At 41.9% G+C, this 72,089-nt stretch overlaps 1 protein-coding gene across 1 annotated transcript; it reads left to right on the top strand.

Moving 5' to 3' along the window:
• Positions 1-44,248: 44,248 nt before the first annotated feature.
• Positions 44,249-64,748, top strand: DDX18 (DEAD-box helicase 18). Its single transcript, XM_048869558.2, has 14 exons — positions 44,249-44,439; positions 45,477-45,668; positions 50,198-50,365; positions 50,890-51,025; positions 52,185-52,285; positions 52,391-52,590; positions 52,695-52,809; positions 55,051-55,190; positions 55,940-56,101; positions 58,986-59,138; positions 60,041-60,154; positions 61,269-61,325; positions 63,229-63,406; positions 64,112-64,748. The coding sequence occupies exons 1-14, from the start codon at positions 44,331-44,333 to the stop codon at positions 64,255-64,257; spliced, it is 1,971 nt and encodes a 656-aa protein (XP_048725515.1). The 5' UTR covers positions 44,249-44,330; the 3' UTR covers positions 64,258-64,748.
• The last annotated feature ends 7,341 nt before the right edge of the window (positions 64,749-72,089 follow it).

Here is a 72,089-nt window from a genome sequence, read left to right as displayed (position 1 = left end):
GTGGAACAAGATGCTCTGTACACATACCAGTTATTAGATGGCTAATAACATTCCATATTTTCCCTTTATTCCAGCACATAAGATTTATGCTCCTAATTCTCTTGACCAACAGGCTTCTGTTGCAAAATGCCTTTGGGCCCACTCATTGTTCCTTTAAAATATGAAAGGCATCTGCATGGGCAAGAGAACGTTGCCTGCAGTGGTGCTGGAAGAATTAGTATAGTGGAGGTGCTGAGAGCCATTAAATCAAACTGCAAACCCTGTATAAAATGGAAACCACTTCAAGCCAGAGGGGTGCGGTAGCACCCCCAGAACTCCTAGTTTCAGCACCTATGGTTACATGAGCAGAAACCAGATGTATAGAACACTGAGGTTGCTTTCCTGCAATTTGTAGTTACAGATTTTAAAATTAGGAGCTGTTAATTTGTGGATATGCTTTTGTGCTGGACACTTCAGAGTTATCAACATTTTCTATTTCTGCTAAGAGAAATATGTATTTCATTAAGAGTATGTACAATCAAGTGAGGCATCTTGGAGGTTAGCTAAACAGCTCTAGACAATATATATTAATGTGACTAAAGGACAGTCCTTGTTAGTGCTTGGAATACCAAGTGATTGTCTGCACTGTATAAAGGCATTGCTCTGTCCAAATTAAATGCTCTTGATTAAGAGCCTTATTACTGCACAAATAATTTTTGTTTAAACCTTTCAGTGCTGACTGCAGCTTCCTACAGTCCAGAGGCTGAACCTTGCCCTCCAAGATACAGGAGGGTCTTTGGTTTCTGTAGCCACACTCCACATTTTACACTCAAACACTGTTGCTCCACACAGCACATGCTTGTGTTTGGTCAACTGCTGCTTGACAGAAATATTTCCTCTCTCCCCTTCAGAGTGGGGAAGGAACCTTGACAGAACTCTAGGATACAGATGTGGGGACCTGCATGAAAGACCCCCTAAGCTTATTCTTACCAGCTTAGGTTAAAAAATTCCTCAAGGTACAAACTTTGCCTTGTCCTTGAACCCTATGCTGCCAAATAAACAAAGCGTGTTAAACAAAGAACAGGGAAAGATCCCACTTGAAGACATCTTCCCCCAAAACCCCCTTTCCTGGGGAAGGCCTTGATAAAAATCCTCACCAATTTGCATAGGTGAACATAGACCCAAACCCTTGGATCTTAAGAACAATGAAAAAGCAATCAAGATCTTAAAAGAAAAGGTAAAAGAATCACCTCTGTAAAATCAGGATGGTAAATACCTTACAGGATAATCAGATTCAAAACAGAGAATCCCTCTAGGCAAAACCTTAAGTTACAAAAAGACAGAAAAATAGGAATATACATTCCATTCAGCACAACCTATTTTACCAGCCATTTAACAAAAGGAAATTAACGCATTTCTAGCTAGATTACTAACTTAACAGAAATTCTGAAGAGCATTCCTGACCTGGTCCCGGCAAAAGCATCACACAGAGAGTGACCCTTTGTCCCCCCGCAGCTTTGAAAGTATGTCATCTCCTCATTGGTCATTTTGGTCAGGTGCCAGCAAGGTTATCTTAGCTTCTTAACCCTTTACAGGTGAAGGGGCTTTGCCAGGAGTGATTTTATAGTTCTGGATACAGAAAGGTGGTTACCCTTCCCTTTATATTTATGACACCTTCAGTACCTCACTGTATTCTTTTAGCTATAGCCCCTCCACAACTAATATCCCTTTAACCAAATCAGCTGTCTGGAGTGTCTTGAGCAGCTTGCATTTCCCTGTGTGCATGCAGGAAGTCAAATCATCATCTCCATTTTGGCGGCTGTGTGCACTTCTGTTTCCACTCACACACTCTGGCTTTTCTGTGTAGAGTAAGCTCTGTGAAGCAGGGAATTTCTCTATGCTGTACTATGTTTGTACAGCACCTAGCACCAGGGCCCCCAAACTGGTGCAACTACAAAACAAAAAGATACATTAAAAAAAACAGACAAACCCCACATTCTCCTCTAAGTCATGAAACTGCAGGAGGTTCTGGTGTCTGTCTTTGTTTTTAATAGGTGCATCTTACAGATAAGAGAATGCAGTTGAACACAAGGACTACTGTTGAGGTTAACCAAATAGTGAGGAGGGAACACAATCTAGTAAGATTCAGGGTGGGGGAGGGGGGAGAAGAGAGGCATTTTCCCCAATACATTAAAGGTCATGCCCAGCCTTCTCTGTAGAAGCTCTCCCAGTCGGAGCTATTAACTTGGCACCATAGCAGCATTTAATTGGCCAATAATAGAGCCAGCCCAGGCTCTCAGTGTGGCCTCCTCAGCCTTCAAAATGAAGGACAGAGAAACACCAAAACAAGAAAAGGGGGAGGGGGGCAGGAAGCAGAGGAGGACTAAGACAAATATCATTGTGTTACTTGCACAGTAGGCTTTCATGCTAATGGATACTCCCTTCCAGCCCTCACCAAAGTGAAGAAATCAGGTATGTTCTGAAAACATCCGATTGTGTGTGTGTGGAATTTACACAGTTATTGCACAGACACACACGAACAAAAACTCCCTCCCAAACAGGCTTCATGTTAGAGCCAGAGTAGCAATTTCCATCCTCTTCTGCTCCCTACTAAGTCCTGAAGCCAATAGCATTACCCAGACGATTAAGGGGTAAAGTATCAGGTCCTCTGAAGTCATTACTGCACTCTGGAGCTTGAGTCTAAGATGGAGCAAGCTAGTATGGTTCACTGAAGTCAATGGACCTATGCCGACTTTCGCCAGCTGATCATCTCAGCAGCCCATGTCTTCAAAGATATTTAAGATCCTAATTTCCACTGAAATCCATGGAAGATGGGAGCCTAAATACCTGTGAGGATCTGGGCCACCCTGATTTACAGTTAGCAAGAGGCTCCAATAGGAAAAAAAGAGCTTAAGAGACACAAACACAAACACACATGGAAATGTAACCTAGATGGAGCTACTATAAGGTGGGTACAAAACTGGTTGGAAAACTATTCCCAGAAAGTAGTTATCAGTGGTTTACAGCCATGCTGGAAGGGCATAATGAGTGCGGTCCCACAAGGATCAGTTCTGTTCAATATCTTAATTGATGATTTAGAATCATAGAATTTAAGGGTTGGAAGGGACCCCAGAAGGTCATCTAGTCCAACCCCCTGCTCGAAGCAGGACCAATTCCCAGTTAAATCTCCCAGCCAGAGCTTTGTCAAGCCTGACCTGAAAAACCTCTAAGGAAGGAGATTCTACCACCTCCCTAGGTAACGCATTCCAGTGTTTCACCACCCTCTTAGTGAAAAAGTTTTTCCTAATATCCAATCTAAACCTCCCCCACTGCAACTTGAGACCATTACTCCTCGTTCTGTCATCTGCTACCATTGAGAACAGTCTAGAACCATCCTCTTTGGAACCCCCTTTCAGGTAGTTGAAAGCAGCTATCAAATCCCCCCTCATTCTTCTCTTCTGCAGGCTAAACAATCCCAGCTCCCTCAGCCTCTCCTCATAACTCATGTGTTCCAGACCCCTAATCATTTTTGTTGCCCTTCGCTGGACTCTCTCCAATTTATCCACATCCTTCTTGAAGTGTGGGGCCCAAAACTGGACACAGTACTCCAGATGAGGCCTCACCAATGTCGAATAGAGGGGAACGATCACGTCCCTCGATCTGCTCGCTATGCCCCTACTTATACATCCCAAAATGCCATTGGCCTTCTTGGCAACAAGGGCACACTGCTGACTCATATCCAGCTTCTCGTCCACTGTCACCCCTAGGTCCTTTTCCGCAGAACTGCTGCCTAGCCATTCGGTCCCTAGTCTGTAGCTGTGCATTGGGATTTAGATAATGGCACAGAGAGTACACTTATAAAGTTTGCAGACTATACCAAACTGGGAGGGGTTTCAAGTGCTTTGGAGGATAGGATTAAAATTCAAAATGATCTGGACAAACTGGAGAAATTATCTGAAGTAAATAGGATGAAATTCAATCAGGTCAAATGCAAAGTACCCCACTTAGGAAGTAACAAATCGGTTTCACACATACAAAATGGGAAATGACTGGCTAGGAAGGAGTACTGCAGAAAGGGATCTGGGGGTTGTAGTGTATCACAAGCTAAATATGAGTCAGTGTAATGTTGTTGCAAAAAAAAAAAAAAGCAAAAATTATTCTGGGATGTATTAGCAGGAGTGTTGTAAGCAAGACACGAGAAGTAATTCTTCTGCTCTACTCCACATGGATTAGGCCTCAACTGGAGCATTGTGTCCAGTTCTGGGTGCCACATTTCAGGAAAGATGTGGACAAACCTGAGAAAGTCCAGAGAAGAGCAACAAAAATGATTAAAGGTCTAGAAAACATGACCTATGAGGGAAGATTGAAAAAATTGGGTTTGTGTAGTCTGGAAAAGAGAAGACAGAGGGGACATAACAGTTTTCAAGTACATAAAAGGTTGTTCCAAGGAGGAGGGAGGAAAAAAAATTCTCTTCTTAACCTCTGAGGATAGGACTAGAAGCAATGGACTTAAATTGCAGCAAGGGAGGTTTAAGTTGGACATTAGGAAAAACTTCCCAACTGTCAGGGTGGTTAAGCACTGAAATAAATTCTGCACAGACATAATGGGTCTGAGAAGAGCATGGCCTTGTGTAAGTAAATGATGAAGTTACAAGTTTGGAATGTGATTTCACTAGTATTATTTCACACCACACAGTTAAGGAAAATTTCTCTGCCACGTAAGACACTTCTTCTGACAACACTGCTGTATGTCTTAATAGACAGCACTTCAAGCTCAACGTTTAGCGAAATGCAGATACACACAGTTGTCTCTATCGGTTATTTATTCCTGAATACTAATTGCAGTCTCATGCCCTGTTCACAGTAGAGAAGCAGCTTGAGATTTTAGAATCCATCTAAAACATGCTCTGTTTCTATTAATTGCTATTAAAAATGATTCTATATTGGTGATTGTGACATTCCTCCGGGTATGATCTGTTACACTCAATTCTCCAACCTGTGGTGCCTCTTACATGGCTGCACTGTTAGAGCTAGTACTCCTAGTCAGCTCACACACAGCCTCCAGGATGTAAATCACTCCCAGCTATATTGTATGAGTGCTATAGCCAGCCACACTGCAGGGAAACACCAGCAAACTCCCAGTCCCAGACTTTCCCCCAGAAATACGGGTCTTGTACTGCCCACCACCCTCCTGGACAATACAAGCTCCTATAAAGTCTGTCATTTGATTAATTGAAAATGATATGCACAAATCTTGTTATCCCAGATGAAGTTTCCTAAGCACCTCAATCCAAGCACACTGATTTAGAACAATAAAACAGATTTACTAACAGAAAGATAGATTTTAAATGATTGCAAGTAATGGGGCGTAAAAGCCATCATTGGTTACAAGTAAATAAAAGGTAAAATGCAATAACAAGCTAAATGAATTCAAAGCTAAAAGGTCTCTCACCACATGATCTAGTAGTCTAACTGGCTGAATCTTTCAGCCAGGATTTATGCTTCCTTTGTGCTTTAAGTGTTGTTTGTTCTGTGAGGAGAGGTGAAGGCAGAGATGATTTGGGGCCTCTGTTTCCCATTCTTCATACTTTTCTTTGAAAATCATCTCCAGCTGAGGCTCAGGAGACAGCAAGTCTATAGGGACTCCCAGCTTTTCCTTTGCCAAAATGTAGATTTCTCACTCACACCCCTTTTTTCTGCCAAAGAATGGCCACTTAACCAGGTGATAATCTGTTTGATTTTGTTGACACCTGGCTGAGGTGTCAGTTTGCCTTTTGTCTCTGATGAACTGGTTTGTGCCATCTTTTCTAAACTTAGAACATCTCGGCAAAGTCATACAGTAGAATTTTATAACTTTACATACAATGTTGCCACACATTTTACTAAGATAATAATGATCAGCAAGTTATGAATTTTCAAATGATACCTCATAAGGCATACTTTGTACAAAAATCATTGTAGTCTTGTAAAAAGGGTGAATTTAGGAATATAGACTCACAGTGGTTCGTGCATTCAAGTATTTATATTTATAGTTGAAAATGAATCAATGCTAGACATAAAGAGAAGAAAGATAGCCACAATGCTAAGGTGGAAGACTGGAAGCTAGGAGATGTAGATTCTATTCCTGGCTCCCAGTCCTACCATCCTCATCAGGAAACCTGCATAACACTTTCAAAAGATGGCCCTGGGAGATTAAATTCATTACTCTGCTAGATACCAAAAATCGTGGACTGACACTGGATTGGTGGTTTATTACAACAATCTGTAACCCACTAACCTCCACCCTTTTTTGTCCTAAAACTGCAAAGGTGTTAATGGGCCACTCCACCTTGAATGGTCCCTTAGAATATGGGCTAACTAGCAATGCTAACCAGTGTGTTCCATCTTGTATTTAACTGACATTCAGAGTACCTTTCCCAGACCTGAAGAAGAGCTCTGTGTAGCTCAGAAGCAGGTCTCTCTCACCAACAGATGTGGGATATTACCTCACCCACCTTGTCTCTCTAATATACAGAGCCAACATGGCTACAACACTGCATACAGACCATGAACAAGAGACCTGTGAGATAAGTAGATTGAGCTTCTTAAGCATCTCATGGGATGAGCCACGTGCTGGGTCGAGGGAGAGGACAAAGAGAGCCAAGCCTAGCCTAGCTTTTTCTTTCATGCCCTCAGGATGTGGGGAGATCCTGCCCCAGAGAGAGGGAAGGATGAGCTACTGAGAACATGTGCCAGGTCAAGGGAGGGGCTGTCTAAAATAGGAGCCTGGCCCAAGTTTCTCTTTTGTTTCACCCCCCACTGGGAATTGGCAGAGCTTCTGTCTTATGTGGTGCCCACAGAGATGGGATGGAATGCTGGGATCACGCGTTGGTCCGGGGTAGCTGGAGGATCCCAGCCTTGCTTTCTCACCGCACTAAAGCGGCTTTGGCAGTCCCCAGGCTGGCTCAGTGATTCATGCGCTGCCGCTCTGGCAGCCCAGTTCTTCAGAAAGTTTAGGTTCAGATATTTAGGCAGGCTGCCAACGTTGTCCTGAGCAATACAAACAAGAGTAGGGAAACTGAGGTTTCTAACTGTTTATAGCTCAGCTATACCAGATTGGAATTTCATGGGACAAAGAAAAGGCACTTCTTCCCTCCCCCCAAGGTCTTTCTCCATGACAAATCTCAAAAGCCCACTACAAACAATGGAGGTTTGAGAGCTTCTTAAAGAAAAACTTCAAAAAATCTTCCATAAAGCAGAAGTTTAGGCCTAAATATCAGGTTCACTACTACTTCCCCGATAATTATGGCGATTTTCCAGTTTCAGACAGACTCAAACAAACTAAATGCCATACTCACTCATATGAGGATGTAAGCATTCTCTGTGGGACAAGAATAATCCACTGGTGGCAGTTAAATAGCTTTGCTCTAATTGCTATAATTACAAAGCCTTCCAGGAGATCCATGCCCCAAAACAAATAACCAACAAAATAATCATAAATCAACACAATGCCTTACACCCTCCTTGGAGCCTCTTTGGTCTCCTTCTTCCAGAGCAGCAGCTCCCAGGTTTTTGCCTAGGAGTCCCTCAGCACAACCCAGATACCAGACAAAAAATACAAGCTCATCTTAGGTTCTCCATTCTTCTATAGAATACTGACCCCCCCCTCACCTCCCAGGGCTACCTCCCTACTGTCTTGCTCCTTTGCCAGGGTCATCCACAGGAATTAACACTACTCCTGTAGCTTTCTTGCAGTCTGTGGGGGATGGGAGGGGTGGCAACCCACCAGTGCCGTGCCTCCTGCTGGTTGTCCAGGGAACTAGCTCTTTCCAGCCCTGGAGCACCCACTGCCAGCTGATGTCTCGCCTGCTGCTGGCCCCTGTGTCCCTCCCGGACCCCGGTGCCCTTTACCCAGGGGTTCTGCCCACCACAGCAACCCACCATCTGGGTCTTCCCATTCAGGGAAACCCCCAACCCCCTATCCCCACCACACCTCAGTGGCCAGTCACCATCTAGCCCCCGCTCACTAGGGCTGACTGCAGTCTGTAAAGGCCACCTCATCATTGGCAAGGGGGGTGGGGGAGGGTTGGACCTACTGCCTCTGCTTATCTTGGGGCTGCCCCTCTGAAGCCCCAGTACCCCTTTGTGGGCCCTTAACTTGGGCTGCAGCCTTGGGTTTTGCTAGGCTGGAGCTCCCAGATCCCTCTGCCCTTCCCCAGCACTGTTCCACACTAAGTACCCTTCTCAGCTTCCCAGGCAGCCAGATCCTTCCCTCTCTAGAACCACAAAGAGAGTCTGAGTCCTTCTAGCCCACCACCCTCTTATAACAGTCAGCTGGGCCCTGATTGCACTGGCTACAGCTGTGGCTGCTTTCCCAATTAGGCCAGCTCTCCTCACTGCAGCCCTCTCCGGGGCTGCTTTATCCTTTTCTAGCAGGAGCGGGGTTATCAGTCGTTCCCATACTTGGCTCCTGCCAGCCCTTTCTCATAGAGTGGGCACTCCAGACTCCCTCCCTCCTGAGATCCATTCCTCCAACTCCTCTCTAAACTAAACTCCTCTCACTTAACTCCTCCCTGAGCCAGACACACCCCAGACACAATGAGGTGGGGCTAACAGAGCACTCAAGCTCCAGTTAACCCCTTCTCAGATGGTGTGGGGATCATATACCCCATCACACAGGCCCTCATGATAACATGCGTCAAGAAGTCTTTTTTTGTGGGATCTACCATTCAAAAGCTGTGCATCCTGAAGACCCAGAAGGTTCTGTAGAAAGCTGAGAAGTGGGAGAAAGTCATTCTTCATATGTATCTATTTCCATCCTGATCACATTCTTACCTGAAATGGGTGATTTACTATCGGGCTTGCTTATCCAGTAATCACTTGAGAAAATGAATGGAATGAGAACTATCCCAGGGTTGCCAAATCTTGTAATTTTATTGTAAGTCTCACAATAGTTGGAGCTGTTCCTAAAGCCCTACAACCTAGAATCGAAAGATTGCATGAGACTTTCTCAGCTTTATAAAGTAAGTTTCTTGCCCTCCTGGTTGTGGAGAAAAGTTTGAACATGTGAAGCAAGAAAAAGGACTCTAAAGGCTTAAAAACCAGAAGTCAAATAAAAAGAACCCAAAATTAATTTTTAAAAAAATGTCATGATTTTAAGACAATCTTATGATTTTTGAACACTTGAGGCTGGCGATATTGCTATTTACAAAGGCAATGAAATTACTGTATTTCAGGACGCTATAAGCCAGCAAGTCCGGCTATGTAGCTGGAGGCAAGAGACCTATCGCCTATCAAGAGAAGAAGGAAGCCTGACGGTAGGTCATAGCATGGTTCTACTCTGCAGAGTGACTGCAACAATGGCTTTGTGAGGTCCCATGTGCATTGACTCTTAGGCCCTGATTTAGAAAAGTACTTAAGCATGTGTTCAAATTTAAATACATGAGAAGTCCCATTTAAGTACCACCGTGATTTAGGGTGTCAGTGATCTCCAGATTAAATGTATGTGGTTCAGAGATTCCAAGACCAGAAGGGAATCACTGTGATCACCTAGTCTGACCTCCTGCACGCCACAGAACTTCTCTGAATTAATTCCTGTTTGAATTAGCATATTTTTTTAAAGTTTTAATAAGATTTTGCTCTCTGCCAGGTCTGCAAACTCAACCTGGAATCCAAGACTTAAACAGGGTTCTCTCTTGTATATCCTCGTCAACATAAAGACTCTGCAGGCCAAATTAGGTCTGCAGTGACACCTGTGCAACTCCATTGCCTTCAGTGTGTTTGCACAGATGTCACAATTGGGAACTTAACTTAGTAAATGGTTCTATTGGTGATGAGCAACAAGGGCAAGCACTCAACTCGCTCTCTCTCAGCTGTGCGGGCTCAGTAAGCCTAGCAGGCATTAGGCAAACAGGAGTTAAAAAAAAATCCATAGAAACGTATCTTTTTCATAAGAGACAGGAGGTATTACTCTCAGGGAACAAAAGCATTGAGTAAGATGGTGCCGTTTTTACATAAATGCTTTGCAGACTTGACCTGCGCTTTAAAATAAGATACATGTATATATATTTTAAAAACAAACCAACAAACACAACCATAAAGACCAGTGGAAAAAATGAAAAGAAATAAAGCTGTAACTGGACTGAAGCTGGTAACAGCAAGAAGAACAGGACTATGAGTAAGTAATTTTTTTATTTATTTTCAATGGCATGAATAACCATCTTCATGTCAGTCCTTGGCAAAGATTTAAGGCCTAAACCAGTCCATTGAAGTCAATGAGAGTCTTTCCAAGGGATGAGATTATCTCTGAACAGCTCCCTGTTTTGAATTAGGGTAGTTTTACATCACCCAAGATAGAACCTTCATTTGGGTGCTGCTGACAACGAGTCATTGTCATTAGTAAGCTCTTTGGATCAGGGATTTTCTTTTCATTATAGGTGTCCAGTTTTGCTCACCAATGTATAGAGAAGATGTAGAGAAACTGGAAAGGATCCCGAGGCAAGCGACAAAAATGATCAAAGGGATGGAATGCAAGGCTGAAGGAATTGGGTATGTTTAGTTTGGAAAAGAGGAGATTAAGGGGGGACATGATAGTGGTCTTTAGATACTTGAAAGGCTGCCACAAAAAAGATGGAGAAAAGTTGTTCTTTCTTTGCCATAGAGGGCAGGATAAGAAGCAATGGGTTCTAACTACAGCAGTGGTTCTCAACCTATTTAATGTTGTGGGCCGCATATTCAGCTCTCTATGTGTTATGTGGGCCACACCCACACAATATGTACTACCTGTATGGTCCTGAGGATGTCATATGGGCTGCAGCCATGTGCTGATTGGGCCACAAGTGGCCAATGGACCACAGGTTGAGAATCACTGAGGTACAGCAGAGCAGATTTGGATTAAATCTCAGGAAAAATTTCCTAACTGTAAGAACAGTAGAACAAGGCAACAGGCTGCCTCGGGACATTGTGGAAGCTTATTCACTGCAGGTTTTCAAAACAAGGCTGTCAGCCATCTGTCTTGTATGGTATAGAATCATAGAATATCAGGGTTGGAAGGGACCTCAGGAGGTCATCTAGTCCAACCCCCTGCTCAAAACAGGACCAGTTCCCAACTAAATCATCCCAGCCAGGGCTTTGTCAAGTCTGACCTTAAAAACTTCTACGGAAGGAGATTCCACCACCTCCCTAGGTAACGCATTCCAGTGCTTCACCACCCTCCTTGTGAAAAAGTTTTTCCTAATATCCAACCTAAACCTCCCCCACTGCAACTTGAGACCATTACTCTTTGTTCTGTCATCAGCTACCACTGAGAACAGTCTAGATCCATCCTCTTTGGAACCCCCTTTCAGGTAGTTGAAAGCAGCTATCAAATCCCCCCTCATTCTTCTCTTCCGCAGACTAAACAATCCCAGTTCCCTCAGCCTCTCCTCATAAGTCATGTGTTCCAGTCCCCTAATCATTTTTGTTGCCCTCCGCTGGACTCTTTCCAATTTTTCCAGATCCTTCTTGTAGTGTGGGGCCCAAAACTGGACACAGTACTCCAGATGAGGCCTCACCAATGTCGAATAGAGGGGAATGATCACATCCCTCGATCTGCTGGCTATGCCCCTACATATACATCCCAAAATGCCATTGGCCTTCTTGGCAACAAGGGCACACTGTTGACTCATATCCAACTTCTCGTCCACTGTCACCCCTAGGTCCTTTTCTGCAGAACTGCTGCTGAGCCATTCGGTCCCTAGTCTGTAACGGTGCATTGGATTCTTCCATCCTAAGTGCAGGACTCTGCACTTGTCCTTGTTGAACCTCATCAGATTTCTTTGGCCCAATCCTCTAATTTGTCTAGGGCCCTCTGTATCCTATCCCTACCCTCCAGAGTATCTACCTCTCCTCCTAGTTTAGTGTCAACTGCAAACTTGATGACTGTGCAATCCATGCCATCTTCCAGATCATTAATGAAGATATTGAAGAAAACCAGCCCCAGGACCGACCCTTGGGGCACTCCACTTGATACCAGCTGCCAACTAGACATGGAGCCATTGATCACTACCCAATCAGCCTGACAATCTAGCCAGCTTTCTATCCACCTTATAGTCCATTCAACCAGCCCATACTTCTTTAACTTGCTGGCAAGAATACTGTGGGAGACCTCATCAAAAGCTTTGCTAAAGTCAAGGAACAACACGTCCACTGCTTTCCCTTCATCCACAGAGTCAGTTATCTCGTCATAGAAGGCAATTAGATTAGTCAGGCATGACTTGCCTTTGGTGAATCCATTCTGACTGTTCCTGATCACTTTCCTCTCCTCTAAGTGCTTCAGAATTGATACCTTGAGGACCTGCTCCATGATTTTTCCAGGGACTGAGGTGAGGCTGACTGGCCCGTAGTTCCCCGGATCCTCCTCCTTCCCTTTTTTAAAGATGGGCACTACATTAGGCTTTTTCCAGTCGCCCGGGACCTCCCCCGATAGCCATGAGTTTTCAAAGCTAATGGCCAATGGCTCTGCAATCACATCCGCCGACTCCTTTAGCACTCTCAGATGCAACGCATCCGGCCCCATGGACTTGTGCTTGTCCAGCTTTTCTAAATAGTCCCGAACCACTTCTTTCTCCACAGAGGGCTGGTCACCTCCTCCCCATGCTGTGCTGCCCAGTGCAGTAGTCTTGGTAGCTGACCTTGTTCATGAAGACAGAGGCAAAAAAAACATTGAGTACATTAGCTTTTTCCACATCCTCTGTCACTAGGTTGCCTCCCTTATTCAGTAAGGGGCCCACACTTTCCTTGACTTTCTTCTTGTTGCTAACATACCTGAAGAAACCCTTCTTGTTACTCTTAACATCTCTTGCTAGCTGCAACTTCAGATGTGATTTGGCCTTCCTGATTTCACTCCTGCATGCCCGAGCAATTTTTATACTCATCCCTGGTCATTTGTCCAATCTTCCACTTCTTGTAAGCTTCTTTTTTGTGTTCAAGATCAGCAAGGATTTCACTGTTAAGCCAAGCTGGTCTCCTGCCATATTTACTATTCTTTCTACACATTGGGATGGTTTGTTCCTGTAACCTCAATAAGGATTCTTTAAAATACAGCCAGCTCTCCTGGACTCCTTTCCCCCTCATGTTATTCTCCCAGGGGATCCTGCCCATCAGTTCCCTGAGGGAGTCAAAGTCTGCTTTTCTGAAGTCCAGGGTCCGTATTCTGCTGCTCTCCTTTCTTCCTTGTGTCAGGATCCTGAACTTGACCATCTCATGGTCAAGGTTTAGGCACAACAAATCCTGCATGTTGGTAGGGAGGTAGACTAGATCCGTGATTCTCAACCTTTCCAGATTACTGTACCCCTGAATCCCGAGTCCTGCCACCCAGGGCTAAAACATGTAACTTAGCTTTGCGTGGAGCCCCCCATGGCATGGGCCCCCCCATGGCATGGGGCCCCAGGTAATTGCCCTGCTTGCCAGCCCCTAATGCCAGCCCTATACTTGTGACTCCACTAAACCCATCCCATGATCTCCCTGGCTGAGAAACATTGATCTAGATGAGGTGACATGCCCCCTGGAAGATCTCTGCGTACCCCAGGGGTATGTGTACACCTGGTTGAGAACCAGTGGACTAAATGACCCTTGGGCCATCTAACCCTTTGATTCTAGGTGTAGAGTGCATGATTAGGGCCTCTAGTTACTATCACTATACCAGTAATAACAACAACCACCAACAATGGATACGTATTCCAGCACTGGGACAAATTCCACTCTGAGTTACAGCCCCTGTTAAAGCAATGGGGTGCAAGTCAGGGCTAAATTAGGCCTACTGTGGGTCTGATCCAGAACTTATTAAAATAAATGGAAATGTTTCCAGTTATTTCAATGAGCATTGTTATGGTTTCCACGAAAGTTAAAATGACTGATTCATCTTTCCATTCACAAATATGTTACTGGTTACATCTGGTTTTCCCTACTAAGACAGTATGAGTGGCAAAAGGCTTATTTTTCTATACGGGCTGTACAGATATTCCTCTTAGAAGTTAAATAATGGGAAGAAAACAATGCAATGGCTAGAAAAGTATAGGTAGAATGAGCAAAACATTGCCCTTCATCTTATAGAGCTATGTTACAATTCCAATCTAGTCTAGTCTTATCTGTCTAGAAAATCATTATTTCAAGAATAAAAAAGGTCAGAGGAGTTTCGGGCTGCAATGTGCAATCTCATATTACATAAAAAAACAGATACATGAACTGATGATGAACACAAGGTGAGAAAATATCACTTGCCCTAATTTTAGTTCCTACAAATATTACTCATTAGCAAAAAGGCTTCTCATGTTTGACTACCACACCTTAAAGTTACATGTAAAGTTAGAACAGGTTCACACTGGGAAATAATGTAGGTATGGTCATATTTACTAAATAGAGCACTGAAATTACCAGAAATGTCTTTTCTGCACTTCTAAGTTGATATTTGCAACACTACTTGAATGTGTAAGGGACTAGGTGTCCAGGAATCCAAGGTTCTATTCCCAGCTTTGCCACTTGATCACTGTATGATTTTGGCAAGCCACTTAAAATCCCTGTATCATCAACAAACTAAGGATGATAATATTTACAATCTCACAGGAGCGTATTATGACTAAAGTAACTAATGTTTGCAGAATGTTTAGCTGTCCCCAGATGAAAACTGCTAAGTGTTATTTATTTATATTTTTGTTGTGATTAAGTCCTTTTCCAAAAAAGAAAAAAGAAAAAGAAAAAAAAAAAGCAAGCCATGCTCTACAAACCCAAACAGCATGGCATTATTTTTTCCTCTTACTTTAAGATGAGCTCTCTCAGGGCTATGATACATTGGGAGATATGAGACAAGATTATGGATGGCCTCTCTGTTTTTGGGTGCCAAACTGGAGATTCCTTAAAGGGGCCTGTTTTGGGTTGGTTTTTTTTTGTTTTTTTTTTGGAGGAAGGGTCTTCAGCAAAGCCAGGCGCTTTCCAGATGTTATAAATTGGGCACCCAAAAACACTAGTCACTTTTGAAAATTCTGGCCAGTGCTTCACAAAAGTGGGCCAAATCCTCTCCTGACACCATTCTGTCTACTGAATGAGGTTAGGCCAGCAGAGAATTTGGCTCAAAGCTTCATCATTTGTTTCACTAATGAATTCTCTTTTATGAAATCTCACACTGAACAGCGAAAATATCACTGACGTAGTATTTGTAGGACTATGGCATAGTGAGCGCATAGGCACATGTGCACTGCCTTTCAGCCCTGCCGAGAAGCAACAGAGACATTCCTGTTCCTTCCACACATTTGCTTGGAGCTATAGTCTATGGCTGGGCTCAGGCTGTCCCTGCCATATCTGTAGGTTCCAAACATTTTTCAGCTCTTAATCTAACATTACTTCTTAAGCTTCTTCCTATAAATACAATCACATCCAACATGGGATCAACAGACCATGTATCTGAAAAACAGTGTATCATTATTCATATTTAAAGGGGAATACACACACACACACAATATAAATATGAAGCCAGGGAGCACTGTTTTTGTTTACAATCTGCTAGCTAAAGATGGTTTCTATGAGAGCAGGAAATCTAAAGTTTCTGTTTTCGAGAAGGGCTCGTGCATTTAAGGAGATTTACATACCCTATTAAAAATATTTGTTCTTTGACAATATGCTAAAAGTGATAAAGCATCAGCCATTTGTATGGTGTTATGTGGAGCAATCCTTACCTGCAGATACATTGAAGGAAATTTTTACTTTCTTATTGCTGTTTCATGTGTGAAACAAAGGCATTGGAGAAGTAACAAGGGCATCTGGTTATTGTTTTGTAAACAGCTGGAAGGAGGGAATCCTAAGTTAATTAACAATATTATGCTAGGAGAGCATGAGAGAGCAGCAAAATTTGTCATAATTTGCTGTCAGCTCTTTAGAAGTACACAGCATTAGGTTCACAGGAATGACATTACTTTTACGATAAACAGCTGTTCAACTGATCAAACGTAGAAGCATTTAGAAAGAACCATCAAATGTAGAAGCATTTATTACATCTGACAATGGGGTGTCTCCTACACATTATGACTTTCTACATTTCTGCACATTCATAATGACATTTGAGCTGTGTGAAAGGTTTTCGGGGGGAAAAAACTGGTTTGAGTTCATCACATGAAATCCAAACATTGCAGGTTCAAGTTCAAAGACGCAAAGATTGGGATGTCTAAGTTGCATGGAGAGTTGAGCAGGACTTGCATTTTACATTTTGCAGGCTATTCCACAATTTTAAAAAAAAATTGTTCCAAAACAGAATGAAAACAAAAAACATTCAAAATTCCCCATAAAAACTAAATTCTGAAAAAAAATCTCCTTTCAGGTCAATCTAAATGTTTTTTGTTTTGATAAATGATAAATATTTCATTCCAATGTTGACCTTTAACTTCTTAAAATGTTTATATGTAAACAATTTAAATTGCAACAAATCTTTGAGACAAACCATTTAAACAAGTAATTCCAAATCTGTCAAAACAGGACATTTTGGGGTTCTCTAAACAAATTTGTCAAAACTGATATGTTTTCAAAACCTTTATATTGCAACAAAAATAGCATTTTTCATCAAAACTATTTAGATGAAAAATTTCCAACCAGTTCTAGCTACATGAGACATGCTGATGCAGTGTCAAATGATGATGATGGCCTCTCAGTTTCATTACACCACTGTGCCGTCACAGAAGACACAGTATTTCAGGGTCAGAGTTATAGAAGCATGTTGCCCTGTGCACGCTACCATGTTTCAACATAGATGAACCTAACAGTGGCAAACCACTGTGCATTGATGCCACTATATTGTTGGCCCAACATTGTTTATATGTCTGATCCTAAAGTCAACCATAAAACTTCTATTGACTTCCATGGTGCAGGTTCAAGCCTCCCTCTCTTTGTGAGCTGCTTTAAAATAAAATACCTCCCAAGTTCTACACAGCTTCCTAGTCCATCTGTTCTGGGCCCCAGCTCACATGCCCAGATGTAACTCTAGAGGACCTACTAAGGTGCTAAGGAGGGAGCCCTACTCTGATATGCCACAGGAGCTCTGCAGCTGGGGAAGGTGTCTGGAATGCAGAATTCCTACGATCCACCAGAGCAGTTTTGATCCACTGAACATCAGCACACCACAGCACTCCCCATAGGCTCTTTCCAGTTTTCTCTGAAACTGCAGTCTGCCTCCAAATACACATTGGGAAATAAAAATTACATTGTATAACTTCCTCACTGTTTTCAGGAGGATTCAGTCAAACAAGAAGGGCTAGGTTCTGGAGGCCTCGAACAAGGATGTCCATATGGGAGTGAGTCTAGTTCATGGACTATACCAGGGGTCGGCAACCTTTCAGAAGTGGTGTGCCGAGTCTTCATTTATTCACTCTAATTTAAGGTTTTGCATGCCAGTAATACATTTTAAAGTTTTTAGAAGGTCTCTTTCTATAAGTCTATAATATAACTAAACTATTGTTGTATGTAAAGTAAATAAGGTTTTTAAAATGTTTAAGAAGCTTCATTTAAAATTAAATTAAAACGCAGAGCCCAATGGACCAATGGCCAGGACCCGGGCAGCATGAGTGCCACTGACAATCAGCTCGCATGCCATAGGTTACCTACCCCTGGAATATACGCTCTCTATTTGCAGTTCTCTGGAAGCCAGTAGATCTTGCAACCGTAGGGCCTGAGCCTACAAATACTTATGCACGTGAGTAACTTTATGCAAATGTATAGTCACATTTTATCGAATGTCACGTAAGTTGAACTCAGTGCAACTAATCATATCTATGAAGTTATTCACCTATAACAGTGTTTGCCAGAGTGGGGCCTTAATCTGCCCACTTACATTTTAGAGTAGACCGTACTAGTTAGAGTCTATTTCTGAGCACTGCCAATGCTAGACAGAGCACTTAAAGCTTAGCTCATGCTTTTTCTTCTTGGGCTGCCATTCTGCTGAAGTGTGACTTTCATTTTGTCAAACACAACATAACTGATGATAAAGGATCTTGCATCATTCCAGTCTATGGGAATTTCTCTATTGACTTGGCAGGGAGAAGGGTTAAGCTCTTAGACATCTCCACAGAATAGTCAGAGTGAAAAGGTGGTTTTGTTGTGCAGCAAGATCTCACTTTGTTCTGTTTTTACTTAACAAAACAGCTAAGAGGAGATTTCTAAGACATAAGTGGCAACTAGACCCCTAATTCCTATTGATTTGCAATAAGAATTAGGCACCTAGCTGCCATTTGTGCTTTTGAAAGTCTCCCCCTAAATGGAAAAATGATTGGTTTCTGGAAGAGGGTTGAGGAAGAAAAAGAAATTGCATGAAAAGGTAGCAAGTGCTAGTGATTTCCTTTCTCCTCTTGATATCTGACCTCTCTCTCCTCTTCCCAAAGAAGTTCTCCACAAATCAGAAGAAACTGAAACTGATATATTTTAATATCACTGCAGGTTAAGTTTGACCTTTAAATATTAGTTTTTAAATATTAATGAAATTCCAGGAGGAAAGCAGACTGACAGGTGTATTACAAGTCAGGCAAAATAGACCAGTAAAATTCTATGCTGCTTTGAAATTCCCATTAGTGATAATGAGATATGCACATATAACTCCACATACTGATCTGAAAATGTACTCTGAAAAATCCAAACAGAATAAATGAACAGGAAATTGTGTTAAAAGTGATTATTCTTATTTCATAACTTTGGGGGGGCATTTTTAAAGGAAGCAAAAATCAGACACCTACTTTATGTATATAAGTAGATTTGGAATTATTATTTTTTTGAATTGACTCCTTTATCACATTCATTTCCTGAAATATTTTTACCCAGAAAGCCCCCTTCCATTCCACTAATTTAGGCAAATCCTATTCTTCACATAATTCTTCTAAGCAGCTCACTACGCTATTCCCTATTCATCAAAGATAACCGTCCAAGTTTGCCCTGGGTACTAGCATGGTTTGACTTTGGTGCCACTGAAGTTGTCTGGGAATGGCAACACACACACACACACACACCAAAAAGCACCACCACATATTAAGAGTATAAACACTATATCATAAAGCACAGTAAATAAGGATCAAATTGTCCAAGTGGTCTCAACCAGCCCTTCACCTTTTCACTCAAGATCTTGCAGACACAATTTTGGACATCTGTGTATTCCAAAAAAAGGCAGAATTAGACAAATTAGGTAGGGAGACACCTAACTGGTCAACTTGTATCCACAAATCTAAATGTTGGCGATTACAAAACATAGGCAAAGAAAAATATGAGCATGCAAATATACAGGCTGTTTTGAAAACATGACCCAGAGAGTCTGGCTTAAACCCAGAGAAGACAAGAAATTCAAAATTAAGAAGAGCTTAACTCTGTTGCCTCAGAGAGATGCATTATTATAGAACATATGTTGTTTAATTAAAAGATGACACAATGACTTGCAAATATTTTATTTACAAATCCAGCATAGTTAATTATCTGGGAGGATGTAAATATTCATATTAGGAGCCATGAAGGTGAAATGCCTTCAACCACCTGAAAAAAGAAATATCCTGCTTTAACATAGACTTCTTGTGGCTTTCCATTTTTTACCTAGAAATGCTTTTCATCTACAGGGCCAGATTCATTCTGAGCAATACTTTACTCTGTCAGCAGTAAAATCAGTGGCATTAGGAGGAACTCAACAATGTTATTAACCGTATCAGAATCTGACACATAAGGCCAGATGGTGAACCCCTTACTCCCATTGATGAGTGGTTACTTGAACTAGCAGTCCCACTGAATTCAACAGGACTACTTTTGCAAGTAAATGCTCACCAGGGTGAGTAAGGGTTCCATGATCTGTCCCATAGTGACCAACAAGGGTCCATCCAAGAGTAGCCAATATAAGAGCACTGCATAGGCTATGAACTCTCAGGATTGCTGAAAATGTTACTCTCCTAATACTCCCGTCTCCGTGTATTGTGGGAAGTAAGTGATCTTGTGCCGGGTTGAAAGAAAACATTACTGTCCACCTCATCCCCAGCCCCACCCCAGAGCCCGCACCCCCAGCTGGAGCCTTTACCCCCCTCCCTCAGCCCCCAACTCCCTGCCCCAGCCCAGATCCCTCTCCTGTACCCTGAATCCTTCATTTCTGGCCCCACCCAGAGCCCATACCCCCAGCCCAGAGCCCACACCCCCTGCACCCCAACCCAGACCCCTCTCTCACACCCCAAACCCCTCATCCCTGGCCCCACTCCAGAGCTCACACCCCCAGCTGGAGCCCTCACCCCCTTTCCACAACCCACCCCAGTGAAAGTGAGTGAAGGTGGGGGAGAGCGAGCGATGAAGAGAGGGGGGAAGGAGCGAGCAGGGCTGGGGCCACAGACAAGGGGCAGGACAGGGGTGTTCGGTTTTGTGCGATTAGAAAGTTGGTAACCCTGTGACCAACAGAACATTGAGCTTTTGCTTCACAGAAGAGAAGAACCAGATGTCTTCTGCTTTTTCTTCTAGGACCAACAACTAAAAGGTAAAATGATCTTTTGGAGCACAAAGTCTCTGCATACTCTCAGACCCATGTAAGTCCTCAAAATAGGAGTGAAACAAGACTCATTTAGTTCATAGGCCTTTAGCTACTCTTCTGCAGAGTACTGAATTTGACCCTCTTCACTATTACCCTTCCTGCACCCACAAATATGAAAAGTTGGTGTAATACAGTTGCAAACTTATCTATATTATCTTATATATATTGATTACATATAGTGTCTAAATCCTAAAAGTTGGGGTGAAAAAGACACCTTAAGCAGAGGACCTAGTACAGGGCCGATGGCCAATTACTCCCACTTAAGCCCTAAAAACAGGGACGTACATGGGACATACTGCAGCATAGAGCTTCTGTTGGCCCCTCTGCACAGAGATGAATTTCACCTTTGAGCATTGACTTTCTATGGCCTTTGTTATGCAGAAGTTCAGACTATCATAATAGCCATTTCTGGCTGTAAAATCTATGAATCCATAATTCCTCATGAAATTGGTATCTTAGCATCTCTCAGGATTTGCTCATACTGGTTATAGGGAGCAATATGCCGTATACATACAAATTTTGTTAGTACTTAACATAGCCTCAAAGCCTTTCTCTAGCTTTGCACCTGCGTCACTGTTTTATTTACCTTGAATCACATTAACCCTGGCTCAGGATTTTATTTTTAATTTTCACCATCTGAAAGGGCTAGGGCTCTTTTATACTTCTTGCCTCCTGCTGTGAAATGACATTTATTGGTGTGTGAGTTCTGTCATACCGGGGATGTATGTACTCTAGACTTCACATAAAGTTCTAAATCATTCTTAAAAAAAAATTTTGTCAGTGCATTTGTTCTCTGCCTGGGGCTACTCTATACTGCCTCCTCTTCTTCCTTCTCCCTCCATTTTATTCTTCATTCATTATGGACACAAAGAAGGAAGAAATCCATTATGAAAGAACAACACATCGTATACTCAAAGCATGGACATTTCTAAACAGTGCAATCTTCAGATGAAAAAAAAATTCCATTCTGTTTGGTCTTGACTTCTCATTACCAAAGCTTTGTTTCACCCCATATATTCCAGAAAAGGAATCCAGGCTTCATTGCAAAGAATGCTGGGAAGGAAGGCAGTGTTGAAGAGCTCCCTTTTGTCTAGTATGGGGAGAGACCTAGAGGGAGTAGGACTTGCTATGAGTTAGACTTGGAGAGTGCAGAGCTGCTGCAGCCTCTTTGCAGAAGTGTTATACCAATAAAATAAAAACCAGCAGGAGCTTATTAAAGAGAATAAGGCAAAATGCCACATTTATTGTGAATACAGAAAGAATCATAGTAAGCAGTTAGTTATAGGTATAACATTCCATTCAATTTCATATTTATTCACACATTCATTCATACACACACACACACACAGAGGTTCTGCAAGGTTGTTATCATAGTTACCAGCCTTAGAGTTGCTCGTGCCAAGCCACTAGTCAGGTGGCCTGGACACGAGGAGGGAGCAGGGCCTTGTCAGTTGCTCATCTGATGCTTCTGGATGTTGGTTTGCAGAATCAGACCCCAAAATTCTCAGTTTCTAAAGTCCATTTTTATAGGAATTTATTCCTATGCCAGTCTATGGGAATTGCTTCATCATGCTGTTGCTGAATCAATCAGCAGATGGCACATTCCTGACGGCTCCATGCTGCCAGATGTTATCTTGTTGTTTGGTTCTCCCATCCTTGAGGCTGTTGGGTGGATTCCAGTCTGCCCTCTGGGGGTCCTCTGGTTGTTTCCACTGGACGCCTTCTTCAGCCAATCAACACTGGATTCTTAGGCTGGCATCTCCCTGATCGTTCATTTATTATCCACACCAAGCACCCATCCACATACATCCTCTATCTCCATTTTAATCACAATTGTTAACAAAACAAGATAAATACAACAAAAGGGCGGGGAGTCTCTGTGTGGTTTCTATTGTTACAAAGTATCGCTTTGAGTCTCTCTTTGTGTGAGTAGTTGTTGTTACAAAGTATTGCTTTGAGAACAGACTCTGTCTTAAGATGTACTAACACAATTAGCAGCTTGCAAGTTTCACAGAGAGAGGGAGAGAAACAGTAAAAACAAGAGCCCAAAAACCAAGAGACCTCTTAATTAGTAATACCCTGGAATTTAAACTATGGGGAATCAAACTCATTTGTGATTTTAATACAGAACTTCTTTAATATGATCCACCATAACAGAAGGAGCTGGATGGCAGCCTGAGAAGGAGTTGAAGCGACATGAGCAGAGTGGTATGAGGACTTTGAAGAGGAATAAATGAAGGGAGCTTGTGCAGAGTAGCAGAATGGGCCTGAAGCCCGACTACCTAATTCCTTCCAAAGGACCAAGGCTGACGCTTTTTGGTAGAGGAAGGGAGAGGAGATTGAACTTCCCCTTCACCTCCCCACTGTTCCAAAAAAAGGACTTGGACATACACCCCAGAGACTCCTGTGAACCAGGGACACTAGCGGGAAGATTTTGTGTGGACTTGAATTGGATATTTTTGGTTTAGCAGAAGGCTAAACTACTGAGCCAGCAAGAAAAATGAAGTAAGTGGCTCCCGCAGTATCCTAAAACTTGACAGAAAGATGGCTGGCCACCATGGATGGCACAGGGCTCCCAAAAGCAACGTAGAAGAACGTCAGACCAGCTTGGGGCTGAATTTCAGCATCCTATTTCCACCAGAAAAGACAGCAGAGCTGCTCCACAGGTAGATTACCTCCCCATAATCATTAATTTTCTTATCATGAGGAAGTCACATTAATTTCCTGAATCCCATTACCAAACATGGGGCTTCTGTTCCTTGTTACCTAACTACTCCTGGCCATGACCCACTAATAGGGTATGAGGTTAGAATTTCTCAAGGTTTAACTCTTAAATTTTGGAAAGCAGAGCAGGACTGCTGAGGCTATAGCTGCTGTCTCATGCTTTGCTCTCGCCTTAGTTGCTCGGAATTCCCATGACTGTCAGTGAGAATTCTGTATGAGAAATGAATGCTAACTATGCCATAGACTCCAGTGTTTATCTCAATGGAGTAAAGTAGCTCTTATTCATTTCCAGGTCCATTGGCTTTTATTCTGGGACAAACTCACCATCCCTGAAGTTTCTCCATGTTCCTTCCAGTATGTCTGTTTAGATGCATTTGTTGTAAATGTAGAGGTGTGAGATGCTACTGGGAAAAATAAATCAGAAAGGTTTACTTGAGTGGCTATACGTATCTTGCCCAAATCTGTTTCCCTTACTCTGTTTTTTCTTACCACCTTTTCATGTACCTTTGTATTTCTTCACTCCCTATACAGATCCTGTAGCAGGACATCATTACATTTACTCTGGGCTATTAATGATTCTACCCAAGTTGGGGCCATTCAGTAAGTGTCCGTCCATTATAGCTGGAGGGAATAATGTCTGAGTGGAAGATATTTGACCATCTAAATAGACAAGGCAAAGGGTGGGAGAAAGATGGTATTATCATCTCCATCTTATAGAGCACTGGAGAGCAGACTTTAAGAGACTTACTTAGATCACACAGGACATCTGTGGCAGAGCTGGGAATTTAATTCATATTCCCTGAATCCAGTCCAGTGTCTAAACCCCAAGTCTAGCTTATCCCCTTGGGAAAAAATAGTGGTAGATAATTTCCAGGTTCTATCTTAGGGCTTTGCACTGCCCCACATCACTAGTGTTATTATTGCTAACACTTGTAGCGCCTTCAGTCTCATAAGGCTGGGCCCCACTGTACAGATAAATAGGAAAGGAGAGTCCCTAAAAGTCTTAGTGCTTTCCACGTAAGATAGATTGGCAATAGTGAGGTCCGGTCACACTTCTCAGGTTACTGACAGGTACCTCCTGCTGTGGGCCCTGCAAAACACATAGAGCACCTCCAGCTGCATACACAGGAGTCTCACGGATACTCGATTGAGCAGAATAATCTGTCTGCATTTGACAGGAACAGGGCTCTGAGCTCCCACTCCATAGTCCTTTCAGTAACCCAGGAGGGGTTGTTGAGCAAAGCAGTTCTGACCACTTAGCAGCTCACCTTGAGGCTTGCTTGCTGAACCTATCCTCCCCAGCTGGTATACCAGAGTCTGCTGTCTCCTTGTAGGATCAGCATGTGACCTCCTTGAGGGCAGAATCCCTGAAGTTTACCTCAAGTCTTTCTTGGGAACTACTATCTACTCACTCCTCCTTCAGCTCCTGTCTGAGGCTTGCTGCTTTTAAACCCTTACTCCACCCCTGACATGGGCAAGAGGGGCAGGGCCAGCCCTGCTTACAGCAGCTCTTTAACCCCTTTGTCACCAGTGCAGGATTTATACACCCCATCACAGGTGCCCAGTGGGCTTCATGGAATCTCTGGATCTTCTCCTTTTCTGGGGTTACAGAAAGCTCTGTTTGGATGTGGGCTTTTGGGGCGAGGGGAGCAAGTGGGGAAATGGGGGAATGGTTGATACTATGAACTTCATTCTGGTTATATTTATATTTCTTCTTTACATCTACCAATTACCTGGCTATGTTTTAACCTCAAAAAAGTATGGGGGGGGAGGGACTATATTGTTTGCATTAGCTTAGTCCTGCATCTTTCAACCTGTAGTTGCTTTTCTTACACGACCTATCTTTTGATAAAGCTTTATTAATTTCTTTACACAGAGCTTTAGTATCTGATGTCCTACTGCATATGTTGCAAATGACCTGTGTTTTAATGGGGATTTGCCCTTATGTAAGTAAAGAAGGGAACATATCTCTTTACATGACTCAATGATGCAATAATTATTAATGAGATATTATGCCTTTGCACATTTCTGGCAGATGATTTAGTGCACTATAGATGTTTGAGGTTTGCATTCTGGTACCATGCATCTATTACAACTTCACACATGCAGCTAATATCAATTAGATTATAGCTGTATGGAACTAGTGTTGAGTTCCTGAGGAGAGTAACACACTTTTGTTTCTTTCAGTCAGTATATTCACATGTTCGGTATATCAAGAAACTTGGCTACACACTGGAGCTGAACACACTCGCTGTGCATGTATGACGAATGCATATCCGATCACTTGTCACTGTTTATATGATTCCCTCCTACAAAATTCTGGCTTGCCTTTCATCTTTCTGATGGATGAGTACAGCCTCCTCCCCGCCTACACTATTGGGGAAGGAACTCAACATACTGCTCTGACCGGAGTTACTAGAAGGTGCTGTTATACGTAGTTGTATAAGTTCTTTTTCTTAACATGCAAGCACTGTTCAGTCTGAAGAAGTGTTGTGTTGTTACTAGGTTTGTAATACAGTTGTGCAAGCTTTAGCTCTCTGCCCCTTAATTTCTCTAACAAGAATCAGTTCTTGGGGCAGTGTTATTCCCTAGAAACAGGCGTTGATCTTTTGCTCAAGATTGATTCCTGAGAGAGGGAATTGCTCTGTACTATTTGACCACTTCTGTTCAAGGACTGGCTATGGTAGTGTAATGAAACAAGTTACAATAAGAAAATACCCCAAACTCCATGTCGCTGATTTCCCTTCAGTGGGAAACTAATCTCCAAGGCCCCGATATCTACTACCCCTTAGCAGAGGAGCCACAAGATAAGTTGGCATTTTCACCACAGCTGAAATCAAGGCTCCTGGACAGCTGGAGGCAAAGACAGACAGTCAATCGGTTGGGAATCTCCAGACCTAAATGCGAAGTGAAGGTCACTATTGCCATTAACTCAAAGAATAGTGCTATGGTAACCTTAGCACCTTGTAACTTCCCAGTCCTGTTGCACGCAATGGTTCCAGATTCTCCCAATCTGGGTATTTGGGAAACCAGCATACTGACAGTCACCAGGACTGAGAACCCAGTTGGATATTTTGGACAGTTTATTCCTGTTGTTTTCTGTTTAGTTTGGTTTACTATGGGTCCCATGCATGCTGAATTTCATCTGTCTTCTGTGAAGAAACCATATCTCCTTCTGTCTTCAGTATTGTGATGCATTAATGAGATTATTCATCATTATAGTTTGTTATTCCTATTAACCACAGAGGGTTTGTTTAATGCAGCATATACATAAGGAATATAGAGACTGAGATCTGCAAAGCAAGAATTTGCTCCATAGTAAGGCAACATGCTCATTCAAATATTGAATGACCCCAATGGGATTGTGAGTAATAACCTATACTTCCTCCATGCATGCGTGCATACATTTGCCATGTGCTAAGCTTAGTGTGGTATAAGAAGGGACTCAGTCGGAGGGTGTGGTAACAGAATAAGGGGAGATTTGGGTGTGGGAGGCTGAGCATACATATGGAAAAATGGAAGGGTTTGCTGATGTCACTTTAAAATTCTTCATTGACATTAATGAAATTCACCACGGCTGTAATGAACACCTGAAGACAGATTTTCTAACTCTGTTGAGCTCTGCTTGGGTAGGAGGGCAAAAAATGGTTTTTAGCCACCTTTGTGTTCCCCTGATCCTGGGGAAACAAGTTGTTTACCCAGTCTCCAGTGTAAGATAGAGCAGACTGAGCTATTTTATGCTAGCTGCCAACAGCCCAAAGTGCCCATTCTACCAGTCAGGAAGCAGCTGGATGCAGTGGAATCCCACTACACCTGGAACCTACACCGGGAACCTTGAGGAAGATGATGTAGGAACTACTAATGCAGCCCTATCCCATAGAGGATTCCTCTACACAAGAGGAATCTCTTACTGCCTGAATCCACTACATTTTGGCAGCTTTGCACCAGTGGCCTGGCACTAAGGAACTCTATAGCTGTCATAAATATAAAGGGAAGGGTAAACCCCTTTGAAATCCCTCCTGGCCAGGGGAAAGCTCCTCTCACCTGTAAAGGGTTAAGAAGCTAAAGGTAACCTCGCTGGCACCTGACCAAAATGACCAATGAGGAGACAAGATACTTTCAAAAGCTGGGAGGAGGGAGAGAAACAAAGGGTCTGTATGTCTGTCTATATGCTGGTTTCTGCAGGGGATAGACCAGGAATGGAGTCTTAGAACTTTTAGTAAGTAATCTAGCTAGGTATGTGTTAGATTATGATTTCTTTAAATGGCTGAGAAAAGAATTGTGCTGAATAGAATGACTATTTCTGTCTGTGTATCTTTTTTGTAACTTAAGGTTTTGCCTAGAGGGGTTCTCTATGTTTTTTTAATCTAATTACCCTGTAAGATATCTACCATCCTGATTTTACAGGGGGGATTTCTTTATTTCTATTTACTTCTATTTTTATTAAAAGTCTTCTTGTAAGAAAACTGAATGCTTTTTCATTGTTCTCAGATCCAAGGGTTTGGGTCTGTGGTCACCTATACAAATTGGTGAGGCTTTTTATCCAACATTTCCCAGGAAAGGGGGGGTGCAAGTGTTGGGAGGATTGTTCATTGTTCTTAAGATCCAAGGGTCTGGGTCTGTAGTCACCTAGGCAAATTGGTGAGGCTTTTTACCAAACCTTGTCCAGGAAGTGGGATGCAAGGTTTTGGGAAGTAGTTTGGGGGGGAAAGACGCGTCCAAACAGCTCTTCCCCAGTAACCAGTATTAGTTTGGTGGTGGTAGCGGCCAGTCCAAGGACAACGGGTGGAATATTTTGTACCTTGGGGAAGTTTTGACCTAAGCTGGTAAAGATAAGCTTAGGAGGTTTTTCATGCAGGTCCCCACATCTGTACCCTAGAGTTCAGAGTGGGGGAGGAACCTTGACAATAGCATAACCAGAAATCTGGCCCTTCATTCATTTTATTTTTAATTCTAGCTTACTTTCGTGCCCAATCCTGAAAATCCTTACTCGTGTGATTTGTCGCATCAAATTCAGTAGGGCTACTCACATGAGCAAAGTTGCCTGATAGGCATGAAGGGTGTAGAATCAAGCTTTTAGTTTGTATTCCCACACTTGCCCATTTACAGTATTAGACCTTAACTCTTATCTGTTAAGAAACACTGCCATCTCCTGGCTTGCACTAACAGTAGTCTTCCACCAAAAATCAATGTGACTCTATTTAAAGAATATGGCCGATTGAAAAGTTAAGCTTGCTTTGAACTTTAAGGGAAAATGTCACTAATAACAGAGGACAGACAACTGAAAGTTGCAAAGTTTGACTTATTACAACTGCACTATAGAGGCTGTCAAAGTGTGCGGTAATTATAGTAATCACAGCTTGGTACACTTTATAAAGGCTCGAACAGTACAAGCTCAGAGCCTGATCACGCAAGCTGCTGAGCCCCACTTGTGAAGGCTGAGCTCCTTCAACATCCACTGAGTTTCAATAAAAAGTACAAATATCAACTGTACAATTCACAAATTAATTTCTAACAGCATGGTCCTGAGTCTGAGGTATGAAGAAGCTTTAAAGTGAGTATAAATGTAATTTATGCACACTTTAAGGCCCTCTTATGCTGCCAAAATGATGTAAAGGGGCCATAGTGTAAATCTGGCCCCATAAGTCCTATCATTCTCTGGTACCAACATAATATATTACTATTTGTGTATTAGCATTTAATATTCCTGGGGGGTTAATTGCTGTGAGGGCACTCACAGCTTCTGTCCTGACTTTTTCGGAGTAGTAGCCGTGTTAGTCTGTATCAGCAAAAACAATGAGGAGTCCTTGTGGCACCTTAGAGACTAACAAATTTATCTGGGCATAAGCTTTGGTGGGTTAAACCCCATTTCATCAGATGCATGGAGTGAAAAATACAGTAAGCAATATATATATTACAGCACGTGAAAAGATGGGAGTTGGTTTACCAAGTGGGGGGTCAGTGCTAACGAGGCCAATTCAGTTAAGGTGGAAACGGCCTATTCTCGACAGTTGACAAGAAGGGGTGAATAATGAGAGGGGAAATTACTTTTGTAGTGCTAACAAGGCCTCTCTTGATATTCACCCCTTCTTATCAACTGTTGAGAATAGGCCATTTCCACCTTAAATGAATTGGCCTCGTTAGCACTGACCCTCCACTTGGTAAGCCAACTCCCATCTTTTCACGCGCTGTAATATATATACTGCTTACTGTATTTTTTACTCCATGCATCTGATGAAGTGGGTTTTAGCCCACGAAAGCTTATGCCCAAATAAATTTGTTAGTCTCTAAGGTGCCCCAAGGACTCCTCGCTGTTTTTGTACTGATTTTTTTTACGTGTCATTCAATCCAAATAAACTGATATTTTTAATATTATTATTAGTGCCCAGTGGTCCCAATTAAAATTGGGATTCCACGGTGCTAGGTCTTATATCAACACACAGTAAGTGTCAGTCTCTGCCCCAAAAAGCTTCCAGTCTAAATAAAGACAGACAATGGGAGAAAGGAAATGTTGTGATTCCCACTTTACAGAGGTGAAACCAAGACTCCGTGAGATTGAGTGATCACCCAAGCCCACACAGGAAGTCTGTGGCAGAGCAAGGAACTGAACTTTGATCTTGTGAATCCCGGTTTGATGCCTTTAAGCGCAAGACGCAAGCCAGTCGGAAAAATTTGCCATTAAACAAAAATTTCCTGTAAGGAGCAAGTTTAGTGATTCAGTAAAATCTACGTTAATTATAAATGGAGGAACAAATGTGAGGAGTACCTTGTTTACAAAAAAACAAGCAACCTCCATCTTCTTTTGTGTGAATCTCCCTTCCCCTCTCTTTTGACTAAACGTCTGTTATCCCTGTGTCACATCATGTTGTGCCTAACCTACAAGCCCGAGGCAGAACCTTGGGTTCATTCTCCCTGCAAAATGCCATGGACTTGACTATACCCAACTGTATATACATTAACCTGATTTTCATGTCCAACTGCTATGAACTCAAATCTTTTTTGGCAGACCCAACCCTACTGTTCAAGTTTAGAAAATCTGGCTTCAAAATAGAAGTTGAAAATTTTAGCCAACCCTATACACTTCACTTACTTCTGTGTCAGGTGTCTGAGCTTTTGTGAGTTTAAATCTGACTTCATGTTAATTAAATGCAGCTGTTGTAGATGAAGAAATAAAAATGATAAACCAGCGTAAGTGGCACATCTCTGCAGGAAAGGAGAAAGAAATACTTTTATTAGGATTCTTTAAATTAATAAGGGCAATGTATTATAGGAAAGCCTTTGCCCCAGAGAAAATTATGATTTTAAGGCTTATGAACCTGTCAGTCTGTAAGTTATGAGCTAACTGCTGCATCTGCAGTTTTGATTAATCTATTCCTCACTCACTTGACCCTACTGAAAGCCCACACAGCATTTTGAAAAATCTACACTGAGTTTCTTTTAAAAAAGGAAAATACTGAAACTCAGATGCTCTGAAGTAATGAAAGAATGTCATGCTTTAAGAGACTATTCCAGTGCAAGGTACAGAGTATACAAGTAAAATGTGATATTGTGCGGTGTTGTGGGCAGAAGCAAAAAAAGCATAGAGAGGCCATTATTCAGCATTCAGATCTGAGGAAAGGTTAAAATTAGGGCTGTTGATCAATTGCAGTTAACTCATGCAATTAACTCAAAAAAATTAATCGTGATAAAAAAATCACAATGAATCGCAGTTTTAATTGCACTGTTAAACAATTGAAATTTCTGAAATATTTTTGGATGTTTTTCTATATTTCCAAATATATTGATTTTAGTTACAACACAGAATACAAATTGTTTTATTACAAATATTTGCACTTTAAAAATGACAAACAAAAGAAATAGTATTTTTCAATTCATCTCATACAAGTGCTGCAGTGCAGTCTATCATGAAAGTGCAACTTACAAATGTTGATTTTTTTTTGTTAGATAACTGCTCTCAAAAACAAAACAATGTAAAACTTTAGAGCCTACAAGTCCACTCAGTCCTACTTCATATCCTCTGGAATGATGGTTGAAGCATGAAGGGACATATGAATCTTTAGTGCATCTGACATGTAAATACCTTGCAGTGCTGGCTACAACAGTGCCATGCGAATGTCTGTTCTCACTTTCAGGTGACATTGTAAACCAGAAGCGGGCAGTATTATCTCCTGCAAATGAAAACAAACTTGTTTGTCTGAGCGATCGGCTGAATGAGTAGGACTGAATGGACTTGTAGGCTCTAAAGTTTTACATTGTTTTGTTTCTGAGAGCAGTTTTTTTTGTACATAATTCTACATTTGTAAGTTCAGCTTTCATGATAAAGAGATTGCACTATAGTACTTGTGTTAGGTGAATTGAAAAATACTATTTATTTTGTTTTTACAGTGCAAATATTTGTAATAAAAATAAATATAAAGTGAGCACTGTGCACTTTGTATTCTGTGTTGTAATTGAAAGCAATATATTTGAAAATGTAGAAAACATAAGCAATAACAGAATGCCATGTATTTAAATATTTTTAACAGTCCAATTAATTGCGATTAATATTTTTAATCACACAATTTTTTTAATAGCTTGACAGTCCTAGTTAAAATGTGATAAAAAAAAAAGTGTGATCAAAATCCTGCATCTTGACAGGGGGCTAGACTAGATGACCCTTGCAGTCACTTCTGACCCTATGTTTCTATGATTCTATGAAAACAAGACAACCGCAAACAATTCTCCATGATAAACCTGTTTTCTATTTTCAGTTATTCATCCATCTAATGCAGAAATGCACTAAATTAGTACTTCAAAATTATGCCATAATGGAAGCAAATCTGTTATGCAATGTTGCAAAAAACAGGATCGAAGTGATTCTATTCTATATGGGTTTTTATACCATGCTCATCACCCATAGTAGCTAAGCACCTCCCAGTACTGCATTAAGTAACGTGACTAAACATCTGGCATGTGTTGTTTAGTCTCTCATCCTCTCCCCAGGGGGAGAAATATGTGCAGTGGAGTGTCTTGTTGCAGTAAAGTTTTAGGTATTTTTGTTTGATTTTTAACATACAACTTGCTATCTATGTATCTGTATTATAGAAGGCAAGGTCATAGAAATGTGTCTTGCAGTTGGTTGGAACACAATGTAGTGAGGTTTGTGACAGTCCTTAGTTCCTGAGGGAGTTCATTCCACAGTCTCAAACCAGCCCCTGAGAAAGTTTTGTCTCCCACACAGACAACCTTTATGCTTACTGTAGAGAGTGCCATTGTGCCAGAGAAGCAGAGTTGTCAACCACAGCTTTCATCCCAGAGCTTTTGGAGGGCTTTTATATCTCCTGGGCCCAGGCCAGGGAGTGCCTTTAAGATAAGGACCAAAACCTTGATTAGGGCTTCTGATTTTCAGTTTTAACTGATAACACTTATAAAACAGCATTGATTAAAATAAATCAATTAATTGGTGTTTATCCAATAAACACCAGAAATAGTTCCTAAGTGCTTGTCTACACAGAGCAGTAAAGCAGAGTTGGGGCTGTGATTTCTAAGTCGCGCTAATATGTTGTGCATTGTGTAAACCCTGCTGGTGCCACTAAAGGTTCTCTAGTGCACTTTAATGTAATGCTGTTTGAAACAGTACTGAGTTAAAGTGCACTAGGAAACAATATAAAGCACTGTAATGAGTAATGTATATAATATAATATTACTTATAGTATATACAAAGAAGAAAGCCTTAAAACCCCAATTTTTGACATCTACATAAAACTCAAAAATTGCTAAAAATAACCCCCCAAAATTGAAATTAAATTAGCACTGAAAATCAGAAGCCCTAAATTTGATCTGAAATTCTATGGAAAGCCAGTATAGAGAGTGGAGAACAAGTATAAAGTGCTCAACGCAGCCTGTGTTGTTGAGGAGACGTGCTGCAGCGTTCTGTACTACCTGGAATTTCCTAAGAGCTCGAGGCTTCATGCCCAGGTATATCACATTGCTGTAATCCAGCCAAGGGGTAACAAAGGTGTGAATAACTGAGGCCAGGTCATTATCTGCCAGGATGGGATGGAGACTCCTAGTCAACCAACCATGACAGAATCCGTTACTTGCAGATGCTGCTAGGTGAGAGCTTAGCTGCAGTGAGGAATCCAAGACTACCCCTAAACTATGGACCAAAATGACCAATTGTGGATGTATTACTTCAACCAAAGGAAACAGCACGTGGCTGTTATTATCGTCAATATTATCCTCTGCTCACCAGCATCACCTCTGTCTTGCTCAGGTTAAGCTTCAACCAGCCGTTCTTCCTCCATAAAGTGATCTCATTCAAATTCTGGGACATCTTGGTGGTAGTGGTGTGGCTGTATGTGGTGAAGGATAGACAGAGCTGTGTGTTGTCTGCCAATTGCTAGCACTTGAGTCCATGTCATCTGATAAATTTGCCTACTGGTTGCACATAGCTGTTGAAAAGGACCAGAGACAGAATTAGTGTTTGTGGGGCTCCATAAATAAAGGATGTGGTGGTTGAGGAGCACTTTCCCCATCGCTACTCATTGGCTGCGTCCTGCCAGGAAGGACTCAAACCAATGTAATGCATTAGCCATGACTCCTGCCTCCTCTCCCGGATGAGATACAGTATCTCATGGTCAATGCTGAGTGCTTCAGAGAGATCCAGGGAAGAGGTCCAGGGCAGGATGTCTGCCCTCTAACCATTGATGGTGGAGATCACCCACCAACCACTAAAGAGTTTTTAGTTCCATGTTCTGGCCTTTATTCAGATTGTGCCAGGTCTAGAATGTTGGCTTCAATTAGTTGTAGTAGTGATGGATGTGATAATTAAAAGTTAAAAAAGGAAGAAATTTCCCACAGCCAAGAAACCTGATCCTGCAAGATGTTGAGCTCCTCCTCGGCAGAGCTGAGCACTCTCAGCTCCCTGGGCACTGGACACTTGCAGATCCCTGATGTATGGAAAATAGAAATGGGTTGAGTTGCACAGTACAGATGTGGAATTGAATTGGATTTGGAACCACCCTGAAGTTCAGATGGGTGTGGATCTGGGTTTCCAGTCTGACCACACACATAGACCTGAGTTGTGAAGTTTGGAAACCGATGTAAAATTTCCCCAAGTTCTACAGGAATTCAATTTGAATCCATCTATATTTTAAAAACCTCCTAAGGGCGCAGAAGTTAGCATTCTCCCCAGAAGTCAGCACTGAGCCTGATGTAAGGGGTACTGTTCCATTTAAGGCGCCATCATTTGCAGGCAACGTAAAACCAAACTCTGAAATACATGTGATTGTTAAAGATCCTGTGGCACTTTTGCAAGTGTAGATGAGTTAACCCTCATGCCCTAATCAAACTCCAATACATACCTAAAATTCCTTTTGTAGATTCAATAGGATAAGTTATTCTGCACTTCCTAAACTGTTGCTGCACAGTAGTAAATAGATGTTGTATTTTACTCCAGTGATAGCTACACGTCAGTGGTATTCCATAGAAAAAAAATCCAGGGCAAAATCTTGGCTCCATTGAAATCAATGGCAATTCTCCCAATTACTTCAAAGTAGCCAGGATTCCATCTGTTTATGCAACAATAAAGTTGGAAAGCTAAGCATTTGGAAGTCAGGATATGCAGGTGTATAAGCATCCAGCTAGAGCCCTGTGTGGGACCAGTGTAGAGCCCTGCAGCAGGACCAGGATCTTGTGGTTCCCACAGGACACACTGCCATAATAGTGGGGGCAAGTGGGAGTGGGTATTGCAGGGTGGACAGGACTCTACATCCAGTCAATCTTACCTCTGCCTGATATGAATAGGACTTTAAATACAATCTCCATTTGTATTGTTTTATATTCCTTGTCAGATAATGTACCATGCCATGTCCTGAGCTAGTGTAAATAGCTCCATTGACATAAATCACCGTGCTGTGCTGATTTGCACCAGCTGAGTGCTACAGAATATGCCACTAGATCCATTGAGCTACACTAATTTATACTAGCGGAGGATATGGCAACTCTATCTACAGTCCATCTTTTAAAGCAGGCCAGTTTAAGAGGAAAAATTACACCTTTTTGAGGAAAAAAAACATTGTTCTTGAGGGTTTAGAGTTTTTAGAGTGGCAGCAGACAACAAAAGCTCTAATTTTCCATTTCAGTATTTTTAGATTTATGACCAAGATTTTCATAAGTGACTAGTGATTTTGAGTGCCTCAGGTTTTAGATGTCAAACTTGAGACTATAAGGCTTGATTTTCATAGGGTGGGTCCTGTGCTGAGCACTTTCTGAAAATCAGACTCCAAGCAATTTTTTTTATGTTCATAACTGATGTGGCAAACCCAGAGGCTATTAACTGCCAAACCCAGAGGTGCCAGGGCTAGGAACTGCCAAGTCTACAGTGCTAGGGCTCAGCCCTGGCAAGCCCTGGCACAAATTAAGCACTGCCTTGCTCACCTTGAACAGTACCTTACACCAGGAGTGGACCAGTTCAAATCAGTGGGATTACTCCTGCAATACAGTACAATGTAAGGAAGATACTAGTGAACAAGATTAAGCATATCAGAATCTGGCCTTAATATTGATATTACTCTGAGAGACAAAATGATGGGCTCAGATGCAGATGGTATCAAAAACATTGAGTTGTCCTCAGAGGATAAAAAATGTCTTAACATGGAAACTTCCTAAGATGTATATGAAACTTTTCCAGTCCAAAACATAAATTCCCTGCAAACCTTCCTGTAAGATTTTAGTGCAGAGGATTTGAGACATTTTGATAAGAACTCAATAGCTGTTTGTTAAAATCCTCTGGTTAGTAATGATTGCTTGATATGAGACACGTAATTGGGAATGACTCTGTGGGACAGAAATGAGATATATATATCTGAAGGAATGTCTATGCCATCTAACAAATGCCCAATGTCAGAGATAAAATATTAACATATGAACTAGGGGTTAAACCACAGTCTGGACCTGTCACCAAGCAATATCAATACTGTTTGCTGAGTATTCTGATTTTTAAAACTGCTGTTTGAAGGACAATTGAAAACAACTGAAACAATTAAAAAAAGGCAGAAAGCAAATATCTGACAATGGACTGGACAGCTGCAACTTTACATCCTCTAATCAATGTCTTTAAAGCAAGCTATTGTAAAGAGCCCAACAAATTTCATGTCTGCACAACATCATGTTTGGAATGTATGCAAACAACACCCACATGTGAGCAACTACCTAGAGCATAGTAGAGGTGGTCTTTGACTGAAAGTCAAATAAGGATTCCATCCTGGAAATTTAATCAAATTAACAATCCTTACTCACGCAAGTCTTTGTACTGAATATAGTCTCTAATGTGTAATCTGGTTAGATGAAAGTCCATATGTAGGATTAAATTAGCTGTAACCCTTCCACATTCACTTAAAATGCAGAATCCCTCAGCAGACTGTCCAGAGTAAAACCAAATTATATGTAAAGGCTTGCAACAAATACTTATCTGTCTAACCTCGATACGAAGGATCTGCATTTCAAATAAGCAGCTCCTTAAGTGACCACTTTAATGTATCCCCAAGGTTTCCAGCCTCAGATTTGCATTTTGCAAACTCTTACACATATGAGTAACCTTATTTATGCAAGTAGTTCCAAACCTTCCAAAGTTCAGAAGCTTTCATTTCTGGGAGTTTTGTTCAGCAAGTTTGGATCCTTTCCTCCAAACTTTTTATTTTTTGTTCTATCTCTTCTCAGATTTATTACCACACAAATAAAGGATGACACCACCTTTTCAATAAAAGAGATTACAGTTTAGGTGAAATGTCCTTCCGCAGTCATTTTTCCCATCTCTTCAGATAGTTCCCATAAGCAAAATTGTTTTGTATTATTGCTGTTGTCTTACCACTCTTTCCCTGTGTACGTCTCCCTTTTCTTTCCTATTCTTTTTTATATCCCTTTTCCTCTGAAAATTCTTGGCATAATTTATCCAAAGTATTTCTGGAGCAAGATGTTTGCAGTCAAGCAAAAGAATTGGCCAGCCCATTTGTTTACCCTTAGTTAGGGATGGAAACTTGTCAAGAATTAATGACTGGATCTAACAATGGGAAATTTTAAGATGGCAACCCTGAATCTTTGTGAAACCTTGTGAATATGTCAAATCAAATCCTCGTGTAGCTCCCATCATTTGGAAGATTAGACTAGCCTTTTTAATTCTCATCTCACTGAGCCACAGGAGCTCTTCAAAACAAAAACTGAAAGGGGGAAAAATTTAATTTTATTCTGCCTCCCACATCAGTAATTTTTATGAGAAGTTATATGTAATAGTTGTTCTGAAATTAACATAGCAATAGCTCTGTATAGTGTGATTAATCCACATTATAGCAAGGTATTATAGGCTGAAAATTATGTTGTGTGTAGCTATTAAGGCTTTTAAGACCACATAGCAGTTATTGGTTTATGATGGCGAAGCCACCTGCTGTATAATTCTTGTACTATTTGTGCCACCTACTGGTCAAGAGTGCCTGGAGTAATCTTTATTCCAAATTGATAGAATCAATTGTTTGGAAGAGGATGGGGAGCTGAGAAGAAAGAGAACATTATAAGGAAAAGTCACATTGCCCATCACTTGGACTAAGGAGCAGCTGGGAAATCCAGCTGTCCAGTTGGAAGGTGCTGCCAGATAAAGATCCAGGCGCTCATGCACTGAAACTGATAGGCTCGAAAACTTGGCTGGTTGAGCAAGAACTAGCTGGCTCGTGAAGATTCAGGAGATTTGTGAGTTCTGGGAGCCCATCACTAGGGACAGACAGCATACCAGATGGTCAGTAAAGATCCAGGGCTCTAGCAGAACATAGTACTGAAGGCACATCTGTGCCCATTCTCACAATGGTCAGCGTCTAGGAGACCGTATTTCTGAAAGGGTCATGAATTTTAGCACCGTTAGTGGAAAATGCCTGAGTCCTTTCTACACTACCACTTTCACAGATACTATCATCGGCGGAGCTACACCTATTGGGAATCTTGGGTCTAAAAAATCCTAGAGCAGCCACAGTCGATGTTTATTTGTTGGCAAGAAGCTGAGCCAGTGTAGCAGCAGCAGTTTTCCCAATCTCACTTCTGCCATTGTTGCTGGTCTGACTGGCCTTTCCTGTCGATAGGATGAAGCAGTGATACGCTGCCAATAAGGTTTTCCCAAAAATGTTTCCCTTGGAAACCTGTGTCAAACCCCATGTAATAAGGGTGCATGTGATCACAGAGGTGAATGATGAGGGACTGGGGAATATATTCATTTATTTCCCCTACTTGAATTAAACACTTGTAACCAAGGAGGCAATTCCACTTTGCAAAAAGCTTACAGTAAATGCACTTTGTGAGAGAGGTTTATACTTAATTCCTGAAAATATAATACAGCTTGTTGTTCATTCTCTGTAATCTGAAATATAGCAGGTGGGGAGGAGTGCAGTTTGGAGTGTCTGTGGTGTGGATCACTGTGCATGGATGATGAGGGCGTGTAGATGTGTTTGTGCTGTAGCTCACTGTGTGTGGATGATGCAGTGTGTAGTTGTGTCTGTGGTGTGGGTCGCTGTGCGTGGATGATGGGTTGAGTGTGTGTGTGGGTGTGCCTGTGGTGTGGGGTTGCTTTGTGTGGATGTTGGGGTGTGTGTAGATGTGTGTCACTATGCGAGGATGATGGGTTGTGTGTAGGTGTGTCTGTGGTGTTGGTCGCTGTGTACAAATGATGGGGGGGTGTATATGTGTGTCACTGTGCAAGGATGATGGTGGTCCCCGACCACCACTCCCAAGAGAAGGCGGGTGGTGGTGGTCGGGGACTCTCTCCTCTGGGGGACTGAGTCATCTATCTGCCGCCCTGACCGGGAAAACCGAGAAGTCTGCTGCTTGCCGGGGGCTAAGATTCGCGATGTGACGGAGAGACTGCCGAGACTCATCAAGCCCTCGGATCGCTACCCCTTCCTGCTTCTCCATGTGGGCACCAATGATACTGCCAAGAATGACCTTGAGCAGATCACTGTGGACTATGTGGCTCTAGGAAGAAGGATAAAGGAGCTGGAGGGGCAAGTGGTGTTCTCGTCCATCCTCCCTGTGGAAGGAAAAGGCTTAGGTAGGGACCGTCGAATCGTGGAAGTCAATGAATGGCTACGCAGGTGGTGTCGGAGAGAAGGCTTTGGATTCTTTGACCATGGGATGGTGTTCCATGAAGGAGGAGTGCTGGGCAGAGATGGGCTCCATCTTACGAAGAGAGGGAAGAGCATCTTTGCCAGCAGGCTGGCTAACCTAGTGAGGAGGGCTTTAAACTAGGTTCACCGGGGGAAGGAGACCAAAGCCCTGAGGTAAGTGGGAAAGTGGGATACCGGGAGGAAGCACAGGCAGGAATGTCTGTGAGGGGAGGGCTCCTGCCTCATACTGGGAATGAGGGGCGATCAACAGGTTATCTCAAGTGCTTATATACAAATGCACAAAGCCTTGGAAACAAGCAGGGGGAACTGGAGGTCCTGGTGATGTCAAGGAACTATGACGTGATCGGAATAACAGAGACTTGGTGGGATAACTCACATGACTGGAGTACTGTCATGAATGGTTATAAACTGTTCAGGAAGGACAGGCAGGGCAGAAAAGGTGGGGGAGTAGCACTGTATGTAAGGGAGCAGTATGACTGCTCAGAGCTCCGGTACGAAACTGCAGAAAAACCTGAGTGTCTCTGGATTAAGTTTAGAAGTGTGTGCAACAAGAGTGATGTAGTGGTGGGAGTCTGCTATAGACCACCGGACCAGGGGGATGAGGTAGATGAGGCTTTCTTCCGGCAGCTCACGGAAGCTACTAGATCGCATACCCTGATTCTCATGGGTGACTTTAATTTTCCTGATATCTGCTGGGAGAGCAATACAGCGGTGCATAGACAATCCAGGAAGTTTTTGGAAAGCGTAGGGGACAATTTCCTGGCGCAAGTGCTAGAGGAGCCAACTAGGGGGGGCGCTTTTCTTGACCTGCTGCTCACAAACCGGGTAGAATTAGTGGGGGAAGCAAAAGTGGATGGGAATCTGGGAGGCAGTGACCATGAGTTGGTTGAGTTCAGGATCCTGACGCAGGGAAGAAAGGTAAGCAGCAGGATACGAACCCTGGACTTCAGGAAAGCAGACTTCGACTCCCTCAGGGAACGGATGGCCAGGATCCCCTGGGGGACTAACTTGAAGGGGAAAGGAGTCCAGGAGAGCTGGCTGTATTTCAAGGAATCCCTGTTGAGGTTACAGGGACAAACCATCCTGATGAGTCGAAAGAATAGTAAATATGGCAGGCGACCAGCTTGGCTTAATGGTGAAATCCTAGCGGATCTTAAACATAAAAAAGAGGCTTACAAGAAGTGGAAGATTGGACATATGACCAGGGAAGAGTATAAAAATATTGCTCGGGCATGTAGGAATGATATCAGGAGGGCCAAATCGCACCTGGAGCTGCAGCTAGCCAGAGATGTCAAGAGTAACAAGAAGGGTTTCTTCAGGTATGTTGGCAACAAAAAAAAGCCAAGGAAAGTGTGGGCCCCTTACTGAATGAGGGAGGCAACCTAGTGACAGAGGATGTGGAAAAAGCTAATGTACTCAATGCTTTTTTTGCCTCTGTTTTCACTAACAAGGTCAGCTCCCAGACTGCTGCGCTGGGCATCGCAAAATGGGGAAGAGATGGCCAGCCCTCTGTGGAGATAGAGGTGGTTAGGGACTATTTAGAAAAGCTGGACGTGCACAAGTCCATGGGGCTGGACGAGTTGCATCCGAGAGTGCTGAAGGAATTGGCGGCTGTGATTGCAGAGCCATTGGCCATTATCTTTGAAAACTCGTGGCGAACGGGGGAAGTCCCGGATGACTGGAAAAAGGCTAATGTAGTGCCAATCTTTAAAAAAGGGAAGAAGGAGGATCCTGGGAACTACAGGCCAGTCAGCCTCACCTCAATCCCTGGAAAAATCATGGAGCAGGTCCTCAAAGAATCAATCCTGAAGCACTTGCATAAGAGGAAAGTGATCAGGAACAGCCAGCATGGATTCACCAAGGGGAGGTCATGCCTGACTAATCTAATCGCCTTTTATGATGAGATTACTGGTTCTGTGGATGAAGGGAAAGCAGTGGATGTATTGTTTCTTGACTTTAGCAAAGCTTTTGACACGGTCTCCCACAGTATTCTTGTCAGCAAGTTAAGGAAGTATGGGCTGGAAGAATGCACTATAAGGTGGGTAGAAAGCTGGCTAGATTGTCGGGCTCAACGGGTAGTTATCAATGGTTCCATGTCTAGTTGGCAGCTGGTATCAAGTGGAGTGCCCCAAGGGTCGGTCCTGGGGCCGGTTTTGTTCAATATCTTCATAAATGATCTGGAGGATGGTGTGGATTGCACTCTCAGCAAATTTGCGGATGATACTAAACTGGGAGGAGTGGTAGATACGCTGGAGGGGAGGGATAGGATACAGAAGGACCTAGACAAATTGGAGGATTGGGCCAAAAGAAATCTGATGAGGTTCAATAAGGATAAGTGCAGAGTCCTGCACTTAGGACGGAAGAACCCAATGCACAGCTACAGACTAGGGACCGAATGGCTAGGCAGCAGTTCTGCGGAAAAGGACCTAGGGGTGACAGTGGACGAGAAGCTGGATATGAGTCAGCAGTGTGCCCTTGTTGCCAAGAAGGCCAATGGCATTTTGGGATGTATAAGTAGGGGCATAGCGAGCAGATCGAGGGACGTGATCGTTCCCCTCTATTCGACATTGGTGAGGCCTCATCTGGAGTACTGTGTCTAGTTTTGGGCCCCACACTTCAAGAAGGATGTGGATAAATTGGAGAGAGTCCAGCGAAGGGCAACAAAAATGATTAGGGGTCTGGAACACATGAGTTATGAGGAGAGGCTGAGGGAGCTGGGATTGTTTAGCCTGCAGAAGAGAAGAATGAGGGGGGATTTGATAGCTGCTTTCAACTACCTGAAAGGGGGTTCCAAAGAGGATGGCTCTAGACTGTTCTCAATGGTAGCAGATGACAGAACGAGGAGTAATGGTCTCAAGTTGCAGTGGGGGAGGTTTAGATTGGATATTAGGAAAAACTTTTTCACTAAGAGGGTGGTGAAACACTGGAATGCGTTACCTAGGGAGGTGGTAGAATCTCCTTCCTTAGAGGTTTTTAAGGTCAGGCTTGACAAAGCCCTGGCTGGGATGATTTAACTGGGATTTGGTCCTGCTTCGAGCAGGGGGTTGGACTAGATGACCTTCTGGGGTCCCTTCCAACCCTTATATTCTATGATTCTATGATGGGGTGTGTAGGTGTGTCTGTAGTGTGGTCACTGTGCATGGAGGAGGGTGTGTGTACGTATGGCTGTAGTGTGGGTCAGTATGTGTGGATGATAGGATGTGTGTAATGTGGGTCACTGTGCGTGGACGATAGGGTGTGTGCCGGTGTGTCAGTAGTGTGGGTCACTGTGTGTGGATGATAGGGTGTGTGCGGGTATGTCTGTGGTGTGGGTCACTGTGAATGGAGGAGTGTGTGTGTACATATGGCTGTAGTGTGGGTCACTGTGCATGGCGGAGGGTGTGTGTACATATGGCTGTAGTGTGGGTCACTGTGCGTGGAGGAGGGTGTGTGTACATATGGCTGTAGTGTGGGTCACTGTGCGTGGAGGAGGGTGTGTGCCGGTGTGTCTGTAGGGTGGGTCACTGTGTGTGATGATAGGCTGTGTGCGGGTGTGGCTGTGGTGTGGGTCACTGTGTGTGGATGATAGGCTGTGTGCGGGTGTGGCTGTGGTGTGAGTCACTGTGTGTGGATGATAGGCTGTGTGTGGGTGTGGCTGTGGTGTGGGTCACTGTGTGTGGATGATAGGCTGTGTGTGGGTGTGGCTGTGGTGTGGGTCACTGTGTGTGGAGGAGGGTGTGTGTACATATGGCTGTGGTGTGGGTCACTGTGCGTGGATGATAGGCTGTGTGCGGGTGTGGCTGTGGTGTGGGTCACTGTGTGTGGATGACCGGCTGTGTGCGGGTGTGGCTGTGGTGTGGGTCACTGTGTGTGATGATAGGCTGTGTGCGGGTGTGGCTGTGGTGTGGGTCACTGTGTGTGGATGATAGGCTGTGTGTGGGTGTGGCTGTGGTGTGGGTCACTGTGCGTGGAGGAGGGTGTGTGTACATATGGCTGTGGTGTGGGTCACTGTGTGTGATGATAGGCTGTGTGCGGGTGTGGCTGTGGTGTGGGTCACTGTGTGTGGATGATAGGCTGTGTGCGGGTGTGGCTGTGGTGTGGGTCACTGTGCGTGGAGGAGGGTGTGTGTACATATGGCTGTGGTGTGGGTCACTGTGTGTGATGATAGGCTGTGTGCGGGTGTGGCTGTGGTGTGGGTCACTGTGTGTGGATGATAGGCTGTGTGCGGGTGTGGCTGTGGTGTGGGTCACTGTGTGTGGATGATAGGCTGTGTGCGGGTGTGGCTGTGGTGTGGGTCACTGTGTGTGGATGATAGGCTGTGTGCGGGTGTGGCTGTGGTGTGGGTCACTGTGTGTGGATGATAGGCTGTGTGCGGGTGTGGCTGTGGTGTGGGTCACTGTGTGTGGATGATAGGCTGTGTGTGGGTGTGGCTGTGGTGTGGGTCACTGTGCGTGGAGGAGGGTGTGTGTACATATGGCTGTGGTGTGGGTCACTGTGCGTGGATGATAGGCTGTGTGCGAGTGTGGCTGTGGTGTGGGTCACTGTGTGTGGATGACAGGGTGTCTGCAGTGTGGGTCACTCCCATAAAGGGGTGGGCGCGTGTCCCACAGGCGGGATCTACAGGGACGACTGGAGGCTCGCTCAGGGGAGGTACACGCACCAGCCCTGGGGAGCAACGGCCCAGCTGCCCCTCAGCTTGGCAGCGCCTGCCCGGGGAGGCGGAGGCCCCGCAGTCTCCCCCGTCACCCCGCTGTGAGCTGAGCCCGCGCAGCCCCACCCGGGCTCAGGGGGCGGGGCCGGGCCCGGCAGGCCCCAGCCCGCTCCCCGAGCGCTGTGTCTCCTCCTGGCCCCTAGAGGCCGCTGCGGGCCGCGCGAGCGGGGGAAGCGCTTCCGGGGCGCCCCGGCTGCTCTGTGCCCGGCCGAGCCCCACGTGCGGCGGCGGCGGCTCTGCCGGACTCCGCGATCGGGGCGGGATGGCGGCGGCCGGGAACCTGCCTATGCTGCTGCTCCGCAGGAAGATCCACAAGCGCAACCTCAAGCTGCGGCAGCGCAACCTGGCGCTACAGGGGGCCGGGCCACCAGGTACCGAGCCGGGCCGGGCCGAGCCGGGGGTGGCAGGAGCTGCCTCTGCCCGTCACGCTCCGGGCGCGGGTCTCTGGAGGCCCGGCTCAGCCTCCCCCGCCAAGCGCCCGGGGTAGCGAGACGAACCCGCCGCGGCTGAGCCAGGAGCGACGGGCCCGGGGCAGAGCTCGGCCGCGGGCGGATGGCCGGGGGGGGGGTGGCGGTCCCTGGGCCCTGCCCCGCTTCTCCGCCTGGAGCTCGCCGGGGGCCGGGGCGCTCGGGTGCCCACGGCAACGCGTGGAGGGGCCGGGGCGATGTTCCGGCTCTCGAAACGGCCCGAGCTCGTTATTTGGTGGTCGGGGTAAATGGTAGCGCGGATCCAGGAACCGTGGTGGCCCTGGCCTCCCCTTTTCAGACGTGGGCCCTGCTGGTTAGCACGAGGGGTTATGAACGCCCTGCGGACACACCCTGAGCCTGCTTGCCAGAGGTGCGGAGCAGGCCCCCTTGAACTCATTTGGCGTTGTGGGTGCTCAGCTGCTCTGGGAATGAGGCCCTGATGAGCTCAAGTTGGACAGTCAAGACCTGAAGTTCACTCCGTCAGGGGCCACTCTTGAAAATGGAGGCGGTGTTGCAGATCTACTTGTTACTGGACCACATAATATTTATAATATATTTATAATAATATTATAATAATAATATAATATTAGCTGAAACAGCTACACCAGCTTCTAAACCAGAGATAAACCTATGGAAGACCAAGTTCAAAGTTAATAAAGTACATGCCCAACTAGTAATCGCACCATCCTGGAATTGTGAATGGTCAGGGCTTCTGGAATTCTGCAGCTCCTAGTGTATTGGCAGGCATCAAACTACTGGCTGTTATTAATACTGTGCGTATTACCACCACGGTAGAGTTCCAGATGCAGTGATATTCGCTAGTGACTAATACCATTTCTGTGACCAATTCCAGTATTTTGATTCAACTGTAAATGTTTGGGATTTTTTTAATTGCCTTCCTCTTTTCTATTCTTTGGATTTGCCATTCCTGCTTTTTTTAGTGGAGACAAGATCTGTGGATACCTCTGAGGAAGCTACGAACAATGTCATTTCTGAGGAATCAGTGGAGGAACTTAAAGTGAAGAATGTAAAGCAACCTCAACTAATCACTAATGGTGAAGTCGCTGCAGAAGCAAAAAATTCTGAATCGAAGAAGAAGAAGAAGAAAAGGCAAATTATTAACACAGAAGAGGGTATGTCATTTTCAGTCTTACTTAAAATGTAATTCTGAATTCCACCCTATGCTGGCAGTAGTATTTTTGAATGGACCTACAAAACTCCTCTAGTATAACCAATTTCTGCAAGCATTGATCTTGCAACTATTCGTAGGGTTGTCCTGAGAATTTTTGGAAAGTTTAGTGTGATGATTCCTAGGGGTTATATCCGGATGTGGCCAATTTTATGTAAACCATATGCTAGAAGACTTCTAGGTGCCCCTATCTCTCTGCTGCAAGAGGAGTGTTACCCAAAGGTTTGTGATGAATCTCTGAATACTTTACTGTTTAAGAGTTTTGAAGGGGCAGGTATCTAAATAAACTGTATATGGTCATATGCCTTAGAATTAATCACAGTACAAATAAAATCCTAACACATGTAGTTGTAAATGTTAATTAGTCATCACAGTCCCCTCTGTGAAGTAAGATGATATTAAGCATTTAAAATTGAAATGTACAGAAAAGTAAGGAAGAGGTCAAGTAGTGTGACAAAGTGGTTAACAACTTTGATCTGGGATCAGAATAGAGGGGTCTTTTAGTGTCCTATGCTTAGTCTACCCTGCCTCTCCCACCACTGAACTATTCCTTACTGTGAAGGGAAGTCATACTGGTGAGGTAGTAGGCTGTAGCTCCCATACCATAGTTGGCTGGAAGAAAGCTTGCCTAGGGGCAATAAGGATAGCACTGAACCTCTGTCCTGAAAATTGGTCTGATGTCTTCTCAGGCTACTCTGTGGTCTACTCTGTGAGTTAAAGGTGTGATTCCCCTACTCATGTATACATATATGTAGTAGTTCCATGAGATCTAGTGCAAGTGTAAATAGCAGTGTAGCCATGGTAGCTCAGGTAGTGGAAATGTGGCTGGGCTGTGCCAGGTACATACCCGCTGGTTTCAGGCAGGTTTGTACTTTGCACAGCTAAGTTACAGTGGATACACAACCGTTTATACTTTTGCTAGCTCTTATTGAGCTACCATGAGCATGTGTACGTGAGCAGGGGAATCGCGCTGCTAGCCTATAGTGTTAGACCTAATCTAAAAAAGTCATGATTTTTACAGACCCCACGTGTCAGCTTGAATAACTCATGATCTTTGCTACCGATTTTTCCCTAAATTTACAACCTAAGTGATCTGTTTCCTATTTTCAAGGCTGCGCTTGTAAATAGTTAACACTTGTAAAGTGCTAGGAGGTTCTCAAATTAATATACGTGCAAAGTAATAAGAACCTGAATATCAGAAATATATTCCTGACAGCAAATGCTACGATAACAGAGAGAATATTTTCTCCAGGTTAGTTGGTGAAGCCCCACCATGTGACACTTTTTTTCAATATCAATCTGGACAAAGCATTAGAAAATACACTTAGGAATTGCACTGAAAGGCCTTAATTCTCTCTCTCTCTCTCACCCTATAAAACTCATGCAATAGAACTTGATGAATGATACCTATGGATACAGTGGACAGCTTAGAGCAGTGCAGCTGCGTCACTATAAACTGTCATAGACTATCAGGGTTGGAAGGGACCTCAGGAGGTCATCTAGTCCAACCCCCTGCTAAAGCAGGGCCGATACCCAACTAAATCAACCCAGCCAGGGCTTTGTCAAGCCTGACCTTAAAAATATCTAAGGAAGGCGATTCCACCTCCTCCCTAGGTAAGGCATTTCAGTGTTTCACCACCCTCCTAGTGAAAAAGTTTTTCCTAATATCCAACCTAAACCTCCCCCCACTGCAACTTGAGACCATTACTCCTTGTTCTGTCATCAGCTACCACTGAGAACAGTCTAGATCCATCCTCTTTGGAACCCCCTTTCAGGTAGTTGAAAGCAGCTATCAAATCCCCCCTCATTCTTCCCTTCCGCAGACTAAACAATCCCAGTTCCCTCAGCCTCTCCTCATAAGTCATGTGTTCCAGTCCCCTAATCATTTTTGTTGCCCTCTGCTGGACTCTTTCCAATTTTTCCAGATCCTTCTTGCAGTGTGGGGCCCCAAACTGGACACAGTACTCCAGATGAGGCCTCACCAATGTCGAATAGAGGGGAACGATCACTTCCCTCGATCTGCTGGCAATGTCCCTACATATGCATCCCAAAATGCCATTGGCCTTCTTGGCAACAAGGGCACACTGTTGACTCATATCCAGCTTCTTGTCCACTGTAACCCCTAGGTCCTTTTCTGCAGAACTGCTGCCGAGCCATTCGGTCCCTAGTCTGTAGTGGTGCATGGGATTCTTCCGTCCTAAGTGAAGGACTCTGCACTTGTCAGTGTTGAACCTCATCACATTTCTTTTGGCCCAATCCTCTGATTTGTCTAGGTCCCTCTGTATCCTATCCCTACCCTCCAGCGTGTCTATCTTTCCTCCCAGTTTAGTGTCATCTGAAAACTTGCTGAGGGTGCAATCCACCCCATCCTCCAGATCATTTATGAAGATATTGAACAAAACCGGCCCCAGGACCGACCCGGGGGCACTCCACTTGATACCGGCTGCCAACTAGACATGGAGCCATTGATCACTACCCGTTGAGCCCGACAATCTAGCCAGGTTTCTACCCACCTTATAGTGCATTCATCTAGCCCATACTTCTTTAACTTGCTGGCAAGAATACTGTGGGAGACCATGTCAAAAGCTTTGCTAAAGTCAAGGAACAACACGTCCACCGCTTTCCCCTCATCCACAGAGCCAGTTATCGTCATAGAAGGCAATTAGATTAGTCAGGCATGACTTGCCTTTGGTGAATCCATGCTGACTGTTCCTGATCACTTTCCTCTCCTCTAAGTGCTTCAGAATTCCTTGAGGACCTGTTCCATGATTTTTCCAGGGACTGAGGTGAGGCTGACTGGCCTGTAGTTCCCAGGATCCTCCTTCTTCCCTTTTTTAAAGATGGGCACTACATTAGCCTTTTTCCAGTCATCTGGGACCTCCCCCGATCTCCATGAGTTTTCAAAGATAATGGCCAATGGCTCTGCAATCACATCCGCCAACTCCTTTAGCACTCTCAGATGCAGCGCATCCGGCCCCATGGACTTGTGCTTGTCCAGCTTTTCTAAATAGTCCCGAACCACTTCTTTCTCCACAGAGGGCTGGTCACCTCCTTCTCATGCTGTGCTGCCTAGTGCAGTAGTCTGGGAGCTGACCTTGTTCGTGAAGACAGAGGCAAAAAAAGCATTGAGTACATTAGCTTTTTCCACATCCTCTGTCACTAGGTTGCCTCCCTCATTCAGTAAGGGGCCCACACTTTCCTTGACTTTCTTCTTGTTGCTAACATACCTGAAGAAACCCTTCTTGTTACTCTTAACATCTCTTGCTAGCTGCAACTCCAGGTGTGATTTGGCCTTCCTGATTTCACTCCTGCATGCCCGAGCAATATTTTTATACCCTTCCCTGGTCATTTGTCCAATCTTCCACTTGTTGTAAGCTTCTTTTTTGTGTTTGTGTGTGTAGCCGTTCTAAGCTGACAGGACAGAGCTCTCCTGTCAACTTTTAATGAATCCACCCCCAACGGGTGGCTGTAGCTATGTCAGCAGCAGAAGCCCATCTGCCAACATAGTGCTGTCCACAAGGGCGCTTAGGTCAGCCTAATTTACCTCACTCAGTGAGTGGCTTTTTCGCACCCCTGAGTGACATGAGCTATACTGACATAAGTGGTAGTGTAGGCATAGCCTCAATGTTTTTGCGTCTCCTGTATGCAGTATTTGTAAGTAAAGACTTATACGTTATTTTTAAATGAAAAACAAGATGACTGTCATTCTATCTGCACAGTCATTTAAGGGAAATAAAGTAATCACTGAGCTTAAAATGTAAATGTATATTAATAGCTAGTGATTTACATATTATAACAGACCTCTTTTTCTCTGAGAGAACTGTACTCTAATGCATATTAAACAGTTATCAGTCTACTTGTTGAACAGGGATTCTGCTTTTTCATCTATTCTTAAAAAAAAAAAAACATTTTACATTAAATACTCCATCCTACATATGATAAAACATTTCAGTATTTCCTGTTAGGAACTTTGCCTTGTAGTTGATTTCCACAGTTAGCTGTGTACCCCCTGTCTTCCTGTTCAGGAGCACCTCTTCCCAACCTTTTACAGCACTTTACTGTATGTAACAACGAGTGTACAGTGAATGTAAACTAATATTTATATCCTATAGGTCTTGCTACCCTAATGCACTTGCCTGCTTTGCAAAGGAAAGGAAGAAACTTTAAACTGTGTGTTAAATTTTTTTATCCCTCCTTGGTTGGGAACACATCAACTGATGCAGTGCTGCCTGCCCTAGCCTGTGGAATGACTTCCTGAAACTATTTTTTTTCCTCCTCCCTATGAGTAGATAAAAAGCATGAACTAAAATGAAATCCCTGCTATATTGAAATCCCTGCTATACATGAATGATTTATACTGGGGGAATAAATATTCCATTATCTCCTTTTTTGTGATAGATATATTCTTTGCAACCATTATTAAGTGTGACTTGTTTGGTATGTTCATTCTCTCTAAAAATAAATTAATGGCAGGTACAGAAACTAAAAAAGCAAAGACTGAAGAACAAGAGGAAGATGCAGACGCGGACGATGCAAAAGATAGCAAGGATCCTGAAGTAGAAGAAAATAACGAGGATCCTGAAGAGAGAGAAGTAATGGATGAGGATACTGAAGGGCCCAGTTTACCTCTTGGTGTAACAGGTAACTTGTGTCAGTTTCCATATCTGTTTTTCTTTTTGCCTAGAGCAAGTTCTGAAACTCTTTAGAGTAAGTCTTTTTTTTTCTTCAAACTTACGTACTTGAAGTTAGGTGTCTTCTCTAAACAGCCAAATTTGAAAGTTTTTGCCATAGGTTTTTCTTGTTAATGTTTGGCAGATATCTGATTCTTCTAAGTTGAAGCCACAAAAACAAGAAGTCGTCCAGTGGCACCTTAAATCTGTTAGTCTCTAAATTGGATGATTTTCATTTGTGAGGGCCTGCTCTTTAAGAGGTTTTATGTCACTTACATGTTCGATTTGTCTTAGTTTCCCTGATTTTCCTTTTCTTATTGGTTGAATGATGAAGTGGTACTAACCTGCATAAGACAACACCACTTGTAGTAATCGGATACAGTAACTTGAAACTTAACTTGTTAATTGCTAGATACATTTAGCCAAATAGCCAGTGAAGGTGGGCAGGTTTTGAAGAAACAAGGTTGAGATGGTTGATGAACTATTTCTCTTCAGGTGCTTTTGAAGACACCTCATTTGCTTCACTGTCTGATCTTATCAGCGAGAACACGCTGAAAGGAATAACTGATATGGGCTTTACACACATGACAGAAATTCAGCATAAAAGTATTAAACCCCTTCTGGAAGGCAGGTAAGAAATAGATTTAAAAAAAAATGTGGAATTAAAATTCCACCTCAGTTTTATCTCCATGAGAAATGCAAACACCTTAAAAGTATATTGGGATTGCAATTCCTCCGTCGTACACAGACTGGCTTTAGAACTCTCTGCTACTGCATTAATGAAAAATTCTAATAGAAATGCTTGGAAAGAATGAGGATTTCTGGTCACACATGAAACTATTGCATACTTTTGCAATTTAGTTTATGTATTAGTCCCTAATACTTATAGGTTATGTTCTCGCTTATTTGTTTATTTAGTCACTTTAATAATTGATGCCCTGCATGACCCCTGCAGGTTCAGGGTCCCATCCCCCCACTCAGGGTTTTACAAATAATGAACATTGAATTTGTTGTTTATTTGGTATTTCCATCTTGTGCATGTGTTATGTTTTGTTTCATTGTGTTCATATTTTATTTAAAAATAAAGGTTTTTAAAAGTATTGGGATACAACCTATTTGGATTGTATGAGTTATAATATTTTTTTAGAAAGTCGTGGGTTTTTTTAGTGATCATGTGTTTTAAGTACTTATATATGGCCCCTGTTACCCAAGTAGGAGTGTCTTCCACATATTTCCCCAATACTTCCATGTACTTCCCAAGTAGAATTAATTTTTCATTTGCTTGCTTTCTTCCCAGCCTTCAGGAGAAAGTTTGTTTGGTTGATAGGCTTGTTTGTTTGTTTCTTGTGTGAGTGTCCATGTTGTGGCTGTATGGTTTGTGTGAAGAAATTGAGGGAAAGCTCAGTAGAAATTAGTATTACATTTAGTTTTGAAAGTGGGGATCTCTGATCTTTGCTGTCTCTTGTGAGGTGAGTTCCATAGTGGAAGTCCAACCCCTGTTAAAGTTCTGTTTCTTGTTCCCATGGAACATAACTAGTGGAATGGCAGTCATGCAGGGGAGAGAGTCTCTGAGCCAATCCCATAACAAGTTGACTGCTCTGGAGACCAAAGTTCTCTGCCTTGATTGGATGGTTCCAGTCACTGTTGACCAGGGCTGTTTTTGAATGGTTAAATACTTACCATTACCAAATCTGAGCTGTTAATTTTTTCCTCTATAAAAGTAACTAAAATATTAAATGCTGGTGATAATGTGAAAAACTAAATATTTTCTTCCAAATTGACACCTACAGAGATATTCTAGCAGCTGCAAAAACGGGCAGTGGCAAAACACTTGCATTCCTTATTCCTGCCATAGAGCTCATCTACAAGTTAAGATTCATGCCCAGGAATGGTAAGACTCTCTCTGTGCTTCCCAGTTAAGTTGACATCATTCTTAGGGAGAGAGGGAAGGATTACTTGGCTTAATTTTTGCTGAAATGAGCAACTTTTTTTCTAGGAACGGGTGTTCTGATTCTTTCACCTACTCGAGAGCTTGCCATGCAGACTTATGGAGTTCTGAAAGAACTGATGACTCATCACGTTCACACCTACGGCCTGATAATGGGAGGCAGTAACAGATCAGCTGAGGCACAGAAACTTGCAAATGGGATCAACATTATAGTGGCAACACCAGGTAGACTTCTGGACCACATGCAGGTAGGTAAAATATCAGGTAGCCTTATGTATTTACAAAACAAAACAAAAAATCCCACCCATACGCAGTTTCTCTGGCTGACTTTGTGTTCATTAAAATCTTGTAGAACACCCCAGGGTTTATGTTCAAGAACCTGCAGTGTCTGGTAATTGATGAAGCAGATCGCATCCTGGAGGTTGGGTTTGAGGAAGAAATGAAACAGATCATAAAACTTCTACCAAGTAAGTGAAATCTGTGTCATTTCTAGAAGTCATGTTGCCTTCTGATCATGTTGTTCAAGGAAGGAGAGAACTAGGAGAAAAGGCTTTGGGTATGGTAGTTTTAGTCTTGGAACGATTGTCCTACACTTTCTAATGCTTGTTCTGACTGACACACACACACACACACACACATTCTTAATTCAGTATATAGTAGCCAGCAGAAACTTTTGTTCTATTTAACCATTTATAGATGAGTCAACTTACCATTGGAGCACCCCCTCATGGCTGGACGTGGGCTAGCAGGCTCTCCTCCTAAAGCACCCCCTGCTGACAGTCTTTTTTGCCTGCAGTGGTCTGCTTCTTCTTGCAACTCAACCTTCTTGCCAGATCATGTTTAGTCCCACCCCATCAGGGATAATAAAGTCTAGCAAAAACAAATGTCTGATCCCTCCATCCAGTCTGCCACCCTCAATTCTGGGTCCAGTGATCCATACTTTTTGTCGGTGCTTTTTTTTCTCAGGGCTTTTATTAGTCCATATCACATTTTCAGGGGCTTTATGCCACCTTACCAGAGGCTGATAGGGAAACCTAGCCTCTCTCACTACACTGGGTTCCAATTTAGGGACCCTAGGACAGGCAGTCAAGGTTCACTCCACCATACTCCTTGCTGTCTCCTCCCTGGACTTCTTCCTACCAAGCCCTACTGTGGACTTTCTCCTCACCTTACAAAATGCTTCCTATTGCCTACAAGTCTTGTCACTCCCTACTACCAGGACAGAGACAGTAGCATTTCTCCCTGCAGCCCCCTTCTGTTCCAGACTTCCTCTCTTTATAGAACCCAGCTGGTTTCATCATTAATTAGGGTTGGCCCATCCCCCATGTGTCACCAGGTGGGTTAATTGGTCTCTCAGAACCACATTAACCCTTTTGTCACCTGTCTGGGGTAGGCACTCTATCAGACCATCATTTATCTGAAGGGGACAGGCTTTTCATGGGCACCTTAAAGAAATAATTTAGCCCACAGAAGTTAATGTAAGAGGTGTCTTTCATTTTTATCTAGGGCATCTTTTGCCAGTGCAGGCTTGTTCCCTACAGTACAGTATTTTCTGACACAATTTAAATGTCGCACACTAAAAGGTTTCCATCCCTTCACTTGGGAGTCTCCTACACATATTCAGAGACTGTACTTCAGGAAGTTTATCCTGATCCTTACCTAATTTTTTTTTTCCTTTTCTAAATTTCATCCTATTACTCCTTGTATTTCTCTTTTATAGCAGGCAGTCTTTCTCAGAACCACTGAAGAACTCTTTCATCTTAGAAACAGAGGAAAACATGAAACAAGTGCCTTTTAGTAAATATGCAATCTGATGTATTTAAGAGTAGTAGCAACTGAATATGTAGTATGTAAAACCAAACATCAGAAGACGAGTAGAATAGTAGTTCATACTGGTAACTAGAGAGGCTAAAGCTATAGGGAATCAATTCTGTTATTGTTCTTTGCGTCATAAATAAAAGGGATTGTGCTTGATTTGCTCCTCCTGCTCCCCCCCCAATACATTTAGACAAGAGTGAAACATTGCAGGATCAGCGCCTATGTTTGTATCCGGCAATGGGATCCATGCAGGCAGCCCCTTATGCACCTGTGCACAGTCCCAGTGAAGTCAGCAAGGCTCGGCATAGGCACAGGGGCTGTCCCATATAGCAAGAGTAATGTGTGTACACATGTAATGTATGGTGGTATGGTATAACCTCTGTACCATGAAATTAAATTTAAAAGGCAAAACTGTGTAAAACTGGTAAAAGAAATACTTTTTTGTGTAACATATTAGTTACCTTGTTGCAATGAATTTCAGAAGTTTTTCTGAGGAGACAAAAGTATTTGATATTTATGTGAATGAACAAATATACAGTTATACTAGCTAGAATTAAAATATGATCTGGTATGATTACTATTTTCCGTGTAAACAGCAGTGCAAATTAATAGTAACATACCTCTGAAGGGAAAGGACTGCTTAGGGTTTATAGGTATTAAATATTTTTTAAAACAAGCATTTCTTTGTAGGTCATGTGTACTACTACATAGTGTAAATCACGTTGATAGTGGTTGTAGTAGAGACAGACAAGATATAGTAAAAACTATATTCGCCCACCCATTGAGGAGAACAGGTAAAACACACACCAGGAACCCCCCAACTGCATCTTGTCTCTACTATTTGCATAATCCTCTGCAAAAGTGAGATCATTTTTTATGAATTATTTCAGAGCGCAGACAGACCATGCTTTTTTCTGCTACACAAACCCGAAAGGTTGAAGACTTGGCTAAGATATCTCTGAAAAAGGAGCCACTGTATGTTGGGGTTGATGATAACAAGGAAGCAGCCACAGTAGATGGTCTTGAACAGGTAAAGTTAAGCAGAAATACTAGTAAAAATAGATGCAGTATGTGCACAAACTACTTCTAGACATCGATTTTTATGTGGATTCTATAAATGTAAAGTACAGTCTTAAAGTGCAGCTGGCCTTTGGTCATCCTGGCTGGACAACTGCTAGGAGATTGATTAAATCTCTCTGGTATTAGCCACCTATAAGGAATTGTTTACATTTAGTAGATGTTGCAAGATACGCAATACCAACCGCTTTTGGATTAGAACGCCAGTTCACAATACTGTGAGGTGAGGAAGGCTGCTGCAGAATTCCAGGTTGTTACTTATCGCCTTTCCATAGATGCCAAAGACTTGATCAGTAGCAGAATTTGTTTTTAAATCATGAGCTTTGAAAAAAGTTCTGAATGTTAAGGACTTAGGAAATAGATAGATAATGTAAGGTGTGTTATTTACAGTGATTAAAAAAGTCTTTGAACATCTTTGTTGTTGTTATAAACAATATAACTTCTTCTTATCAATAATTCCCTAATATACTTCTTCATTAGATAATTTATTAAGTATACTATATGGATGTCAGTTCCCAAGAAGGTAAGACTGGGAAAGAAGGGAACATAGATGTCTGAAAGTTTTGTTTAATATTGCTGTGGAACCAAAGAATTAAAATATAAGTTTTAAAGCTCCATTTGCTGCACTGACTTAATTGAGTTATTTGAAACAAAAGCATATTTCATACATGTTTTAAATAACTGGCTTTGAATGATTTCCAGGGATACGTAGTGTGTCCATCCGAAAAAAGGTTCCTTCTGCTGTTCACGTTCCTCAAGAAAAATCGGAAGAAAAAGCTGATGGTATTTTTCTCATCATGTATGTCTGTGAAATACCACTATGAACTACTCAACTATATCGACTTGCCAGTCATGGCCATTCATGTAAGTATTTTCTTCTGTGAATTTTTGAAAAACAATTTTATTCTCTAGGTTGCCGTTTCAAAACCTGTTAAGTCTGAAAGTAATTGAAAGTTGTTACTCTCTGGCTTTTCCTTGGTTATCCCAGTCTAACAGAGACATATTATTATTGCAAAATCACTGGCATCCTTGCCACTCTCAGGAGAGAGGGCTACAGTTTGAAAGGGCCCAGAGGCTGAATTTCATTACTGCCATTGATGCAACCCCTCTTCTGTGAGCAAAGAGAGGATTTTCAACTTCTAGGGGTTGTTCTTTTATAAAGACTGGATTCACTTTGTGGAGAAAAAATACTATTATGGGAATCTGTTGCCAAAACCCAAGTGCTCTGAAACAGATCATAGAATATCAGGGTTGGAAGGGACCTCAGGAGGTCATCTAGTCCAACCCCCTGCTCAAAGCAGGACCCATCCCCAATTAAATCATCCCAGCCAAGGCTTTGTCAAGCCTGACCTTAAAAACTTCAAAAGAAGGAGATTCCACCACCTCCCTAGGCAACGCATTCCACTGTTTCACCACCCTCCTAGTGAAAAAGTTTTTCCTAATATCCAACCTAAACCTCCCCCACTGCAACTTGAGACCATTACTCCTTGTCCTGTCCTCTTCCACCACTGAGAATAGTCTAGAACCATCCTCTCTGGAACTACCTCTCAGGTAGTTGAAAGCAGCTATCAAATCCCCCCCTCATTCTTCTCTTCTGCAGACTAAACAATCCCATTTCCCTCAGCCTCTCCTCATAAGTCATGTGTTCCAGACCCGTAATCATTTTTGTTGCCCTTCGCTGGACTCTCTCCAATTTATCCATATCCTGCTTGTAGTGTGGGGCCCAAAACTGGACACAGTACTCCAGATGAGGCCTCACCAATGTCGAATAGAGGGGGACGATCACGTCCCTCGATCTGCTCGCTATGCCCCTACTTATACATCCCAAAATGCCATTGGCCTTCTTGGCAACAAGGGTACACTGCTGACTCATATCCAGCTTCTCGTCCACTGTCACCCCTAGGTCCTTTTCCACAGAACTGCTGCCTAGCCATTCGGTCCCTAGTCTGTAGCTGTGCATTGGGTTCTTCCGTCCTAAGTGCAGGACCCTGCACTTATCCTTGTTGAACCTCATCAGATTTCTTTTGGCCCAATCCTCCAATTTGTCTGGGTCCCTCTGTATCCTATCCCTGCCCTCCAGCGTATCTACCACTCCTCCCAGTTTAGTATCATCCGCAAATTTGCTGAGAGTGCAATCCACACCATCCTCCAGATCATTTATGAAGATATTGAACAAAACCGGCCCCAGGACCGACCCCTGGGGCACTCCACTTGACACCGGCTGCCAACTAGACATGGAGCCATTGATCACTACCCGTTGAGCCCGACAATCTAGCCAACTTTCTACCCACCTTATAGTGCATTCATCCAGCCCATACTTCTTTAACTTGCTGACAAGAATACTGTGGATCTTTAATAAAGGTCAGCTAATCTGTTCAACAGCTGGGTCAGCCCTGAGTTCAGAATTCTGACATACCCGTGCCAGAGTTGATCTCTCAAACACCTAAAAAATAATTTTCCTAGGCTCGTAACTTCGTGACTGTCTCAAGAAAATGCTCTGCTTCAGGTGCTTATGATATTGAAATCCAAAACTAGGTATTCTGAACTGAGTTAAGAATAAGTGTATATAATATCTGAACAACTTTTTATCTTGTGAAGTTACTCTGAACTGTAGATGGCCTTTATCAAAACTGGGGTGTATGGAGAGAGAATGTCCATGCCGGAGTAATAAGTTAACCCTTTCAAACCAGCTTCCCCTTCAACCTGATCTTCTAAACATGCATCTGAAGACCAAGATTTCTGTCAGTGAGATGGAGTTGTGTGTTAAAAGGGCATTTTCCATCAAACATCCAAGTTAGAGATTCCAAGTTTGCTCAGTGCAAATGATTTCATCATGCTTCCGTATTGTGGAGATAGTGGAGCTTTTCATTCTCTGTGGAAATTAACGTCACTATTGTTTTTAATTTAGCATTAGTCCTTGCTTAATAGTCTCCGCTTTACTAAGCAAACCACAAGGGTAGGTATTTATATTTGATAGAATTTGCAAAAAGGAAACAATAATTCTTTTTTGTCACATACTTCAGGCACCTCTTCAGTTGGTAATTTTTTTTTTACATTTTGACTTCCATTGCATCCCCATTTGGATAAGTGTTTTTATTTTGTTCTGTTATCACAACTGCAGCCTTAAATAGTTGGGAATATGGACTAATTGTATATTTGATTTAAGGTGATAAATACTTTATGAGACAAACATAATTGAGGAGTTAACTCACCTCAGTGTGTGGTGTTTGTTTTGGGGGTTTTTTTGGTCCTGCTAAGGTCTTTGTGCTGCATTCTGAATGGAAGTGCTAAATCAGAGGCATCTAATCTATCATCTTCTATTTTTGTCTGATCTTGTAATTGTTACTGTTTTACTCTCTGATCCTTCAAACATTTAGGCATATCCTTAACTTTAAGCCCTTGAATAGTCCCATTGCATTGTGTGTTCCAAGGATGGAGCTCTTACTGCTTTAGAATGTACAATGTAACCTCCTCCAAAGTAGCATTTATGTGGCTCTGTGCTGTACATCAGCCTGCTTTGTTTATGCACTATGAAAATGGTTCTGCTTTTAAAAGCCATGGATGTGTGGGTAGGTATGAGTCGGTTAGATGGAAAGATGCTTCAACGCATTGTTTTAAATCTTCTTAGTGTAACCACAGTGTATGAGAATATATTTCTTTGTATACATGTAAAGCTACAATTCTGAAGGCTTTTTTGCAGAATTTTTTTGTGGTTAACTAATTCAATCCTGAATACATTTTCTCCTAGGGCAAGCAGAAACAAACTAAACGGACCACCACATTTTTCCAGTTCTGTAATGCAGATTCTGGAATATTGTTGTGCACTGATGTAGCTGCCAGAGGACTGGATATTCCTGAAGTTGATTGGATTGTCCAGTATGACCCTCCAGATGACCCTAAGGTAACTTGTCTCCTGCAAATGCTTCTGATATCTCTCTCACCTTCCACGCTTTTGGAGAAGTATGGACTTAATTACCCTTCTACAGGAAACTGTTAGGCTCAGGCATGGTTTGCATCCAAAAACTGACTTTCTATTGTTGTTCCTGGAAAAAAGCTTGATTTTACAATTCATGTGCTGAATGCACCACTTATTTGAAGCATTCAGCATGCTTCTAAAATGATTGCCGGTTGGAAAAAGCGCTGTGTCCTTAGACTTAATACTTAGTTAATTCTAAAAATGAGTCAAAAGAAGTATAGGGTTGTATACTTGCCCTTAATTCCCCCTGACAGTTTTTTGTGAGGTTTTTTTTTTAAAGTCACTATTTTCCAGTTTCGTTTTTCTTCCTGTTACTGTGTGAAAGACCCATACAAACAACTGCACTAAGTAATCAAACTGGGGGGCAAAAAGGCAGAAAAATTACTAACAGTAATCATAGGTATTGGTTATAACAACAATAAGTAAAATATTTTCAAATGGATTTTTTTAATTGAGTGTCTCTTCATCAAACCTAGTGCTTCAGGTTTGCAGCGCTTGGTTTCTTTATCAGTAGATTTCAATGTGATGAGCGGAATTTACAGCATTATGGATGAGAGACTCCATAGCTGTATTACTATTAAGTTTGTTTTTCTGTTAGGCTATTCACATTTGCAAGAGTCAAAAGCAGATCCCATTGACCCAGGACCTTGAATCAGAGCATGGAAATATTTATTTTGCATGGTGTTAAATGTTGAGTTTGACCATCATCTGTACTGATATTAGCATATTCTGGAGATAGTAATAGTGTGTTTGTTTTAAAGAAATTACTTGGCGTAAGAATTTTGATTTCAAATTATTACATTTTTAACTATTCTTTTTCCAAAAAGGAGTACATTCATCGTGTTGGTAGAACTGCCAGAGGTATAAATGGCAGAGGACATGCTCTACTCATTTTACGACCAGAAGAATTGGGTTTCCTTCGTTACCTAAAGCAAGCCAGGGTAAAGTCATATGTAGTATTTTACTATGCTGCTGGAATACTTTGATGTAGAAACTGTAATGATTAATCAAGTGCTTCAGTATTTTAACCGAAACCCATTTTATTGCTTAGAAAATGTTTAACTGAATAATTTAATAGAAATGCAAGGTGGCCAGCGCAATAGAAACTACATAATCATTTAAATTCCAGGGTAGCTGGAATCATGTGACAGTGCAGCTTAATGATGTGCTGTAAAAGGGAAAAAATGTTTGAGGGAGTCCTCTACCAAAGCCACTATGTACGTGGTGCTCCGACAAAAACAAGAAAGACGCAACCCTGGTAATATATTCTTAAAAGTCTCTATTTTAAGAAATGGCAGGAAAAAAATCACAAGTTTCAGTCCGTAGTATATCAAAAGGCAGGACAGCTGCTAAATTTACCAATTCGTCATTTGTTTTCTCAGTCCTGAGTCACTGCCATATTTCATTTCCATAAAGGAGAAATGTCCCTTCAATGATGTGCTCTGATTAAAAACCCGATAGTTCTAGAGGAGCAGGAAAGAGACTGAAATGCCTTCAAAATCCTTATCTCAAGCCCTTATTCATATAGAAAAAGTGGTTCACACTTTCCATCGTTTTCAAGTTTAGAACCTTTCTGTGGAAAACCCGTTATTCTCACCCTGGTGATAGAATGCTTTGCACCAAAAAGCCCTGCAAAAATACTTACTGGAACTTTTAAAGGACATTATTTGAATAATGAGAAGAAGTCAACTCTCTGCATATGTTTAACTTGCCTTCCTTTCTGACTTGTTTACATTTGAACATTTTGCTATTTTAATCATAGTTAAAGTGGCAAAATGACATACTGTGAACCACAGTTATATGGATATAAGATATTATACTAGTGTAACTGTGTCCACACAAGGGCATATTACCAGTATTACAGTTATAATTGCTTAGCTAGCAGTCATAGTTATACCAGTATAACTTTTTCTAGTGTAGATGGGGCCCTTAGTTACCGTTTTCTTTAGGTGAATGCTGTAACTCTTACTTACACTTTCTTATATAGGCTATATAATACTGTGTAAGAGTTATCTAAACACCCTTTTTTTTCCTTTTCTTTTTTTTTTTTGCTAGGTACCATTAAGTGAATTTGAATTTTCCTGGTCAAAAATTTCAGACATCCAGTCTCAGGTATAAAGTTATTTCATATTAGTTCTCTGGATTTTTACGTGAAAATGATTATAGGTATAGACTAGCCTGCTCTTACAAAGCAATGGAAGGTTTAAAGAAATTGTGGAAATGTGCTTACATGATTTGAAAGATTCCTCTAGATATTTGCTCTTAAGTGCTAAGCCCTCATGCCTAACACCATGTTATAATTTCAGATACACTGTTTCATTTGAAGTATCAAATTCTGCCCTCATAACATACAAGTCACCTGTCATTGACTTCAGTGAGAATGAATATATGCCTGTTTAGAAACAGGTGTTTTTCTTTTTTATGACAGTTTAATCTGCCATAGTAATTTTAAGTATGCCTTTGACTTTATAAACAGAGGTTTATATTTGTGGATAACGCATGTGTACCTAGCACAATAAATGTAGGGTTTTTTGCCCTTACGGAATAAATGTACCGTGTTCCATTTACTTGTAATGTAATACTTCATAAAAAGATTACTCTGTACCTCTACAGGAACAGGAAAATCTAGAAATGACATTTGTAAATTCTACTGTTTAACTGGCCTGATTTACATGCTATCATAATGCAGTGGAAGATAGATTTCTTTAATGTTCAGATATAAGGTCATGATCATGGAGTAGGAATCTAAGTAGACTAGGCTTTTTTTGTAAATGTGGAAAAAATTCCATGTTGTATGTACATACATTCAGTAATAAAAATGACTAATTTGAATTAAAATTTAGAAAAAAAGATTTTAAAATTAGGAGTGAGCTATTTTTTAGTTATATATAAATTCTGTTTTTATGCACTATATAAATTCAATATTTATGCACTATATAAATTCTAGTTTTATGCAATAATTTTTCTATAAATATGATTTTTCAATTGGCTTGAAGTCCTGAGTCAGCAAGGTCATGGTTTAACCCAGAGTGTTAGAACTGATGAGCTCACCATTCAGTTTGCGTTCTGCTTAAGTTTAATTGAATTTCAGAGAAATGCTCCGTTTATTTTTCAGAAGGTTGTCACTTTTGATTCTAAATGCAGAAACTAGTGAAGCAGTGTATTTGGGCATTGGTGGGTTTTTTGTCTATTATTTTCGTGGAATTTTGCCGTCTCTTCTGAATATGTGGTTAGTTGGTCTTAATCATTCCATTGTATAAAGATTTATAAAGCCATTTTGCAGTAACTGAAATTTCAAATAACTAACACTGAAAGGACTTTTAAAAATCCTATTTAAATAAAGGCATTGAGTCAGCCCTTCCAAAAAGATATTCATAGTTACATGTAATTTGTATGTTGTGACATAAATGAATGTCATTATTTCTAATATAAATTAATGCATACTTAAGGTCAAAATGGACACATTCAAATCTAGAGGAACAGCACCATGGAGAACAATAAGTCTTGTCAATGCTAAATAGTAAAAACCTTCGATTTAAGGAGAAAATTCAGATATGCATCAAGGGAGAAGCTAACATTGCCTCTTTTATTGGTAGAATCTAGCAAAATATGCATCTCTTCGTAGACTGATACAGTTTTGATATTATAATATCTGCCAACCACCTTTGTCCATGAATTCCAAGCTCCCTAGTTTTAAGATATGTACCACTTAAATATAGCTATAAAGTTAAGCTAAAGAGAGTGCATTCAGACAATATAACTCATTACTTTTGCAATACTTTTTAAGGTTACTTTTTGAGGGTATGTAATGTAATTCAATTTGTTTTTTCCTCTGTGATTTATAAAAACACATTGATAAATTTGTATTTTGCTCTAATAGTTCAATTTTACTGAAGTGAATATTCTGGTTAATGTACTCATTGCAAATTCCAAGCAAAATGACATATTTGCTGTATAATTTATAAACGGGTTACAGCCATAATTGGATACAACGGTCTTGCCTTTCTTTTTCCAGCTTGAAAAATTGATTGAGAAGAACTATTTCCTTCACAAGTCAGCCCAGGAAGCATACAAAGCATACATTAGAGCTTACGACTCCCATTCTCTGAAACAGATCTATAACGTCAATAACTTGGATCTACCCAAAGTTTCCCTTTCATTTGGTTTCAAAGTCCCTCCGTTTGTTGATCTCAGTATCCTTTTATCGCAATGTGTCAAAACTAATTTATCTATCTGCTTAACATTTCTAATGTGCACATCACTGAAGTATCTAAGTGCAAATGATAGTTTTACTATTAATTATCTAAGGATGCTCTAACCCTAAGAGAATAGTTTTAAGGAAGAAGTTAACCAGTTATTTTTTGCCAGTTTTAATATTTGTTCATGACTATGTATGTATGGCAGGGAAAGAATAACAGCATTTTAATTTTTGCATATATAGTGGATCTGGGGATATTACATGTATATTCTTGAGAGTAATTTTCTCTTTTACTAATGTGGGATTTGCACAATGAGATACATACTTCAGTGTAATGGTTGTGGCCTATCGTCTAGGGGAAATAAAAGTATAGGGACTGCTTCTCAAATTGTTTCAGAATTACTGGTGGTAAGGGCTCACCCATTTATAGCTTTAGTGTGATCCATAGTGTGAGAAGGAACAGAATTAAACAATTTGGAAGAAGGAAAAATAGAAAACAATCAATGGAATGACAAGCACTAGGTGAGTTTTTAGTTTGACAAGTTTTCTCCACCCTTGCATCCATTAAGTTTTTGCTCTGTAAAATGCCATGAACACTGTGTTGTTCTTTTCCCCTGAAAACATCCCACCATGCTGAAAAGTGTGACAATTAAGTTGGTTTAATGTTTGTTGTCTGTATTCCTTAACCAAAAATTTCCAGATGTGAACAGCAGCCAAGGTAGAAGATTTCAAAAAAGAGGCGGAGGTGGAGGGTTTGGTTACCAGAAATCCAAGAATGTCCACAAATCCAAAATCTTCAAACACATTAACAAGAAAAAGTCAGACAGCCGGCAGTTTTCTCGTTGAAGCTGTCCATTGAAATGGCTTTTGTCATTAAAATAGACTCTCTCTTGGTGAAAATAATCTTACAGATATTTCCTTTGCAAACTGCTCAGGTTTAAGCTGTGCTCTGTTTAAACTTTAAAATTTTACATTTTGTTTCTGGGTATATCTTAACTCATTTCTAAAGCATTTACATAGGAGAAAACAGATTAGGAAAACTAAGTGGTTTTGGAAACTTTAGCTGCAAAGGAGAGGATAGCTGGATGTAACCTTTTTTACTATAAATAAGTTAAACAAATTGTTCCTGAAAATAGAACGCATTTTTCAGTATTTTTTTCCTATAAATATTCTCCCTTTCTTCCTCACTCCACCCTCTAAGCACCCATCAGAAAAGGCAATTCTGAATACAATATGGTTGTGCATAGCAAGAGTCCTTCAGAGTATTCAAAAATTAAAGGGGACGGCAGGTCACTGAGACTATATTTTTACAGCACAAAATAAAAGATCCTTGTTAACTTGGGTCACTGGTCTGCTTTATAAAGCTACAAAACTCCTTGCTTTTTCTAGTAAATACAATGAAGAATATGAAAATTCTTGATGAACAGAGAATTTCTATGAGCATAATGATGGTTTAAAAACACAAGGAAAACACTTTGATCTGTGTATCAGAGTACAAAGGCAAGACTACAAAAGCACACTTAATAGTATATATTATGTGACCTGCTTGAACTGCTTTTTGATATTATGTTAATATGCTAATTTATATTCCAGAGGAGCAATCTGTTTGCTTCAGCATCTTCTCTCAAATTTACATTTAAATTTAACCGTCTCATATAATTTCTAAAATATATTCTGTTAAAACAAGAATATGCAAATAAAACGATACCCCTTAATTTAATTTGTAGTATCCTTTATGCAGAGGGTACAACAAGAACTGTTGCAGCTATATTTTGTAACAGTGAATTATTTTTTAGTAGCCATTCCTTGGATCAGGAATGAGTAAAGCAGAAGATACAGTCACAGAACTGAGAGAATGCAACACAGTGTGTGTAATATTTAGAAAAGTGAAGCAGAGTGTAAATATAGGGAGATCTTGGAATGAGAAGTGGAAAAGACCGAAAATACAGGGGAAGATATAGAATACACATTATTGGGAAGGATGTGAAGGGGAGATAATGAGGGGGGGACGGGTAACCGGTTACGGTTGTAAGAGCGAGGGCAGTAAATTGATTGACAGTATTACTCTGAAAACTGTAACAGCCGTGTTAGTCTGTATTCGCAAAAAGAAAAGGCGTACTTGTGGCACCTTAGAGACTAACCAATTTATTTGAGCATAAGCTTTCGTGAGCTACAGCTCACTTCATCGGATGCATACTGTGGAAACTGCAGAAGACATTATATACACAGAGACCATGAAACAATACCTCCTCCCACCCCACTCTCCTGCTGGTAATAGCTTATCTAAAGTGATCACTCTCCTTACAATGTGTATGATAATCAAGTTGGGCCATTTCCAGCACAAATCCAGGTTTTCTCACCCTCCGCCCCACCACACACAAACTCACTCTCCTGCTGGTAATAGTCCATCCAAAGCGACCACTCTCCCCACAATGTGCACGATAATCAAGGTGGGTCATTTCCAGCACAAATCCAGGTCTTCTAACCCCCCCCGCCCCACACACACACACACACAAACTGACTCTCCTGCTGGTAATAGCTCATCCAAACTGACCACTCTCCTTACAATGTGTATGATAATCAAGGTGGGCCATTTCCAGCATAAATCCAAGTTTAACCAGAACGTCGGGGGGAGGGGGAACAAGGGGAAATAGGCTACCTTGCATAATGATTTAGCCACTCCCAGTCTCTATTTAAGCCTAAATGAATAGTATCCAATTTGCAAATGAATTCCAATTCAGCAGTTTCTCGCTGGAGTCTGGATTTGAAGTTTTTTTGTTTTAAGATAGCGACCTTCATGTGTAATTGCATGACCAGAGAGATTTGAAGTGTTCTCCGACTGGTTTATGAATGTTACAATTCTTGACATCTGATTTGTGTCCATTTATTCTTTTACGTAGAGACTGTCCAGTTTGACCAATGTACATGGCAGAGGGGCATTGCTGGCACATGATGGCATATATCACATTGGTGGATGTGCAGGTGAACCAGCCTCTGATAGTGTGGCTGATGTTATTAGGCCCTGTGATGGTGTCCCCTGAATAGATATGTGGGCACAGTTGGCAACGGGCTTTATTGCAAGGATAGGTTCCTGGGTTAGTGGTTCTGTTGTGTGGTATGTGGTTGTTGGTGAGTATTTGCTTCAGGTTGGGGGGCTGTCTGCAGGCAAGGACTGGCCTGTCTCCCAAGATTTGTGAGAGTGTTGGGTCATCCTTCGGGATAGGTTGTAGATCCTTAATAATGCGTTGGAGGGGTTTTAGTTGGGGGCTGAAGGTGAGGGCTAGTGGCGTTCTGTTATTTTCTTTGTTAGGCCTGTCCTGTAGTAGTTTGCACAGTGGACAATACACAACTGACTTAGTCCTTTAAATTGCAGAGTAGGGCAGGGCACGTATTTTCACTCTGGTGGATAGATTTAATCACTGGGCTAATCATCAGCTATTTTTCATGTTTCTCCACAATACCACTGCACTAATAGATAAGTAGTATTCTCGTAAGGCCATTGTGAGGTAGGGAAATAGCATTATCCCTCTTTCAAAGATGTTAACTGACTTGCCTACACTTCTACAGTAAGTCAGTAAAAAAAAATCAGAACCACAGTATCCTGATTCCATACCCCAGCAGCATACCTCTGTTTGTAGCAGCTCAAATTTCATTTTACCCTCCCCACCACTCCCAAAATTAGGTAGGAATTTCCCTGCCAGACATTCAATTTTTCAATCTTAATACTGATGTATAAAAGTGAACTGATTGTGAATGTGTTAATTTGCATATAGCTAATTCACTAAAACAGGCTATACGTTTTTAAATTAGCAAGTCAAACGTAAAAGTGAGACACTTTGTGTAAGAAGGCTTGACTCCTTTGTTTTATGGAGTGAACAGATTAGTGTTGAGGGAAGGAGCATGACCATTCGATTATCACTACTATCCTATAAATAATTAAACACATACCTATAAACATTTAAGTTTGGATTTCTCCTGATGCATCAAGTTGTTTGGATTTAAAGGCTTAAAGCTTCAGCTTCACTGGTTGCAATGAGGAGCAGAAGCTGTTCTTTAAATTAAAACTGCATTGATCAGATCTCTCTCTCTCTCTCTAATACCTAGCACAGTGGGGCACTGATCCTTGACTCCAGGTGATATCTTTATACTTAATTGTTGAAAAATTCTCTAACATGTTTTAGAAATACCTATGAAGTATATAACACCCGGCTTTGTCCACATGTGAAAATTATACCAGTTTAACTTAAGGTCTCTTTGAAAGGTTCAAATGGCTGTGTGGACACTTATTTCAGTTTAGCTTAAATTGGCTGGGAATAGGTTTAAGTAAAACTGCAAAAAGCCAAAGTAAATATCCACCCAGGGGTCTACAGTGGTTTAACTAAGGCCATCTCTACACTACAAAATTGTCAACCTAACTTACGTCGGCATACAGCTGCCTCAGTAATTATACCACTTGTGTGTGTCTACACGAGGGGTCGGCAACCTTTCAAAAGTGGTGTGCCAAGTCTTCATTTATTCATTCTAATTTAAGGTTTCACATGCCAGTAATACTTTTTAACGTTTTTTTAGAAGGTCTCTTTCTATAAGTCTTTAATATATAACTAAACTATTGTTGTATGTAAAGTAAATAAGGTTTTTAAAATGTTTAAGAAGCTTCATTTAAAATTAAATTAAAATGCAGAGCCCCCGGACCAGTGGCCAGGACCTGGGCAGTGTGAGTGCCACTGAAAATTGCTTGCTATAGGTTGCCTACCCCTGGTCTACACTTTGCTCCTTGGGATGATGGTGCGCATCCTTACCAGGAGCACTTGCATCGATTTTACTGTCAGTGTGGAGCTTTGTGGGATGGTTCATGAAATCCAGTAACAGTCAACATAAGCAACGCAGTGTCTACAGTGATGCTGTCGACCTCATTACATCAACCTTGACTCTACGCTGCTGATGGAGGTGGAGATAAGTCGGCATAGCAGGGCAGTTACATCGGTGGAAGAGAAATGTAAGTGTAGACACCTCCATAGTTAGGTCGAAGTAAGTTGCCTTGTATCGACCTAACTCTGTAGTGTAGACCAGATTTAAAACAGATCTAAGTTAAACTGGTGCAACTTGTGTGTGTAGACAAGGTCTCTGTATTTCACAGGTAAGCAGCTTTACCTAATTAGCATGGCCTCTATCACCATAGTACCTGATGATTTCCCATGTGTTTATGCTCACAACAGTTCTGTGGTGACATAATATCCCGAGTTTTAAAAATGGGAGCTGAACCCAGAACTCCTGTATTAGCCACAAGACCCTTTTTCCCTCTAATATTTTCAGAACTGAATGTTGTCAGTGAGCAATGTTTCACTCTTCCTTCATACAAAGAAAGTTGTCTTATTCAAATCTAGTTTTTAATACTGGAAGGCAGTCTCACAGAGTGTGTGTTATCCTAAATTTTTCTTTTCATTAGCTTAAAACTATTATTCCTAGTTTTATCTCCTTTTGCTTTCCAAAACAATTCCTCTCTCTCTGTGCTGAAGTCAACGGAAGTTTTGCCATAAACTTCAGTGGGACCAGGATTTCACCCTTAGTTCATAATTTTTTCTCAGCTGTCACATCCTCCAGCCCCATAATCAGAAAACAATAGCAAGTGATCTCTCTCCATTTTGTCTACATCTTTCTATTGGTTAGATGCCCAGAGTTGAATTCATTGCCTTTAACAGTGATCTTGTGAAAGCCCTGGAGAGATATCTCCTGCTCTTGAGTCTTCTGTGAATTTAGCTTAAAAATAAGAGTGCTGGCCACCTGCAGGTTCACCTTTCTGGAAGCTGAAAGCAAACTGTCCCATACCCACCTGCACTGCCCCCAGTTCAACCCTGCCTCTTCTGCAGTGTAGCCATGCAACCAAGTACATGGGTTCAGTGTAAAATAGTATCAAAAGAAATAAAGGGGCCACTCTACTGGTTGTACTTTAATATTTAATGAAATGAAATTTTCCTTTAAAAAATGGCCACTGAATTTTCATTCTGCCATACCTGAGAGCTTCAGGAACCAGAATACATTGCCACAGAATTTGGGATCAGCTTGCCCTGGAAGACAACAGGCCCTTTTAGGGGACATCTTTACCAACCGATTGGAATGCACGTTTTCCATATTGAGGGAACCTAGTTAGTTTTACTTAAAAATCCTAGATTTATTGCACCCATTATGTGTCTATATGCTGTACGTACATATTCCACTATTTCATGTTGCAGTTTCATGACTAATCAGAAGAGTAATTCCAGGAGCGAGTGTACATATATATTGAAAGACAAGGACTGCAGCTCATTGGATTGTGTAGATGCATAGATCTCCTCCCTGGTTAATGAATCATTAATGAAAAATACATCTTATAATGGAACAGCTGCTCATTCAGATCAGGCATCTGTTTCTACAAGGATGTTACTCTAAGTTTCAAAGATTAAACTGATTGGAAATCTACAGTTTCCTTTACAGCTTCCCCTGTTATCAATCTTGTGAGCAGTTAATAGACCTCAGCCATCAGACTCTCAAGGCTTGTCTCATAAGAATGACTGATAGGTTGTGAACTAATATTGTATTCCTTGAGAAATTGCTACCTCTCTCTTCAAGAACCTTGACAAAAAAATTGGACTTTTTAAGAGTTAAAGGGGTGATCAAAACTGGAAGAAATTCTTTTGACATTTTCCAGAACAAGTCCATAGAGGAATTTTCCAGTGCCTAGATACTACTCATAATTGTGAAAGAATTTGTCATGATACAATCACCTCTCTTATGAATGCTGTAATATGGTGCAGTCCTAGACAGGCAAAAAAAAAATCCCTCACTTTCAAATCTTTCAGGGTGAAATGTCAAAGGTAGACTGAAGATTTACTGACACAAAATAGCAAGGGTTTTTTGGGAGCTGGATGCAGGCTAGGACAGGTTTTTATCTATACTTGCTTCACCATGAATAGAAAAGCACTTCTTAAAACCCTGTTTCTTGCATAAATTGATGGCTTAATTTCATAATGAACAGTGAAATTCTAATGACTGAATTCACACTAGAGTACATTAAGGCCCTGATGCTGCAGTGCTTCGTGCAGTGTGCAAAAGGGAGCTGTTCATCCGGCTATAAGCTAAGTATTAAGCATAGCTCTACACATCAGAGTAAGCATCAGGCCGCTTTGTTCTTCATGAAGGATGTTCTGGAGTCGATATGAACCATGTTGAAGGTTGATCTAGTTCCCAAAGGCAGATTTTCAAAATAAAAGATCACATAATTGTCATAGCCTTGTTAGTACTCCCTTCAGAAATCACAAATTGATTGAATGGCTTGGAGGTGATTTTCAGTCACTGCTGTACCTGGTCCTCCCACATCAGGATCTGAGGCACTTTGACTAGGTAAACCAAGAGTACTCTCTATCATTTCTTGTGTTTTTACCTGTTCCAGTCCTATCAATCCAAACTCTCAAACCAGCATTACAGTCACTCTAAAATATTTCTTCTTTCCAAAGCTACAAGTGTTTCAAATTTTATTAGTGGTTTCAGTCACATCCATATCACAGGTCTCGGTGATGTTAATAGAAATGTCTACATTTCTTTCCTATGTGAAACAGGTCCTTTAGAATCTCCCCAACCTTAATGTGGAATTGTGAAAAGATGAGGTAGGTTGGCCTTCTAATTTAGACACTGGGCAGAGATGTAAATTATCTAGGTTCAGTTCCCTGGTTTTGCCAGGGTTCTGTTTTTTGTTTTTGAGGGGGAGGGAGGGGCAAGCAATTTAGTCTGTCTGCCTCACTTTACCGTCGCTAAAATTGGGGATGAGATTATCTTTATATATTTTTGTCTATTTATACTAAGTTATTTATAGAAGGGACTATCTTACTGTGTGTGTTCAGTGACTAGAGCATATCTTAATTAAGAACATAAGAATGGCCACACTGGGTCAGACCGATGGTCTATCTACCCCACTATCCTGTCTTCTGACAGTGACAAATGCCAGATGCTTCAGAGGGAATAAACAGAACAGGACATTTATCGACTGATCCATCCCCTGTCATCCAGGCTCAGCTTCTGGCAGAGGTTTAGGGACACACAGCATAGGGCTGCATCCCTGATCATCTTGGCTAGTAGACATAGATGGAGCTATCCTCCCTGAACTTATCTAGTTCTTTTTTAAACCTACCCTCTTCTCCCATGACTACTTAGCGTGCTTAAGGACCTTTGGTGAGGGACCTTGTCAAAGGCTTTCTGAAAGTCGAAGTAGGCTATTTGATTGGATCTCCCTTGTCCACATGCTTGTTCCTACCCTCAAAGAATTCTAACAGATTGGTGAGGCATGATTTCTCTTTACAAAAGCCCCAATATATTGTGTTTGATAATTCCATTCTTTTCTGTAATTTCAGACAATTTGCCTGATTCTGAAGTTATATTTACTGACCTGAAGTTGCCAGGATCATCGCGGAAGCATTTTTAAAAAATCTGTGTCACATTAGCTAGCCTCAAGTCATCTGGTACAGAGGCTGATTTAAGCAACAGGTTACATACTAGTTAGTAGTTCATCAATGTCATATTTGAGTTCCTTCAGAACTCTTGGGGAATACCAGCTGGCCCTGGTGACTTTCTACTGTTCAATTTATCAATTTGTTCCCAAGACACCTCAATCGGGGACAGTTCCTCAGATTTGTCACCTAAAAAGAATG

This window comes from Caretta caretta, chromosome 11 (genome assembly GCF_965140235.1).
Source record: "Caretta caretta isolate rCarCar2 chromosome 11, rCarCar1.hap1, whole genome shotgun sequence".
In the NCBI taxonomy this organism is placed as follows: domain Eukaryota; kingdom Metazoa; phylum Chordata; order Testudines; family Cheloniidae; genus Caretta; species Caretta caretta.
The sequence above is the reverse complement of the archived record's forward strand: the minus strand, read 5'-3'. Positions and strand labels throughout refer to the sequence as shown.

Bases quoted from the DNA above. Each gene is read 5' to 3' on its own strand.
- DDX18 (XM_048869558.2), top strand. From the start codon at position 44,331: ATGGCGGCGGCCGGGAACCTGCCTATGCTGCTGCTCCGCAGGAAGATC. The intron at 56,102-58,985 runs GTAAGTATTTTC...ATTTTCTCCTAG, and splicing joins TGCCAGTCATGGCCATTCAT to GGCAAGCAGAAACAAACTAA. The intron at 60,155-61,268 runs GTAAAGTCATAT...TTTTTTTGCTAG, and splicing joins GTTACCTAAAGCAAGCCAGG to GTACCATTAAGTGAATTTGA.